The 60948-nt window shown below is 44.2% G+C and overlaps 2 protein-coding genes across 2 annotated transcripts in view; one reads left to right on the top strand and one right to left on the bottom strand.

The window, feature by feature from the left end:
* Positions 1-243: 243 nt before the first annotated feature.
* Positions 244-37051, bottom strand: LOC139366586 (RING finger protein 44-like). The gene is made up of 11 exons (XM_071104260.1): positions 36785-37051; positions 32330-32525; positions 31299-31530; positions 30554-30721; positions 21689-21865; positions 16956-17126; positions 13504-13619; positions 12225-12312; positions 9767-9888; positions 5128-5227; positions 244-4478 (listed from the first exon to the last, which is right to left on the bottom strand). Exons 2-11 carry the CDS (start codon positions 32434-32436, stop codon positions 4416-4418), a joined length of 1344 nt encoding a protein of 447 aa, XP_070960361.1. The 5' UTR covers positions 32437-32525; positions 36785-37051; the 3' UTR covers positions 244-4415.
* Positions 37052-47017: 9966 nt separating this feature from the next.
* Positions 47018-60948, top strand: part of LOC139366099 (cadherin related family member 2) — a 41481-nt gene continuing 27550 nt past the window's right edge. Inside the window, exons 1-14 of the mRNA XM_071103197.1 lie at positions 47018-47150; positions 52685-52747; positions 53114-53182; positions 53856-54007; positions 54176-54226; positions 54686-54775; positions 55750-55839; positions 56221-56343; positions 56549-56698; positions 58486-58561; positions 58747-58859; positions 58970-59188; positions 59476-59631; positions 60375-60539. Coding sequence (XP_070959298.1) covers positions 52699-52747; positions 53114-53182; positions 53856-54007; positions 54176-54226; positions 54686-54775; positions 55750-55839; positions 56221-56343; positions 56549-56698; positions 58486-58561; positions 58747-58859; positions 58970-59188; positions 59476-59631; positions 60375-60539 — 1503 coding nt within the window. The 5' untranslated portion in view covers positions 47018-47150; positions 52685-52698. The remainder of the gene's footprint in view (positions 47151-52684; positions 52748-53113; positions 53183-53855; positions 54008-54175; positions 54227-54685; positions 54776-55749; positions 55840-56220; positions 56344-56548; positions 56699-58485; positions 58562-58746; positions 58860-58969; positions 59189-59475; positions 59632-60374; positions 60540-60948) is intronic.

The raw sequence follows: 60948 nt of genomic DNA, 5'->3' as shown, positions 1-60948 counted from the left end.
GGGAGCCCCCCTAGAAGCAGTAGAAGCACAAGCAGTAAACAGAACACTATTCCCGCCACCAGCAACAGATCATTGGAAAACAGTGGAAACCTACGACGCAACCACAGAAATCATATCCTAAATAAAAATGAATTTTAGCTGGTACACCATTTTCTTCTTCACCATTTGTTTTCCTTTGCACCACACAAGCTGTGAGATCATTCATTAATTGGATCGCAGAAAGACTACAAGATTCTATTTTCATTTTTGTTATATTTTGATTTTAAAATTACCTCAGCCTTTACAATATGGGTCATTAAAGCTTGCCAAATAGACGTTTACCTCCAAACCATGGCGCTAATGTTTCAATAAGTGAATAAAAAAATTATAAAAAATATAGATGTCAAATCTACATTGAGAATAAAGTAGGTGGTTATTAGTTTGACTAACATGTTATTTAAAAAAAATAATGTAAATGTGTTGAATGTAACTGACCATTTTAAGGCTATTAGCATAGCAACATGCTCTAAGAATCCATCCAATCAGATCCTCATGTCAAAACAGCATCATACCTAAATCAGATCAGAATAGTTTTTCACTATGGCTTTCAGTTACCTAGGTTCTAGACATGTTTATTATCTAACGCAATAATGGCATAGCATACATATTATAACTAAACAACTTTAAAAATACAGGATTTTCTCCCCAGTTCCAAGTCCAGACAACTTTAATTTGAATAAAAGCGCAAATAAAATCTTGTAGTGATTCAGTTCTGTTACAAACGTGTGCAGTACAACGCATGGCAGTTATCAGCTGAGCAGTGACGGAACGCCATCTGAAGAACGAACCGGAAGCCAACTAGAGCTAGCTAAAAACCAGTTGGGACTTGGTAGGACATGCATATTGTGCACCGTTAAATAGTCCACCGTACCCCATGGCTAGATATCTTTCACTGAAAATACACACTTGGTTTTTATTTTATTTTTTAAAAATTTGTTTTAAATCATGCAAACACCTTTAGAGTTGTTTTGGAAGTGTTTTAAAAATATTTTTTTAGGTAGGATAGTGTGCATCAATGGCACGTTTTAAAATTGGATCACAACCGTTATGGAAGTATACATGTCTGTACATCGTGTGGTTGTTCAAGAACACAAACTAAACGTTTTGATTATATAATGCAATATACACTACGCTGGCAAAAAAAAAAGTAATATATAATTCAACAATTATTATTACTAGTATTTGAATAGATTACATTAAAAATATGCGTGGGCTGAGGAAAACAACCAAGAAAAATTCAAACCCACCACCAATCCTTTCATGGGTATCTGTCCCATCAAAACAGACCGTTTTCCATTATTCTTATATACTGAGAAGCCCTGAGGGATTGTTTCATATGCCAGTGGACAGATATGTACACAGATTAACTCTCAAAGCTGTGGGTTTTTTACTTTAAACTCATCAAGATGGCTTTTTTTTTCTTATTCTTTAAAAAGGTGGAAACACACGTCACAAAGAGACTCACATTCGCTATAGAAAAAGTTACATCTGCCTATCAGTGCTTATTGGTGTAGTTGGGAATAGAAAGGAGTCCCCCTACTCACACAACACTTACAAAAGACACCCAGAGTAACATTTTATATTTATATATATCATTTTTTTTTACCCCAACATTTCTTTTTGGAAATCTGAACAAAGATGAGGACAGTCCCACGTGGAACCCTATCACTATATATAGTGCATTAGTCCCTATGGGCCCTGGTCAAAAGTAGTGCACTACATAGGGTACCATTTGGGACACAAACCTATAGATGTCCAACAGTATCACTCTACCAAACACCACTCCTCCCTCCCTCCATCTTTGTCTCCAACCTCTTCCTGTCCTGATCGTCACTGTAAATAGTACAGTCAGCTCAGCCGGGACAAAGCCAGAGCGTCTTGTCTCGTCAGGTCACTGGAGATGTTTTACAACAGGGAGTTATAACATTATTTTTGTCTTCAAAACAAGACGATTATCGAGAAGCTTTCGCACTGAAGCTTTGCAGCACACAACACTTCATCTTTTACAACACCATTTAGTTAGCACGGCCTAACAACAAGACCTGACCCAAGTTAAGTCGCCTTTAGATTAGAACACATACCATTTAACCACACACTTCCACGTTAGTGCTCTGACCTTGTCCTTTAACACGTTGTCTCTAAGATAGTTTAAAAACCAATAAATAATACCATTTAAAAACTATACTCTTAAAAACAAGTGGAAATGACAACGGGATTTTTTTTATTTTGAAAGATTAGTAAGTAATAATAGGTTTGTGCTTGTCAAGGTCTTGAGAAGGCATATCTGAAATCTTGAAAGAGTATATATATATATATGTATATATATATATATATATATATATGTAATATTTGGCTCACAAACAAAGAGATAAAAGCCTGGTTCTTCCAAAAACAGGAAGAAAAATGTCCACGTTAAACCCATTACTCATTACACACACTGTTTTATGCATTAAGCTCAACAGCAGCAGTCAGCCAGCGTGGGTGATGCTGGGGTAGTGAAGGCCCTCTCCTGTATCCCTCACCGATGCAGAGGAGCAGCAGACCCCCCCCCACACCAGCATTCCTTGTTTTTGTTTGCTTGGTTTTTTTCTTCTTCATTTAAAATGTTGTGGCGATACTTGGTTAAAATATTGCTAGTTTAAAATCAACAGTCTATGCAAATCCTTCAGTGCTGCCCAGAATCTAGCAGACTCTCTCTCTCACACACACACACACACACACAGGTTTTCCCCAGAGGGCCAAGGTTGGCAAGGAGGATGGATGTGGTCATTGTGCAGAAAGGGCAGATGATTTCACAGAGAGGCAGTGCTTTGTCCTCTCTCTCTCTCTCTCTCTCTGGGGGCCAATATGAGGACCCTTCCCTTCACCAGAACAACAAAGTTAACTCCACAGCATAATCTCTCCTCTTCCTCCACCATCCCTCCGTCCAGTCAGTTGTGTATCACAGTGGGGGGGGGGGGGGGGACCAACAGGGCGTGGAGGAGCAGATATATCCCCAACAAGTCAGAAGTCAGTGGTGGATCATCATTCTCAGTGCCAGATGAGGCTAAATTTAACCACAGCGAGTCACACTTTCACAATAGCATGAGCAGATTGGAAAAGAACACGAACAAAAAAGGGGACAAACTATTGAAATCATCAATACATTATTGCAAAACATATATTATTAACAGGTCACTTTAACCCATCAGTCACCTACACAAACATGCATCTATGACGGTCAGTCAGCCAGGCTTCTCCTCCAAGCCAGTGGAACGGTCTAGTCTCCTACAGTACTATGACGGTCAGACAGCCAGGCTTCTCCTCCAAGCCAGTGGAATGGTCTCGTCTCCTACAGTACTATGACGGTCAGTCAGCCAGTGGAATGGTCTCGTCTCCTACAGTACTATGACGGTCAGTCAGCCAGTGGAATGGTCTCGTCTCCTACAGTACTATGACGGTCAGTCAGCCAGTGGAATGGTCTCGTCTCCTACAGTACTATGACGGTCAGACAGCCAGGCTTCTCCTCCAAGCCAGTGGAACGGTCTAGTCTCCTACAGTACTATGACGGTCAGACAGCCAGGCTTCTCCTCCAAGCCAGTGGAATGATCTCGTCTCCTACAGTACTATGACGGTCAGTCAGCCAGTGGAATGGTCTCGTCTCCTACAGTACTATGACGGTCAGTCAGCCAGTGGAATGGTCTCGTCTCCTACAGTACTATGACGGTCAGTCAGCCAGTGGAATGGTCTCGTCTCCTACAGTACTATGACGGTCAGTCAGCCAGTGGAATGGTCTAGTCTGACGCTTCTCTCCGCTCCACCAAGTCCTTAAAACACCCCCCCATCACCATCTCCAATGCAGGAAACTCCAACACCCCTCTATCACAAAGAACTAACCAAAACCACAAGATAACAAAACAACAACAACAACAAGTAAACGTAAAAGCCCTACGACGATAACAACATATGGTAGGTCACATCTTTGGAATCCGCAACACTGGCGCAGGCAGAGGAGCAGATCGAGGTGGTGGATCAATGGCTATCCCAGGCAGACAGACTGACAGGACAACTCTGTGGCTATGGGTTGGTAGCAGGCAGTAGCTTTTTCATCAGATGCAGCAGTAGAAGCACAACAGAGGTACGACTGAGGGAAGGGCCTCAAACATGCAATCTTAGATTGCTTATTGTTGTTGAGGTGGGGCAGGAGTAGTTGTGGGGGGTGGGGGGAGGGACGCAGGCAGGGTAGGTGGCAGGAGTGGTGGGGGGGAACGACGCAGGCAGGGTAGGTGGCAGACGTCCCCAGGCAGGCTGAGGCAGGCGCTAAGACAGACAGACAGACTCTGTGGGTTTAGTTTTGTGCTGCTTTCCAATCAAAGATCCAAAAGCCTGGGTATCACTCACTCCACCTCGCGGTGCACCTCTGACGCGTTCGCCCGGCAGATTGGACAAGTGCGATTGGTCTAGAAGGAAGACAACAACAACAAAAAAAAGTGTTAACCTGTCCATCGCACTTGGGCTCTGGTCAAAAGTAGTGCACTATATAGAGAATAGGGTGCCACCCTGGTCAAACGTAGTGCACTATATAGGGAACAGGGTACCACCCTGGTCAAACGTAATGCACTATATAGGGAATAGGGTGCCACCCTGGTCAAACGTAGTGCACTATACAGGGAATAGGGTGCCACCTTGGTTAAAAGTAGTGCACTATATAGGGAATAGGGTGCCACCCTGGTCAAACGTAGTGCACTATACAGGGAATAGGGTGCCACCTTGGTTAAAAGTAGTGCACTATATAGGGAATAGGGTGCCACCCTGGTCAAACGTAGTGCACTATACAGGGAATAGGGTGCCACCTTGGTTAAAAGTAGTGCACTATATAGGGAATAGGGTGCCACCCTGGTCAAACGTAGTGCACTATATAGGGAATAGGGTGCCACCCTGGTTAAAAGTAGTGCACTATATAGGGAATAGGGTGCCACCCTGGTCAAACGTAGTGCACTATATAGGGAATAGGGTGCCACCTTGGTTAAAAGTAGTGCACTATATAGGGAATAGGGTGCCATTTGAGATCGTCACCGTAGAGTTAACGATGGGATGGAATGGGCTTACCTTTAACCATTTGTCGACACACTTGGCGTGGAACTCGTGGTTGCAGGGCAATACCCTCAGCAGCTGCCGACACTCGAAGTCACTAAAGCACACCACACACCTGGAAGACAGAGTATCACACAGAGCATCATCAGGTTCTGAAATACTGCATGTTTAAAAAGGACAAGACAGTTACTGTTACGATGGATGGATGGAAGGGCTGAGCGATACAACCAAAATATCATATCACAATATTGTTCACATTATTTGATATTATTTTATGTTTTTGGAACAATAAAAGTTACAAATATACTTCATTTTATTTTATTTCACCATTATTTAACCAGGTAGGCAAGTTGAGAACAAGTTCTCATTTACAACTGAGACCTGGCCAAGATAAAGCATAGCAGTTCGACACGTACAACAACACAGAGTTACACATGGAGTAAAACAAACATACAGTCAATAATACAGTAGAATAAAACAAGAAGTATATTTACAGTGGGTATAAATGAGGTAAGATAAGGGGAGTTAAGGCAATAAATAGGCCATGGTGTAGTTCATGATCCTAGGGTGGCAACACATACATTATAAGTGACTGATTGGTTTATACGGTTCAATCCTTCAGCATTTTCATAAATGCCTGCATTTCCTCCATAAAAAGTGGTTGTCAACAGTCATATAAATTCCCAAAGAGGAAAAAAATAAGGCTGAAGGAAGGAGGAGAGATGAAGAAAAACTCATTTGGTGGATCGTTTCATCTGTGGGTTCATTGTCAGAGTAGAGGACCTTGTGCATTTCAGGTAAAAATAACAACCCAACGTTTATATCCCAGGATAAATTACCTAGCAACAGCAAGCTAGATAACTTGCCATAAAATGTTTAATGCTTTTCAACCTCTGGTCAACACGTAAGACCGCTGTGCCACTCGGGAGGCCCCCAGGATGGAAGTTCCACGTGTAGCTAGATGCTAGCATGCTAATGTTAACTAGCTGGCCTGGCACATTCTTTTCCATGAAAGGAAGCTAGGCAAACGAGCGAGTTTCCTGAACAAAAATATAAAATGCAACAATTTCAATGATTTTAATGAGTTAAATGTTCATATAAAGGAAATCAGTCAATTGAAATTAAATAAATTCATTGGGCCCTAAATCCACAGATTTCACATGACTGGGCAGGGGCACAGCCATGGGTGGGCCTGGGCGGGTATAGGCCCAGCCACTGGAGAGCTAGGCCCAGCCACCGGAGAGCTAGGCCCAGCCACCGGAGAGCTAGGCCCAGCCACCGGAGAGCTAGGCCCAGCCACCGGAGAGCTAGGCCCAGCCACCGGAGAGCTAGGCCCAGCCACCGGAGAGCTAGGCCCAGCCACCGGAGAGCTAGGCCCAGCCACCGGAGAGCTAGGCCCAGCCACCGGAGAGCTAGGCCCAGCCACCGGAGAGCTAGGCCCAGCCACCGGAGAGCTAGGCCCAGCCACCGGAGAGCTAGGCCCAGCCAATCAAAATAAGTTTTTCCCACAAAATGGCTTTATTAAAGACAGAAATACTCCTCAGTTTCATCAGGTGTCCAGTCTCAGCATGTATATAGTTATTTTTATTGCTGCTCTTTAATTACTTGTTACTTTTATCTCTAATTCTTTTACGTATTTGATTAAACTGCATTGTTGGTTAGGGGCTCGTATGTAAGCATTTCACGGTAAGGTCTACACCCGTTGTAATCGGCGCATGTGACTAATAAAATTTGATTTAATTTGCCCCCTCCCTCAAAACTTGAGATATCTTTGGCATCGTGTCATGTGACAAAACTGCATATTTTAGAGTGGCCTTTTATTGGATGGATTATCTTGGCAAAGGACAAATACTCAGGAACAGGGATGTAAACAAATTTGTTTACAATTTGAGAGAAAAACTTTTTTTTCTCGTTTTTTCTGTGTGTGTACAGAACATTTCTGGGATCTTTTAGTTCAGCTCATGAAACATGGGACCAACATTTTACATCTCGTGTTTATATTTTTGTTCAGTGTACAATTTCTCCACAGCGCCAACAAACTAGCAGACAGTAGTTAGCAGACAGTAGTTAGCAGACAGTAGTTAGCAGACAGTAAGATACAAACTAATAGTGTCATTATAGAACGTTTGTGGAAAGCAGCATCCATCTGACCGTGCAGACTGCAGCGTGAACAGCAACTAAGTGACTCCGTGGTCCAGCAACTGCTCACTCCTTGAGTGACAGGCGCCAGGGCGTGGTGTGAGAGGGGGGGCGGGGCGTGGTGTGAGAGGGGGGGCGGGGATTGGTGTGAGAGGGGGGGCGGGGCGTGGTGTGAGAGGGGGGGCGGGGCGTGGTGTGAGAGGGGGGCGGGGATTGGTGTGAGAGGGGGGGCGGGGCGTGGTGTGAGAGGGGGCGGGGATTGGTGTGAGAGGGGGGGCGGGGCGTGGTGTGAGAGGGGGGGGGGGGGCGTGGTGTGAGAGGGGGGGCGGGGATTGGTGTGAGAGGGGGGGCGGGGCGTGGTGTGAGAGGGGGGGCGGGGATTGGTGTGAGAGGGGGGGCGGGGCGTGGTGTGAGAGGGGGGGGCGGGGCGTGGTGTGAGAGGGGGGCGGGGATTGGTGTGAGAGGGGGGGCGGGGCGTGGTGTGAGAGGGGGGGCGGGGCGTGGTGTGAGAGGGGGGGCGGGGATTGGTGTGAGAGGGGGGGCGGGGCGTGGTGTGAGAGGGGGGGCGGGGCGTGGTGTGAGAAGGGGGCAGGGCTTGGTGTGAGAGGGGGGGCGGGGCTTGGTGTGAGAAGGGGGCAGGGCTTGGTGTGAGGAGTGGGCAGGGCTTGGTGTGAGAAGGGGGCAGGGCTTGGTGTGAGAAGGGGGCAGGGCTTGGTGTGAGAAGGGGGCAGGGCTTGGTGTGAGAAGTGGCAGGGCTTGGTGTGAGAAGTGGCAGGGCTTGGTGTGAGAAGGGGGCAGGGCTTGGTGTGAGAAGTGGGCAGGGCTTGGTGTGAGAAGGGGGCAGGGCTTGGTGTGAGAAGGGGGCAGGGCTTGGTGTGAGAAGGGGCAGGGCTTGGTGTGAGAAGGGGCAGGGCTTGGTGTGAGAAGGGGCAGGGCTTGGTGTGAAAAGTGGCAGGGCTTGGTGTGAGAAGGGGCTTGGTGTGAGAAGGGGGCAGGGCTTGGTGTGAGAAGGGGGCAGGGCTTGGTGTGAGAAGGGGGCAGGGCTTGGTGTGAGACGGGGGCAGGGCTTGGTGTGAGAAGGGGCAGGGCTTGGTGTGAGAAGGGGCAGGGCTTGGTGTGAGAAGGGGCAGGGCTTGGTGTGAGAAGGGGCAGGGCTTGGTGTGAGAAGGGGGCAGGGCTTGGTGCGAGAAGGGGGCAGGGCTTGGTGCGAGAAGGGGGCAGGGCTTGGTGCGAGAAGTGGCAGGGCTTGGTGTGAGAAGGGGGCGGGGCGTGGTGTGAGAGGGGGGCGGGGATTGGTGTGAGAGGGGGGGCGGGGCGTGGTGTGAGAGGGGGGGCGGGGCGTGGTGTGAGAGGGGGGGCGGGGATTGGTGTGAGAGGGGGGGCGGGGCGTGGTGTGAGAGGGGGGGCGGGGCGTGGTGTGAGAAGGGGGCAGGGCTTGGTGTGAGAGGGGGGGCGGGGCTTGGTGTGAGAAGGGGGCAGGGCTTGGTGTGAGGAGTGGGCAGGGCTTGGTGTGAGAAGGGGGCAGGGCTTGGTGTGAGAAGGGGGCAGGGCTTGGTGTGAGAAGGGGGCAGGGCTTGGTGTGAGAAGTGGCAGGGCTTGGTGTGAGAAGGGGGCAGGGCTTGGTGTGAGAAGTGGGCAGGGCTTGGTGTGAGAAGGGGGCAGGGCTTGGTGTGAGAAGGGGGCAGGGCTTGGTGTGAGAAGGGGCAGGGCTTGGTGTGAGAAGGGGCAGGGCTTGGTGTGAGAAGGGGCAGGGCTTGGTGTGAAAAGTGGCAGGGCTTGGTGTGAGAAGGGGCTTGGTGTGAGAAGGGGGCAGGGCTTGGTGTGAGAAGGGGGCAGGGCTTGGTGTGAGAAGGGGGCAGGGCTTGGTGTGAGACGGGGGCAGGGCTTGGTGTGAGAAGGGGCAGGGCTTGGTGTGAGAAGGGGCAGGGCTTGGTGTGAGAAGGGGCAGGGCTTGGTGTGAGAAGGGGCAGGGCTTGGTGTGAGAAGGGGGCAGGGCTTGGTGTGAGAAGGGGGCAGGGCTTGGTGTGAGACGGGGGCAGGGCTTGGTGTGAGAAGGGGCAGGGCTTGGTGCGAGAAGTGGCAGGGCTTGGTGTGAGAAGGGGGCAGGGCTTGGTGTGAGAAGGGGGCAGGGCGTGGTGTGAGAAGGGGGCAGGGCTTGGTGTGAGAAGGGGGCAGGGCTTGGTGTGAGAAGGGGGCAGGGCTTGGTGTGAGAAGGGGGCAGGGCTTGGTGTGAGAAGGGGGCAGGGCTTGGTGTGAGAAGGGGGCAGGGCTTGGTGTGAGAAGTGGCATGCATTTTACGGAGTAAAATAAAAATAATTTAATAATTTAACAAAACAAATAAATAAGTTAAAAACCCAAACCGGTCCGAGCATTAATACCGGTATATAGTAAAATACGGTATACCGCCCAGCCCTATTCAACCAGCCAGGTAGATGGCTGAGTGAAATAAGACAATAGAAGACTATCATCCAGGTAGATGGCTGAGTGAAATAAGACAATAGAAGGACTATCTTACAGCGTTTGTTCAGATTGATGGTTGTCGAGGTTGAACCTGTAGGATGGAAGCTGCTCGATGTCTGCCTTGGTGATTCCTCGTGGTTTAGCCTCTCCCAGCCTTTCAGCCAGGTTCAGTAATGCCTGAGGGGGCGAGAGACATATTCAGGGCCAGTTGTTTTGGTTGATTTTTTATTGACCAGTATGTTCCAGCATTATCCACTAGGTTTAGAAATGATCCTAGGAAATGGTCTTTCATTGACACAATTTGTCTGTAATCAGCCTGACCAACCGGTGTCTGTATGTAGCCTCTCTACTGTATATAGCCTCTCTACTGTCTATAGCCTCTCTACTGTATATAGCCTCTCTACTGTATGTAGCCCCTCTACTGTATATAGCCCCTCTACTGTATATAGCCCCTACTGTATATAGCCCCTACTGTATATAGCCTCTCTACTGTATATAGCCTCTACTGTATATAGCCCCTCTACTGTATATAGCCTCTCTACTGTATATAGCCCCTCTACTGTATATAGCCTCTCTACTGTATGTAGCCTCTCTACTGTATGTAGCCCCTCTACTGTATATAGCCCCTCTACTGTATATAGCCCCTACTGTATATAGCCTCTACTGTATATAGCCCCTCTACTGTATAGAGCCTCTCTACTGTATAGAGCCTCTCTACTGTATAGAGCCTCTACTGTATATAGCCTCTCTACTGTATATAGCCTCTACTGTATATAGCCTCTACTGTATATAGCCTCTACTGTATATAGCCTCTACTGTATATAGCCTCTACTGTATATAGCCTCTACTGTATATAGCCTCTCTACTGTATAGAGCCTCTCTACTGTATAGAGCCTCTCTACTGTATAGAGCCCCTCTACTGTATGTAGCCTCTCTACTGTATATAGCCTCTACTGTATATAGCCTCTCTACTGAATATAGCCTCGCTACTGTATATAGCCTCGCTACTGTATATAGCCTCTCTACTGTATATAGCCTCTCTACTGTATATAGCCTCTCTACTGTATATAGCCTCTCTACTGTATATAGCCTCTACTGTATATAGCCTCTCTACTGTATAGAGCCTCTCTACTGTATAGAGCCTCTCTACTGTATATAGCCTCTCTACTGTATATAGCCTCTCTACTATATGTAGCCTCTCTACTATATGTAGCCTCTCTACTATATGTAGCCTCTCTACTGTATATAGCCTCTCTACTGTATATAGCCTCTCTACTGTATAGAGCCTGTCTTTTTACTGTTGTTTTATTTCTTTACCTACCTATTGTTCACATAACACATTTTTTGCACTATTGGTTAGAGCCTGTAAGTAAACATTTCACTGTAAGGTCTACTACACCTGTTGTATTCAGCATTTCACTGTGAGGTCTACTACACCTGTTGTATTCAGCATTTCACTGTAAGGTCTACTACACCTGTTGTATTCAGCATTTCACTGTAAGGTCTACTACACCTGTTGTATTCAGCATTTCACTGTGAGGTCTACTACACCTGTTGTATTCAGCATTTCACTGTGAGGTCTACTACACCTGTTGTATTCAGCATTTCAATGTGAGGTCTACTACACCTGTTGTATTCAGCATTTCACTGTAAGGTCTACTACACCTGTTGTATTCAGCATTTCACTGTAAGGTCTACTACACCTGTTGTATTCAGCATTTCACTGTGAGGTCTACTACACCTGTTGTATTCAGCATTTCACTGTAAGGTCTACTACACCTGTTGTATTCAGCATTTCACTGTAAGGTCTACTACACCTGTTGTATTCAGCATTTCACTGTGAGGTCTACTACACCTGTTGTATTCAGCATTTCACTGTGAGGTCTACTACACCTGTTGTATTCAGCATTTCACTGTAAGGTCAACTACACCTGTTGTATTCAGCATTTCACTGTAAGGTCTACTACACCTGTTGTATTCAGCGCACGTAACAAATAAACTTTGATTTGATTTAACCAATTAAATCATGTTGTGAGTTAAAGCTAATAGGCTTTTTACCATTAAGATTCGTAGAGCTACGCCTCTCCTGGCTTAAATACTTATTTTCCACCATAATTTGCAAATAAATTCATTAAAAATCCTACAATGTGATTTTCTGGATTTATTTTTGTCATTTTGTCTGTCATAGTTGAAGTGTACCTATGATGAAAATTACAGGCCTCTCTCACCTTTTTAAGTGGGAGAACTTGCACAATTGGTGGCTGACTAAATACTTTTTTTGCCCCACTGTAAATATATATAGATAAAGACAATTTCCAAGGATTTTCTACCTGCAGCAAATGTAGTGGATAATGCTGGAAATACTGGTCAACGACCCCCCCCCGCCCCCCCAAACTAAAAAAACTAAAAACATCCAAAACAACTGGCCCTGATACACGTGCAGATACAAACACAAAAATACACAGAAAGAAAAACAGAGTGTGCTTTCTAAGTGTATTGATTGGTCCTCTCACCTCATAGTTCTCCATCTCCACATCATTTACATCCAGGTCCAGACTGATGGCTGGTCCCACTGCTGTAGGAGGCACAGGAAGCATCGACCTGCACAGAGACAGAACAGTCACATATCAAATCAAAGTTGATTTGTCACGTGGGCAGAATACAACAGGTGTAGTAGACCTTACAGTGAAATGCTTACTTACAGGCTCTAACCAATAGTGCAAAAAAGGTTTTAGGTGAACAACAGTAAAAAGACAGGCTATATACAGTAGAGAGGCTATATACAGTAGAGAGGCTACATACAGTAGAGAGGCTATATACAGTAGAGAGGCTATATACAGTAGAGAGGCTATATACAGTAGAGAGGCTATATACAGTAGAGAGGCTATATACAGTAGAGAGGCTATATACAGTAGAGACGCTATATACAGTAGAGACGCTATATACAGTAGAGACGCTATATACAGTAGAGAGGCTATATTCAGTAGCGAGGCTATATACAGTAGAGGCTATATACAGTAGAGAGGCTATATACAGTAGAGAGGCTATATACAGTAGAGAGGCTATAAACAGTAGAGAGGTTATATACAGTAGAGAGGTTATATACAGTAGAGAGGCTATATACAGTAGAGAGGCTATATACAGTAGAGAGGCTATATACAGTAGAGAGGCTATATACAGTAGAGAGGCTATATACAGTAGAGACGCTATATACAGTAGAGAGGCTATATACAGTAGAGAGGCTATATACAGTAGAGAGGCTATATACAGTAGAGAGGCTATATACAGTAGAGACGCTATATACAGTAGAGACGCTATATACAGTAGAGAGGCTATATTCAGTAGCGAGGCTATATACAGTAGAGAGGCTATATACAGTAGAGAGGCTATATACAGTAGAGAGGCTATATACAGTAGAGAGGCTATAAATGTAGCAAGGCTACATACAGACACCGGTTAGTCGGGCTGATTGAGGTAGTATGTACATGTAGATATAGTTAAAGTGACTCTGCTATGTGACAATAGATGATAATAAACAGAGAGTAGCAGTAGCGTAAAAGAGGGGTTGGTGCGGGGTGGACCCAGACCAAATGGGGACATGACACTTGGGATGTGGAAAAAGGCCATGTATTGTTGAAGTGGTAATAAATCTTCCACTGTTGTGCGACTGTTATCTGAGTGTACAGTATACACCTCACGTTAAGAGGTGGTACGATTGTAAGTCCTGAATGACTCTCGAGTCAATGAAAAGCATATGTGTATCATTATGTTCTTTATTGATTCCATACTCACAGGAAGTAGGGCAGGAAGCCTGGGTAGTAGGGTGGTGGTGGTGGCGGGGGGGGCAGGGGCTGCTGTAACCGGTACCTGTGACCACTGACACGTCGCGGCAGCATGTGGGGGTATGGCTGACCAGGAGACAGACAGACAGACATATAGCTGTTAACATGGTGGTGGTGAACTATGGAAGTGACTGGTTATTTAAAAATGGTAATTACGCCAGCTCTGTTGATTTAGCTAGTTCTACAATCTAGAGTCTGACCACTAGGAAGGGTCAGGCTGAGCTGGTTAGAGTCTGACCACTAGGAAGGATCAGGCTGAGCTGGTTAGAGTCTGACCACTAGGAAGGGTCAGGCTGAGCTGGTTAGAGTCTGACCACTAGGAAGGGTCAAGCTGAGCTGGTTAGAGTCTGACCACTAGGAAGGGTCAGGCTGAGCTGGTTAGAGTCTGACCACTAGGAAGGGTCAAGCTGAGCTGGTTAGAGTCTGACCACTAGGAAGGGTCAGGCTGAGCTGGTTAGAGTCTGACCACTAGGAAGGATCAGGCTGAGCTGGTTAGAGTCTGACCACTAGGAAGGGTCAGGCTGAGCTGGTTAGAGTCTGACCACTAGGAAGGGTCAAGCTGAGCTGGTTAGAGTCTGACCACTAGGAAGGGTCAGGCTGAGCTGGTTAGAGTCTGACCACTAGGAAGGGTCAGGCTGAGCTGGTTAGAGTCTGACCACTAGGAAGGATCAGGCTGAGCTGGTTAGAGTCTGACCACTAGGAAGGGTCAGGCTGAGCTGGTTAGAGTCTGACCACTAGTAAGGGTCAGGCTGAGCTGGTTAGAGTCTGACCACTAGGAAGGGTCAGGCTGAGCTGGTTAGAGTCTGACCACTAGGAAGGGTCAGGCTGAGCTGGTTAGAGTCTGACCACTAGGAAGGGTCAGGCTGAGCTGGTTAGAGTCTGACCACTAGGAAGGGTCAGGCTGAGCTGGTTAGAGTCTGACCACTAGGAAGGGTCAGGCTGAGCTGGCTAAATGAAGGGTCAGGCTGAGCTGGTTAGCGTCTGACCACTAGGAAGGGTCAGGCTGAGCTGGTTAGAGTCTGACCACTAGGAAGGGTCAGGCTGAGCTGGTTAGAGTCTGACCACTAGGAAGGGTCAGGCTGAGTTGGTTAGAGTCTGACCACTAGGAAGGGTCAGGCTGAGTTGGTTAGAGTCTGACCACTAGGAAGGGTCAGGCTGAGCTGGTTAGCGTCTGACCACTAGGAAGGATCAGGCTGAGCTGGTTAGCGTCTGACCACTAGGAAGGGTCAGGCTGAGCTGGTTAGAGAATGACCACTAGGAAGGGTCAGGCTGAGCTGCTTAGCGTCTGACCACTAGGAAGGGTCAGGCTGAGCTGCTTAGCATCTGACCACTAGGAAGGGTCAGGCTGAGCTGGTTAGAGTCTGACCACTAGGAAGGGTCAGGCTGAGCTGGCTAAATGAAGGGTCAGGCTGAGCTGGTTAGAGTCTGACCACTAGGAAGGGTCAGGCTGAGCTGGTTAGCGTCTGACCACTAGGAAGGGTCAGGCTGAGCTGGTTAGAGTCTGACCACTAGGAAGGGTCAGGCTGAGCTGGTTAGCGTCTGACCACTAGGAAGGATCAGGCTGAGCTGGCTAAATGAAGGGTCAGGCTGAGCTGGTTAGAGTCTGACCACTAGGAAGGATCAGGCTGAGCTGGTTAGAGTCTGACCACTAGGAAGGGTCAGGCTGAGCTGGCTAAATGAAGGGTCAGGCTGAGCTGCTTAGCGTCTGACCACTAGGAAGGGTCAGGCTGAGCTGGTTAGCGTCTGACCACTAGGAAGGGTCAGGCTGAGCTGGTTAGAGTCTGACCACTAGGAAGGGTCAGGCTGAGCTGGTTAGAGTCTGACCACTAGGAAGGGTCAGGCTGAGATGGTTCGAGTCTGACCACTAGGAAGGGTCAGGCTGAGCTGGTTAGAGTCTGACCACTAGGAAGGGTCAGGCTGAGCTGGTTAGAGTCTGACCACTAGGAAGGGTCAAGCTGAGCTGGTTAGAGTCTGACCACTAGGAAGGGTCAGGCTGAGCTGGTTAGAGTCTGACCACTAGGAAGGGTCAGGCTGAGCTGGTTAGAGTCTTACCACTGGGAAGGGTCAGGCTGAGCTGGTTAGAGTCTGACCACTAGGGTCAGGCTGAGCTGGTTAGAGTCTGACCACTAGGAAGGGTCAGGCTGAGCTGGTTAGAGTCTGACCACTAGGAAGGGTCAGGCTGAGCTGGCTAATTGAAGGGTCAGGCTGAGCTTGTTAGAGTCTGACCACTAGGAAGGGTCAGGCTGAGCTGGTTAGAGTCTGACCACTAGGAAGGGTCAGGCTGAGCTAGTTAGAGTCTGACCACTAGGAAGGATCAGGCTGAGCTGGTTAGAGTCTGACCACTAGGAAGGGTCAGGCTGAGCTGGCTAAATGAAGGGTCAGGCTGAGCTGCTTAGCGTCTGACCACTAGGAAGGGTCAGGCTGAGCTGGTTAGCGTCTGACCACTAGGAAGGGTCAGGCTGAGCTGGTTAGAGTCTGACCACTAGGAAGGGTCAGGCTGAGCTGGTTAGAGTCTGACCACTAGGAAGGGTCAGGCTGAGATGGTTCGAGTCTGACCACTAGGAAGGGTCAGGCTGAGCTGGTTAGAGTCTGACCACTAGGAAGGGTCAGGCTGAGCTGGTTAGAGTCTGACCACTAGGAAGGGTCAAGCTGAGCTGGTTAGAGTCTGACCACTAGGAAGGGTCAGGCTGAGCTGGTTAGAGTCTGACCACTAGGAAGGGTCAGGCTGAGCTGGTTAGAGTCTTACCACTGGGAAGGGTCAGGCTGAGCTGGTTAGAGTCTGACCACTAGGGTCAGGCTGAGCTGGTTAGAGTCTGACCACTAGGAAGGGTCAGGCTGAGCTGGTTAGAGTCTGACCACTAGGAAGGGTCAGGCTGAGCTGGCTAATTGAAGGGTCAGGCTGAGCTTGTTAGAGTCTGACCACTAGGAAGGGTCAGGCTGAGCTGGTTAGAGTCTGACCACTAGGAAGGGTCAAGCTGAGCTGGTTAGAGTCTGACCACTAGGAAGGGACAAGCTGAGCTGGTTAGAGTCTGACCACTCGGAAGGGTCAGGCTGAGCTGGTTAGAGTCTGACCACTAGGAAGGGTCAGGCTGAGCTGTTTAGAGTCTGACCACTAGGAAGGGTCAGGCTGAGCTGGTTAGAGTCTGACCACTAGGAAGGGTCAGGCTGAGCTGGTTAGAGTCTGACCACTAGGAAGGGTCAGGCTGAGCTGGTTAGAGTCTGACCACTAGGAAGGGTCAGGCTGAGCTGGTTAGAGTCTGACCACTAGGAAGGATCAGGCTGAGCTGGTTAGAGTCTGACCACTGGGGAGGGCAGGTGGGAGGTAAAGTCTTACCACTGGGGAGGGCAGGTGGGAGGTAAAGTCTTACCACTGGGGAGGGCAGGTGGGAGGTAAAGTCTTACCACTGAGAAGGAGGGCATCTCTTGGTGCAGAGGCTCCTGAGGGAGGTACTGGAGGGGGACAGAGGGAGGCATCGCTGTTGGGTGGTGGTGACTCGAGGCAGGGTAAGAGAACGTTCCTAATGGATGCTGGTCCCCCCTGAGGTCCACTTCATTCTCTACCCTCTGGAGAGGCTGATGGACGGGAAAGGGAGGGAGTGAGAGAGAGAACTAAAAACAGTCAGTGATGGGTTTTATATATACATTCTAACTCTAACTCGTTCCTTTTTAATTAAAATGTGGATCAACTACTATACACACAGTACAGACAGAAAGTACCACTGAAAGGAATAATAATAATATTGGGTTAACACATTCTAACTAAATCCTAGGCGACTAATCACTTTTTATATATGTGGATCAACTACTGTGTGTGTGTACTGGATGACGAGGGGTACGCATAACGTTATTCCAATGTTATTCGTAACGGACATGATTCAGTCCTAAATGCCAGTCCATTCCCTACATCAGGAAGACTACAACCTCCGGGAGGTTAAAAAAAGAAATATACCATTTTGGGTTGAAAAACTCTCCAGGCCACTCTTGAACATCTACAACCTGATATAAAGTATATAAAGTATATAAAGTATATAAAGTATATAAAGTATATATTGTAATGGACATACAGTGCCTTCAGAAAGTATTCAAACCCCCTTTGACTTTTCCCCCCCCAAATGTGTTACAGCCAGAATTAAACATTTATTAAAATTGAGATTTTGTGTCACTGGTCTACACACAATATTTCCCATAAAATGTGGAATTATGTTTTTAGAAGACAAAAAATAATAATAATTACAAATGAGAAGCTGAAATGTCTTGAGTCTTGTTATGGCTTAAATACGTCCAGGAGTAAATGTCTTAACGAGTCACACAACGTTGCATGGACTCACTGTGTTCATGATGACTACCTCTGTACCCCACATAGGGCCCTGGTCTAAAGTAGTGCACTATATAGGGAATAAGGCCCTGGTCTAATGTAGTGCACTATATAGGGAATAGGGCCCTGGTCTAAAGTAGTGCACTATATAGGGAATAGGGCCCTGGTCTAAAGTAGTGCACTATATAGGGAATAAGGCCCTGGTCTAAAGTAGTGCACTATATAGGGAATAGGGCCCTGGTCTAAAGTAGTGCACTATATAGGAAATAGGGCCCTGATCTAAAGTAGTGCACTATATAGGGAATAGGGCCCTGGTCTAATGTAGTGCACTATATAGGGAATAGGGCCCTGGTCTAAAGTAGTGCACTATATAGGGAATAGGGCCCTGGTCTGAAGTAGTGCACTATATAGGGAATAGGGCCCTGGTCTAAAGTAGTGCACTATATAGGGAATAGGGCTCTGGTCTGAAGTAGTGCACTATATAGGGAATAAGGCCCTGGTCTAAAGTAGTGCACTATATAGGGAATAGGGCCCTGATCTAAAGTAGTGCACTATATAGGGAATAGGGCTCTGGTCTAATGTAGTGCACTATATAGGGAATAGGGCTCTGGTCTAAAGTAGTGCACTATATAGGGAATAGGGCTCTGGTCTAAAGTAGTGCACTATATAGGGAATAAGGCCCTGGTCTAAAGTAGTGCACTATATAGGGAATAGGGCCCTGATCTAAAGTAGTGCACTATATAGGGAATAGGGCTCTGGTCTAATGTAGTGCACTATATAGGGAATAGGGCTCTGGTCTAAAGTAGTGCACTATATAGGGAATAGGGCTCTGGTCTAAAGTAGTGCACTATATAGGGAATAAGGCCCTGGTCTAAAGTAGTGCACTATATAGGGAATAGGGCCCTGATCTAAAGTAGTGCACTATATAGGGAATAGGGCTCTGGTCTAAAGTAGTGCACTATATAGGGAATAAGGCCCTGGTCTAAAGTAGTGCACTATATAGGGAATAGGGCTCTGGTCTAAAGTAGTGCACTATATAGGAAATAAGGCCCTGGTCTAAAGTAGTGCACTATATAGGGAATAAGGCCCTGGTCTAAAGTAGTGCACTATATAGGGAATAGGGCTCTGGTCTAAAGTAGTGCACTGTATAGGGAATAGGGCTCTGGTCTAAAGTAGTGCACTATATAGGGAATAAGGCCCTGGTCTAAAGTAGTGCACTATATAGGAAATAAGGCCCTGGTCTAAAGTAGTGCACTATATAGGGAATAGGGCCCTGGTCTAAAGTAGTGCACTATATAGGGAATAGGGCTCTGGTCTAATGTAGTGCACTATATAGGGAATAGGGCTCTGGTCTAAAGTAGTGCACTATATAGGGAATAGGGCCCTGATCTAAAGTAGTGCACTATATAGGGAATAAGGCCCTGGTCTAAAGTAGTGCACTATATAGGGAATAGGGCCCTGGTCTAAAGTAGTGCACTATATAGGGAATAGGGCCCTGATCTAAAGTAGTGCACTATATAGGGAATAGGGCCCTGGTTTAAAGTAGTGCACTATATAGGGAATAAGGCCCTGGTCTAAAGTAGTGCACTATATAGGGAATAAGGCCTCGGTCTAATGTAGTGCACTATATAGGGAATAGGGCCCTGATCTAAAGTAGTGCACTATATAGGGAATAAGGCCCTGGTCTAAAGTAGTGCACTATATAGGGAATAAGGCCCTGGTCTAAAGTAGTGCACTATATAGGGAATAGGGCTCTGGTCTAAAGTAGTGCACTATATAGGGAATAAGGCCCTGGTCTAAAGTAGTGCACTATATAGGGAATAAGGCCCTGGTCTAAAGTAGTGCACTATATAGGGAATAGGGCTCTGGTCTAAAGTAGTGCACTATATAGGAAATAAGGCCCTGGTCTAAAGTAGTGCACTATATAGGGAATAAGGCCCTGGTCTAAAGTAGTGCACTATATAGGGAATAAGGCCCTGGTCTAAAGTAGTGCACTATATAGGGAATAGGGCTCTGGTCTAAAGTAGTGCACTATATAGGAAATAAGGCCCTGGTCTAAAGTAGTGCACTATATAGGGAATAAGGCCCTGGTCTAAAGTAGTGCACTATATAGGGAATAGGGCTCTGGTCTAATGTAGTGCACTATATAGGGAATAGGGCTCTGGTCTAATGTAGTGCACTATATAGGGAATAGGGCTCTGGTCTAATGTAGTGCACTATATAGGGAATAGGGCTCTGGTCTAAAGTAGTGCACTATATAGGGAATAGGGCCCTGATCTAAAGTAGTGCACTATATAGGGAATAGGGCTCTGGTCTAATGTAGTGCACTATATAGGGAATAGGGCTCTGGTCTAAAGTAGTGCACTATATAGGGAATAGGGCTCTGGTCTAAAGTAGTGCACTATATAGGGAATAAAGCCCCGGTCTAATGTAGTGCACTATATAGGGAATAGGGTCCTGGTCTAAAGTAGTGCACTACATAGGGAATAGGGCTCTGGTCTAAAGTAGTGCACTGTATAGGGAATAGGGCTCTGGTCTAAAGTAGTGCACTATATAGGGAATAGGGCCCTGATCTAAAGTAGTGCACTATATAGGGAATAGGGCCCTGGTTTAAAGTAGTGCACTATATAGGGAATAGGGCCCTGGTCTAAAGTAGTGCACTATATAGGGAATAGGGCCCTGATCTAAAGTAGTGCACTATATAGGGAATAGGGCCCTGGTTTAAAGTAGTGCACTATATAGGGAATAAGGCCCTGGTCTAAAGTAGTGCACTATATAGGGAATAAGGCCTCGGTCTAATGTAGTGCACTATATAGGGAATAGGGCCCTGATCTAAAGTAGTGCACTATATAGGGAATAAGGCCCTGGTCTAAAGTAGTGCACTATATAGGGAATAAGGCCCTGGTCTAAAGTAGTGCACTATATAGGGAATAGGGCTCTGGTCTAAAGTAGTGCACTATATAGGGAATAGGGCTCTGGTCTAAAGTAGTGCACTATATAGGAAATAAGGCCCTGGTCTAAAGTAGTGCACTATATAGGGAATAAGGCCCTGGTCTAAAGTAGTGCACTATATAGGGAATAAGGCCCTGGTCTAAAGTAGTGCACTATATAGGGAATAGGGCTCTGGTCTAAAGTAGTGCACTATATAGGAAATAAGGCCCTGGTCTAAAGTAGTGCACTATATAGGGAATAAGGCCCTGGTCTAAAGTAGTGCACTATATAGGGAATAGGGCTCTGGTCTAATGTAGTGCACTATATAGGGAATAGGGCTCTGGTCTAATGTAGTGCACTATATAGGGAATAGGGCTCTGGTCTAATGTAGTGCACTATATAGGGAATAGGGCCCTGATCTAAAGTAGTGCACTATATAGGGAATAGGGCTCTGGTCTAATGTAGTGCACTATATAGGGAATAGGGCTCTGGTCTAAAGTAGTGCACTATATAGGGAATAGGGCTCTGGTCTAAAGTAGTGCACTATATAGGGAATAAAGCCCCGGTCTAATGTAGTGCACTATATAGGGAATAGGGTCCTGGTCTAAAGTAGTGCACTACATAGGGAATAGGGCTCTGGTCTAAAGTAGTGCACTGTATAGGGAATAGGGCTCTGGTCTAAAGTAGTGCACTATATAGGGAATAGGGCCCTGATCTAAAGTAGTGCACTATATAGGGAATAAGGCCCCGGTCTAATGTAGTGCACTATATAGGGAATAGGGCTCTGGTCTAAAGTAGTGCACTGTATAGGGAATAGGGCTCTGGTCTAAAGTAGTGCACTATTTAGGGTGTAAGGAGCCATTTGGGACTCCGACGGAGGGGTACTCACCATGCGTGGGTGCTGCCTCTGGAGAGGGAGGAACTGGCTGAGAGGAGTGAGGTGAGGAGGCTGGTGGGGTGGTGGCCCCGGGGGGTTGGGGTGTAATATAAAATGTTCGCTGGAGATCAGGGGTGGGAAAGCTTGGTAAGACACTGGCAAATGCTGCATTGTACAGGCTTGGATGAGCTAGAAAAATAGAGAGAGAGAGAAAAAAACAGACGGAACACACTGTTAATAACACAAATGTGAATAAGAAACGATGGTTAACTATACAGAATAAGACTGGCAGGACCGTACCGCAAGTAACCAATTCTACATAAATCAAAGCAGTATAGAAATAATAATCGATGGATTAAAAGCTATCTATAATCTACGGGTATTACCAGCCAACTACGGCCAATTCTTACGCTACACGAACAAGAGTGAAATATGTCCATAGCTCAGATGCAATGATGTCAAGAATATTAGCAAATATCGTGCTGCTAAACAGCTTAAGAAAGAAGCAGTGTCGGTAGTGGTATGGTGTGTGTCGGTATGGTGGTGTGTCGGTAGTGGTATGGTGGTGTGTCGGTAGTGGTATGGTGGTGTGTCGGTAGTGGTATGGTGGTGTGTCGGTAGTGGTATGGTGGTGTGTCGGTATGGTGGTGTGTCGGTATGGTGGTGTGTCGGTAGTGGTATGGTGGTGTGTCGGTAGTGGTATGGTGGTGTGGTATGGTGTGTGTCGGTAGTGGTATGGTGTGTGTCGGTATGGTCGGTATGGTGGTGTGTCGGTAGTGGTATGGTGGTGTGTCGGTAGTGGTATGCAGTGTGTGTCGGTATGGTGGTGTGTCGGTAGTGGTATGGTGGTGTGTCGGTAGTGGTATGGTGGTGTGTCGGTATGGTGGTGTGTCGGTAGTGGTATGGTGGTGTGTCGGTAGTGGTATGGTGGTGTGTCGGTAGTGGTATGGTGTGTGTCGGTATGGTGGTGTGTCGGTAGTGGTATGGTGGTGTGTCGGTAGTGGTATGGTGGTGTGTCGGTAGTGGTATGGTAGTGTGTCGGTAGTGGTATGGTGTGTGTCGGTATGGTGGTGTGTCGGTAGTGGTATGGTGGTGTGTCGGTAGTGGTATGGTGTGTGTCGGTATGGTGGTGTGTCGGTAGTGGTATGGTGGTGTGTCGGTAGTGGTATGGTGGTGTGTCGGTATGGTGGTGTGTCGGTAGTGGTATGGTGGTGTGTCGGTAGTGGTATGGTGTGTGTCGGTATGCTGGTGTGTCGGTAGTGGTATGGTAGTGTGTCGGTAGTGGTATGGTGTGTGTCGGTATGGTGGTGTGTGTCGGTAGTGGTATGGTGTGTCGGTAGTGGTATGGTGTGTCGGTAGTGGTATGGTGTGTCGGTAGTGGTGTGGTGGTGTGTCGGTAGTGGTGTGGTGGTGTGTCGGTAATGGCGTGGTGTGTGTCGGTAGTGGCGTGGTGGTGTGTGTCGGTAGTGGTGTGGTGGTGTGTCGGTAGTGGTATGGTGTGTGTCGGTAGTGGTATGGTTTGTGTCGGTATTGGTATGGTTTGTGTCGGTAGTGGTATGGTGTGTGTCGGTAGTGGTATGGTGTGTGTCGGTAGTGGTATGGTGTGTGTCGGTAGTGGTATGGTGTGTGTCGGTAGTGGTATGGTGTGTGTCGGTAGTGGTATGGTGTGTGTCGGTAGTGGTATGGTGTGTGTCGGTAGTGGTATGGTGTTGTGTCGGTAGTGGTATGGTGGTGTGTCGGTAGTTGAATGGTGGTGTGTCGGTAGTTGAATGGTGTGTGTCGGTAGTTGAATGGTGTGTGTCGGTAGTTGAATGGTGTGTGTCGGTAGTTGAATGGTGTGTGTCGGTAGTTGAATGGTGTGTGTCGGTAGTTGAATGGTGTGTGTCGGTAGTTGAATGGTGTGTGTCGGTAGTGGAATGGTGTGTGTCGGTAGTGGTATGGTGTGTCGGTAGTGGTATGGTGTGTCGGTAGTGGTATGGTGTGTGTCGGTAGTGGTATGGTGTGTGTCGGTAGTGGTATGGTGTGTCTTGGTAGTGGTATGGTGTGTGTCGGTAGTGGTATGGTGTGTGTCGGTAGTGGTATGGTGTGTGTCGGTAGTGGTATGGTGTGTGTCGGTAGTGGTATGGTGTGTGTCGGTAGTGGTATGGTGTGTGTCGGTAGTGGTATGGTGCGTGTCGGTAGTGGTGTGGTGTGTGTCGGTAGTGGCGTGGTGTGTCGGTAGTGGTATGGTGTGTCGGTAGTGGTATGGTGTGTGTTGGTAGTGGTATGGGGTGTGTCGGTAGTGGTATGGTGTGTCGGTAGTGGTATGGTGTGTCGGTAGTGGTATGGTGTGTGTCGGTAGTGGTATGGTGTGTGTCGGTAGTGGTATGGTGTGTGTCGGTAGTGGTATGGTGTGTGTGTCGGTAGTGGTATGGTGTGTGTCGGTAGTGGTATGGTGTGTGTCGGTAGTGGTATGGTGTGTGTCGGTAGTGGTATGGTGGTGTGTCGGTAGTGGTATGGTGGTGTGTCGGTAGTGGTATGGTGGTGTGTCGGCAGTGGTATGGTGTGTGTCGGCAGTGGAATGGTGGTGTGTCGGTAGTGGTATGGTGTGTGTCGGTAGGGGTGCTACATCGACAGTGAACACAACTGAAGTGGTATGGTGTGTCTCGGTAGTGGTATGGTGTGTGTCGGTAGTGGTATGGTGTGTGTCGGTAGTGGTATGGTGTGTGTCGGGAGTTGAATGGTGGTGTGTCGGTAGTTGAATGGTGTGTGTCGGTAGTGGTATGGTGTGTGTCGGGAGTTGAATGGTGTGTGTCGGTAGTGGTATGGTGTGTGTCGGTAGTTGAATGGCGGTGTGTTGGTAGTTGAATGGTGGTGTGTTGGTAGTTGAATGGTGGTGTGTCGGTAGTTGAATGGTGGTGTGTTGGTAGTTGAATGGTGGTGTGTCGGTAGTTGAATGGTGGTGTGTCGGTAGTTGAATGGTGTGTGTCGGTAGTTGAATGGTGGTGTGTCGGTAGTTGAATGGTGGTGTGTCGGTAGTTGAATGGCGGTGTGTCGGTAGTTGAATGGTGGTGTGTCGGTAGTTGAATGGTGGTGTGTCGGTAGTTGAATGGTGGTGTGTTGGTAGTGGTATGGTGGTGTGTCGGTATGGTGGTGTGTCGGTAGTGGTATGGTGGTGTGTCGGTAGTGGTATGGTGGTGTGTCGGTAGTGGTATGGTGGTGTGTCGGTAGTGGTATGGTGTGTGTCGGTATGGTGGTGTGTCGGTAGTGGTATGGTAGTGTGTCGGTAGTGGTATGGTGTGTGTCGGTATGGTGGTGTGTGTCGGTAGTGGTATGGTGTGTCGGTAGTGGTATGGTGTGTCGGTAGTGGTATGGTGTGTCGGTAGTGGTGTGGTGGTGTGTCGGTAGTGGTGTGGTGGTGTGTCGGTAATGGCGTGGTGTGTGTCGGTAGTGGCATGGTGGTGTGTGTCGGTAGTTGAATGGTGGTGTGTCGGTAGTGGTATGGTGTGTGTCGGTAGTGGTATGGTGTGTGTCGGTAGTGGTATGGTGTGTGTCGGTAGTGGTATGGTGTTTGTCGGTAGTGGTATGGTGTGTGTCGGTAGTGGTATGGTGTGTGTCGGTAGTGGTATGGTGTGTGTCGGTAGTGGTATGGTGTGTGTCGGTAGTGGTATGGTGTTGTGTCGGTAGTGGTATGGTGGTGTGTCGGTAGTGGTATGGTGTGTCGGTAGTTGAATGGTGTGTGTCGGTAGTTGAATGGTGTGTGTCGGTAGTTGAATGGTGTGTGTCGGTAGTTGAATGGTGTGTGTAGGTAGTGGTATGGTGTGTCGGTAGTGGTATGGTGTGTCGGTAGTGGTATGGTGTGTCGGTAGTGGTATGGTGTGTGTCGGTAGTGGTATGGTGTGTCTCGGTAGTGGTATGGTGTGTCTCGGTAGTGGTATGGTGTGTGTCGGTAGTGGTATGGTGTGTGTCGGTAGTGGTATGGTGTGTCGGTAGTGGTATGGTGTGTGTCGGTAGTGGTATGGTGTGTGTCGGTAGTGGTATGGTGTGTGTCGGTAGTGGTATGGTGTGTGTCGGTAGTGGTATGGTGTGTGTCGGTAGTGGTATGGTGTGTGTCGGTAGTGGTATGGTGCGTGTCGGTAGTGGTGTGGTGTGTGTCGGTAGTGGCGTGGTGTGTCGGTAGTGGTATGGTGTGTCGGTAGTGGTATGGTGTGTGTTGGTAGTGGTATGGGGTGTGTCGGTAGTGGTATGGTGTGTCGGTAGTGGTATGGTGTGTCGGTAGTGGTATGGTGTGTGTCGGTAGTGGTATGGTGTGTGTCGGTAGTGGTATGGTGTGTGTCGGTAGTGGTATGGTGTGTGTCGGTAGTGGTATGGTGTGTGTCGGTAGTGGTATGGTGTGTGTCGGTAGTGGTATGGTGGTGTGTCGGTAGTGGTATGGTGGTGTGTCGGCAGTGGTATGGTGTGTGTCGGCAGTGGAATGGTGGTGTGTCGGTAGTGGTATGGTGTGTGTCGGTAGGGGTGCTACATCGACAGTGAACACAACTGAAGTGGTATGGTGTGTCTCGGTAGTGGTATGGTGTGTGTCGGTAGTGGTATGGTGTGTGTCGGTAGTGGTATGGTGTGTGTCGGTAGTGGTATGGTGTGTGTCGGGAGTTGAATGGTGGTGTGTCGGTAGTTGAATGGTGGTGTGTCGGTAGTTGAATGGTGGTGTGTTGGTAGTTGAATGGTGGTGTGTCGGTAGTTGAATGGCGGTGTGTCGGTAGTTGAATGGTGGTGTGTCGGTAGTTGAATGGTGTGTGTCGGTAGTTGAACGGTGGTGTGTCGGTAGTTGAATGGCGGTGTGTCAGTAGTTGAACGGTGGTGTGTCAGTAGTTGAATGGTGGTGTGTCAGTAGTTGAACGGTGGTGTGTCAGTAGTTGAATGGTGGTGTGTCGGTAGTTGAATGGTGGTGTGTCGGTAGTTGAATGGTGGTGTGTCAGTAGTTGAACGGTGGTGTGTCAGTAGTTGAATGGTGGTGTGTTAGTAGTTGAATGGCGGTGTGTCGGTAGTTGACTGGTGGTGTGTTGGTAGTTGAATGGTGGTGTGTTAGTAGTTGAATGGTGGTGTGTTGGTAGTTGACGGGTGGTGTGTCGGTAGTTGACTGGTGGTGTGTTGGTAGTTGAATGGTGGTGTGTTGGTAGTAGGGGTTGGAACCAAAATAATTTTCCAATCGTATCAATCTGCACAGAAGAAATTATTTCTTTAGTTTCGTTCCAGCAAAATAAAGTTCTGAACCGGTTTGAACCCACAAAAAAGTACTGGTTTATATCGTTCTTTTCTCTTCATTTTTAAAACTGAAATATATATATATATTTACATTTAGCTCTACATTAAATGACTTCACCAATCAGTGTAGGTAGAACAGCTTGCTGTGGAGTGGGTAAGCAATTTAATGTGTTTGGGAAAGTCGTTAAGAGCACATTGTATTCTGCCGTAACAGCATGGTTTAATCATAATGAAAGATAAAACACACACTGTGCTGACAGTCACAGTGTAGTGCGCGAGATGCAACTGAAGGAGAGAGCGAGAGAGGATGGAGGAAGCTTGCCTTGAAGCGCTGGGCATCTTGTTATGACATCATTATCTGAATTAGGCCCACACAATTATACCTAGGGAGGAGTGGCTTCTATGGAGAAACTTTGAATATCTTTTGAATTTCCGAGTTGGTTTAACGTTGGACCAGAGAAGCTAGCTAGCTAACAAGCTTATGGGTGCAGAGCAGCACTAGAATTTAAAACACATCCTACCTTCTTGAAGTTAATAAATCCCATGGAAATGTGATAATGTTAGTTAATATACTATAGCTAAAAAAGCAAATCCATTCTTATCTAATTAAACATATCTCCCTAATTTCTGAATTACGCCTCTAACGTCGTCAGTAGACTACAGTAAGCTACGCTTCAGAGGGGGAGGGGCTACAGTAACCTACGCTTCAGAGGGGGAGGGGCTACAGTAACCTACACTTCCGAGGGGAGGAGCAGGTAGCCTAAACACACACACATTGGCAGATTTCCAGCTAGCAGGCAGACGCTGGATTAAGTTTCTGAGTGACAGAGTGAGGGATTTGCATAGACTCTTTGTTTGTGAGTTTTGTGGGACTAAAGAAATTGTTATTAACCAGTTCCCATGCTTTTAAAATAACAGTTCTGTTCCGGAACAGTTTAGATCACTTTTGTTTTCGATTTGGGTTCTGTTCCCCCTGAACCAGTTCCAACCCTTGGTTGGTAGTGGTATGGTGTGTTGGTAGTGGTATGATGGGTTGCTGAGGTATGCTAGCTAGTGTGGCTGGAGTGGGTATGGTGTGTAGGAAGAGGTGTATTAACAGTGGGTATGGTGTGTAGGAAGAGGTGTATTAACAGTGGGTATGGTGTGTAGGAAGAGGTGTGTTAACAGTGGGTATGGTGCGTAGGGAGAGGTGTGTTAACAGTGGGTATGGTGCGTAGGAAGAGGTGTGTTAACAGTGGGTATGGTGCGTAGGAAGAGGTGTGTTAACAGTGGGTATGGTGCGTAGGAAGAGGTGTTTTAACAGTGGGTATGGTGTGTTAACAGTGGGTATGGTGTGTAGGTAGCGGTGTGTTAACAGTGGGTATGGTGTGTAGGAAGAGGTGTGTTAACAGTGGGTATGGTGTGTTAACAGTGGGTATGGTGTGTAGGTAGCGGTGTGTTAACAGTGGGTATGGTGTGTAGGAAGAGGTGTGTTAACAGTGGGTATGGTGCGTAGGAAGAGGTGTTTTAACAGTGGGTATGGTGTGTAGGTAGCGGTGTGTTAACAGTGGGTATGGTGCGTAGGAAGAGGTGTTTTAACAGTGGGTATGGTGCGTAGGAAGAGGTGTTTTAACAGTGGGTATGGTGTGTAGGAAGAGGTGTGTTAACAGTGGGTATGGTGTGTAGGGAGAGGTGTGTTAACAGTGGGTATGGTGCGTAGGAAGAGGTGTGTTAACAGTGGGTATGGTGCATAGGAAGAGGTGTGTTAACAGTGGGTATGGTGTGTAGGAAGAGGTGTTTTAACAGTGGGTATGGTGCGTAGGAAGAGGTGTTTTAACAGTGGGTATGGTGCGTAGGAAGAGGTGTTTTAACAGTGGGTATGGTGCGTAGGAAGAGGTGTGTTAACAGTGGGTATGGTGTGTTAGCAGTAGGAAGAGGTGTGTTAACAGTGGGTATGGTGTGTAGGTAGCGGTGTGTTAACAGTGGGTATGGTGCGTAGGAAGAGGTGTTTTAACAGTGGGTATGGTGTGTAGGTAGCGGTGTGTTAACAGTGGGTTTGGTGTGTAGGTAGTGGTGTGTTAACAGTGGGTATGGTGCGTAGGAAGAGGTGTTTTAACAGTGGGTATGGTGTGTAGGTAGCGGTGTGTTAACAGTGGGTATGGTGTGTAGGTAGCGGTGTGTTAACAGTGGGTATGGTGTGTAGGTAGCGGTGTGTTAACAGTGGGTATGGTGTGTAGGAAGAGGTGTGTTAACAGTGGGTATGGTGTGTAGGGAAGGTGTGTTAACAGTGGGTATGGTGCGTAGGAAGAAGTGTGTTAACAGTGGGTATGGTGTGTAGGAAGAGGTGTTTTAACAGTGGGTATGGTGCGTAGGAAGAGGTGTTTTAACAGTGGGTATGGTGCGTAGGAAGAGGTGTGTTAACAGTGGGTATGGTGTGTAGGTAGTGGTGTGTTAACAGTGGGTATGGTGTGTAGGAAGAGGTGTGTTAACAGTGGGTATGGTGTGTAGGTAGCGGTGTGTTAACAGTGGGTATGGTGTGTAGGTAGCGGTGTGTTAACAGTGGGTATGGTGTGTAGGTAGCGGTGTGTTAACAGTGGGTATGGTGTGTAGGAAGAGGTGTGTTAACAGTGGGTATGGTGCGTAGGAAGAGGTGTTTTAACAGTGGGTATGGTGTGTAGGTAGCGGTGTGTTAACAGTGGGTATGGTGTGTTAGCAGTAGGAAGAGGTGTGTTAACAGTGGGTATGGTGTGTAGGTAGCGGTGTGTTAACAGTGGGTATGGTGTGTAGGTAGCGGTGTGTTAACAGTGGGTATGGTGTGTAGGTAGCGGTGTGTTAACAGTGGGTATGGTGTGTAGGTAGCGGTGTGTTAACAGTGGGTATGGTGTGTAGGTAGCGGTGTGTTAACAGTGGGTATGGTGTGTAGGAAGAGGTGTGTTAACAGTGGGTATGGTGCGTAGGAAGAGGTGTTTTAACAGTGGGTATGGTGTGTAGGTAGCGGTGTGTTAACAGTGGGTATGGTGTGTAGGTAGTGGTGTGTTAACAGTGGGTATGGTGCGTAGGAAGAGGTGTTTTAACAGTGGGTATGGTGTGTAGGTAGCGGTGTGTTAACAGTGGGTATGGTGTGTAGGTAGCGGTGTTTTAACAGTGGGTATGGTGTGTAGGTAGCGGTGTGTTAACAGTGGGTATGGTGTGTAGGTAGCGGTGTGTTAACAGTGGGTATGGTGTGTAGGTAGAGGTGTGTTAACAGTGGGTATGGTGTGTTAGCAGTAGGAAGAGGTGTGTTAACAGTGGGTATGGTGTGTAGGTAGCGGTGTGTTAACAGTGGGTATGGTGCGTAGGAAGAGGTGTTTTAACAGTGGGTATGGTGTGTAGGTAGCGGTGTGTTAACAGTGGGTATGGTGTGTAGGTAGTGGTGTGTTAACAGTGGGTATGGTGCGTAGGAAGAGGTGTTTTAACAGTGGGTATGGTGTGTAGGTAGCGGTGTGTTAACAGTGGGTATGGTGTGTAGGTAGCGGTGTGTTAACAGTGGGTATGGTGTGTAGGTAGCGGTGTGTTAACAGTGGGTATGGTGTGTAGGTAGCGGTGTGTTAACAGTGGGTATGGTGCGTTGCTGACATGGACGTCACTGACATTCCAGCTCTTCCTTTTCAAACTCACAGGAGGAGGAAGGCAGCAGAGCAGAGAGAGCTGTCCGCTGAACATTACCGAGCATGCTGGGAGCTGCTGACTGTTGCACCCTGGGAGAGGTTGCCCGGTGTGGATGGGGAAACCGTGCGTCGTCACCGTGGTAACAGTGTAAGAGATGGGAACGGATCCCTGGTGCATCTTGGTACAAGAGAGAAAACAAATGATTCAGTCCATTTTCCAAACAAGTTCAAAAGACAAAAGACAAAAACGTAACATGTGGTCAACGTCTCGTTTTGAAAACTGTTCTGTGTATTTTCTTTCTCCAAAGCTCACAGTGTCATAGAGCCTAAATAAATAACCCACATCTGGCCCAGATCTTAAACCAGTGTGCATTTCTAATTCACTAGAGCACGACATTTTAATTGAACCTTTATTTAACTAGGCAAGTCAGTTAAAGGAAAGTTGTACACTCTTCTCTAGACTTTTCATTTTGATTGTGTTCCAAATGGTACCGGCAGGGTAGCCTAGTGGTTAGAGCGTTGGACTAGTAACCGGAAGGTTGCAAGTTCAAACCCCCGAGCTGACAAGGTACAAATCTGTCGTTCTGCCCCTGAACAGGCAGTTAACCCATTGTTCCTAGGTCGTCATTGAAAATAAGAATGTTCTTAACTGACTTAAATAAAGGTTAAAATAATAATTAAGTGCAGTACTTTTGACCAGGGACCCAAAAGGGTCCCTACTACTACAGCGTGTACCTACGTGTGTACCTACGCACCTGGTCGTGTAGCTCCACCATGATGGGGCTCTGTTGATGCCGAGGTGGGTGTGCGGCAGGGTGGTGCATGCGTGGCGGGGCACTGGCGTGGCTGTACTGTCTGGCCTCATCTAAAAGAACCTGCTGATGTTGCTGGGAGAAGAGAGGGTGGTGGAAGTTCTCATCCTGGAGCGAGGAGTCGTGCAGTACGACCGGTCGGTCTCGACTCCCCCACTGTCGTCTCACTGGCGGGCTGCAGGAACATCAAGGTAGCACCCCATAAAACATCAGGGATACCATGCATTTAAAAATAAATAAAAAGTGTATAGAATTATCTGTTCAGGATATTCTTAAGATTGTCTTTAATGTAATGTTATTTATTTGACATTAAAACATGTTTATGAATAGCACAAGTTAGAGAAGTTTAGAGGGGGGGGGGGGGGTCCCTAAACAACAGCTAGAATCCAAAAGACATGGTGGTAGCCTTTTTGTAGTCTGGAACATCAAGTAAGCATACCATGAAACATCAAGGATACCATGCATAGACAATTAACACGATCTGTTTGGGATATACTTAGACAATTAACGCGATCTGTTTGGGATATACGTAGACAATTTACATAATTTTTTTCGATACAACACTTTATACAAATGTATATGCATTTTTTAAATATATATTTTTAACAAATGTTAATTCTGCTTTTCTTCAGTTCATGTAAACTGTGACAGTAGTTTATTAAATACAGTCAAAAAAGTGCTGTCTGGGCAGTTGGTCCTTGAATAGAGCACAATTGATTCCTAAACCCTATGTAGTAGACCAGAACACACTATACAGGAAACCTCAGGGTGGATGGCCCATTATCCCATGATGACAGTTGATTTTTTTTAAATTCAAACGTTTTTTAAAAAGAGGGTGTGTGCTTTCCAAATGTCTCCCTATTCCCTAAATTGTGCACTACTTTTGACCAGAGCTTTATGGGTAGTGTACTGTATAGGGAATAGGGTTGCCATTTGGAACACATAAAAGTACTAAAGGAGTAAGTACTATTCACCTTCTCCTGAGGTGCACTGGGGTGTTGCAGGGCTCTCCTAGGAACCTCCTCTGGTTCAAGGGGGCTGTCGGTGGCCGCCTAGTCACTGCTATTTCCCATGGTCGCATTGGTGACGTCGTGGGGACCGACGAGTCACACTCTGGAAGAGGAGAGCAGGGGTGCTGGAGGCACGTGCCCTCTAACCTCTGTCTTTACCCTGAAAATAAAACACCATTAGCTTCCCCAACCACACTCACTAGTCTGGATACGCAAAACGGAGGTTGATTTGAAATGTGTGTCTATATATCAAATCATTTCTGGGTAATAATTAAGTACCTTAGTGTAAGAGATATCCAATAAAAGCTGGCAAAAAATACCCATTTCTCAAGCAAGAATTTAGCTAGGACTGTCTGGGTGGGGAAAACTGAAAACTAGCTGTTATTGGCAGAGAGGTTTGGAACTCTTTGTTAATTGGCCTATTGACCAATTTAACACGTGGTGATGTCACCGTGGAAAGCTGAAACTCCCGCCCATGCAAACCTGCTGATTAGAAGGTCCTGTGTAGATTTCATTGTCAACTATCAGGAAACAACATCTGATCAAATGTTTTCACACTTTTACAGTGTTCGTTTCATCCGCTGTTGTACAATACGAGAAAAAAAAACACAGGTAAACAGAACTTTGACTGCACGTTTAAGATGTAAAACATTTTATTTTAGACCAAAAAAATGGAAATACTACACTAAGTCACTAAGAGCATCTGCTAAATGACAAATGTATAGCTAGCTACTGACTGTATGGAGCTGTAAGTGCAAGGTGCACAGGTAGCCCAAATCTGATGTTTTCCACTAATTGGTCCTTTGACCAATCACGTCAGATTTATTCACAACAAATGTTTTCAGAGATGATCTGATTGGTCCAAAAATCTATAAGTAAAACAAAAATTAAAACACATTATGCGGCCTGTATAAACGCAGCCAAAGAATCTCCGGACTATTTAAAAGTCCTACATTCGTAAATAGGGAGCGCTGTAGCTAACATAAACAAGGAAAGCCATGTGCTCGGGGACAAACAAAGCAACAACAAAGGACGAGGAGTTAGCTAAATAAATAGCAATAACATATTTGTTTCACGTTTTAATGAGACGTTACACTTGTATTTTCATTTCCAGTTGCATGGCTGAGATATCATGATGTTAATCGCATTTAGCCTCAAAAAGCACAAATGCATTGCTTGCAATGGACACAGGAGCCAAGAAATAAGCCAAGAAAGCCGTCCACTGTCAACCACATTTCTTTTGTTTTCGCAGTGTGCGTGTTGCACAAAAGAAGCAAGCTTTTCAAATCAATATTTCTCAAATCCGCTAGCTATCAATAGTTAAATGCACAATAGGAACATGATTAGCATGATAGCTAACCTGCCTAGCCTCTCTGTTTTCCTTTTAGCTAACTGAGAATGCTTAACTAGCTAAACACCTTAACAAACCTGCTTTAGTCTCAACTCAGAAGACGAGGGATGCGCGGACTGAGGTTATATAACTTCATTTGTTAACTTTATCAGGCTGTATTATGTTAGTGGATAGCCTATTAGCTATCTACCGTTATTGCATAGTCCATCCATCAGCCTAAAGAAATACAAGCTGGTATATGATTTATTTTGTTCTAATGAATGCATCGTTTGGAATGATTAATTACGATACATTGTAATTGGCACCTTCACGCGTGTTATTGTCACGGAGCGCCTTGGACAGCGTTGTTTTTGATGAAGCCCCCTCTCTTCTGCCCCAGTGTTAAAAACACCAATCACAAACTGTAGGCGAGGCCGAAACCAAGTACGCTTTATAGCTAGCTACATTATATCCCAAATAAACGATTCACATCCTGCTGGGGATAGGAATTATTGATCACAAATACATACAAATCCAAAAATACATATTAGGTCTGGCACAGACACAACTTTGACGCGGAACAACTCAACTTAGGTACAGCTTTGAAAACCTCTTTAGGATCCCCCCCCCAATTTTCGCCTAAAATGACATTCCCAAATCTAACTGCCTGTAGCTCAGGCCCTGAAGCAAGGATATGCATATTATTGGTACCATTTGAAAGGAGACACTGCGTTGTGTGGAGGCGTGAAAGGAATGTAGGGTAATATAACACAATAAATATGGTAAAATATAATACAAACAAGAAAAAAAAAAACTTTATTTTGAATTTTTTGTTAAAAACGCAAGAGAAAGACCATAATGTATTATTCCAGCCCAGGTGCAATTTAGATTTTGGCCACTAGATGGTAGCAGAATATGTGCATATATTTTTTTAGACTGATCCAATGAACTATTGCATGTCTGTTCCAAATTTTGTATCAAGACTGGCCAAATGTGCCTAATGTTTTTTATTAATAACTTTTAATGTTCAAAATTGTGCACTCTCTTCAAACAATAGCAAGGTATTCTTTCACTGTAATAGCTACTGTAAATTGGACAGTACAGTTAGATTAACAAGAATTTAAGCTTTCTGCCAATATCAGATATGTCTATGTCCTGGGAAATTTTAGGTAGAGTTATGTAGGTAAATGTACAGGAAAAAAGTACTTTTATTCATGGTTGTTTCTATTGTATTTAACAAATTGAAATGTAATATTCAAATACTGTGTTTATGATTTTATGGCGTATTTATGTATATAAAATGATGTGCAAAAACATATGAGCTGTTTTAAAGGAAATGCAACAATAAAACTTTTCCTAAAAGAAAAAAACATGAGCTACTATCTGCTAGTACTCATTGCTAGTTAGTCATGTTAGCACACCCTGCTAGCTAGTCATGGTAGCACACCCTGCTAGCTAGTCATGTTAGCACACCATGCTAGGTAGTCATGGTGGCACACCCCGCTAGGTAGTCATGGTAGCACACCCTGCTAGCTAGTCATGGTAGCACACCCTGCTAGCTAGTCATATTAGCACACCCTGCTAGGTAGTCATATTAGCACACCATGCTAGGTAGTCATGGTACCACACCCCACTAGGTAGTCATGGTAGCACACCCCACTAGGTAGTCATGGTAGCACACCCCGCTAGGTAGTCATGTTAGCACACCCCGCTAGGTAGTCATGTTAGCACACCCCGCTAGGTGGTCATGGTAGCACACCCCGCTGGGTAGTCATGGTAGCACACCCCGCTGGGTAGTCATGGTAGCACACCCCGCTAGATAGTCATGGTAGCACACCCCGCTAGGTAGTCATGGTAGCACACCCTGCTAGGTAGTCATGGTAGCACACCCTGCTAGGTAGTCAGTAACATCAATCACAGATAGACAAGGTAAAAACCTGTTGATCTGCCCCTGAACAAGGCAGTTAACCCACAGTTCCTAGGCTGTCATTGAAAATAATAATTAGTTATTAACTGACTTGCCTAGTAATACAAATGGAGCAAAACATTAGAATTTTAGAATCCGAGAGTAAATATTGATTTATAAAAGTCACCTTGTCCGAGAGAGATTTACATAGTTATCAAAACGGCACGCTAGGGTAACTCTACACAAAACACAGCCCTAATTTTAAGTGTGGGAAAAATTAATGGTGGAAAAACGATTGGAACCATTTCCTTGTTTGACCGCTAGGTTTTATGGTTATTATGACTCACACTGTGGTACTCTAGAGAGAGAGAGGCTTGCTTGGTGTTAGCACATGCGCAGATCAAATACACAGTTGGGAACGCTATTTAGCTGGGTTTACACGTCCTAATAATTCGAAAGATTGCTCAGAAAAATCAGGTTTTAATCGGCGTATGTTTACTTAGATTTTTGACCCTACACGGATTAAGATACACAGAGAAAGGTGTTTAAATGACTATTACATAATCACTTTAATATCGAATTATTACTGTGCATGTAAAAGGTACTCACTATAGTGGTCCTTGCACAGGATATTTATATGTGGAATAAAGTGAAGTGTGCCAGTAACGGGAGCGACAGACATTGAGAATTGCCTAAACCAAATAAATAAAGTATATATATTTTTTAAGTATATTGATCCAGCAATACATATATTTTGCCCAGAAACATTGCATCATGGATTATGTCTGAGCAACTGCACGTCAGGCCTGGCTGTCTGATTGCTTCACTGCGGATAAAAACACTGCAATGTTGCATACGGGAATATTCATATAAGGGGGAAGGAGACCAATGCATCCTTATTGGGATGTTCGAACCATCTTTTCCGGGACATAACACCGGTTCGTGAAGTGGGAGATAGCGTAAGGATAGACCCCTATGCCTATGCCCTTCCTATGCCGAATGTAAACATTACTCTCCTAGCGAAATAGAAAACAAGGAGGGGCTCAAGGCAGGCTGTGGGAAAAGACAGACAGCGAAGCCCAACGCAGTACCCTGGAAAAACTGCGACCCGGCTAAACTAGCACGCAAACAGGAACAGAAAATCTATGCAAACTTGTCTAGACAACGTGATAAATATCGTTACCTGATTGTTAATTAGCAAGCATTTGATTTAATGATACTTCTTGTAATCCTTCATATCTCGTTCATATTTTCGGTGCGGCATTGTCGTCAGCTGTTCCTATGTGGAACATTCCGTGGATTTCACCACTATTGTAAAGAAAGGTACATACATTATACCTTGTATTACAAAACACCCGAAACCAACATCCTACGCGGGATTTATGACTAGACGCCGCCAAATTGTAATCACAATATACTCCAGTTGATTGTACATGGCCAGTAGAAAACCCCGACACTTGTTTTGGGGGTTCGCAGTAAACGTTTTACCCCCATTTGGGCGCATTTGAGAGAGCGCACTCCATCCTGTCTGCTTTACCGTAATGACAGTATGAGTGTGACAGCGTAATATCCCCAATGTCATGTGTCGGCTGTCAAGATCACTTGTCTATAAGTAGGTCAATGGCCTCATATCTAAGGGATTTTGACTTTATATGCTCCTTGGTTTTAGTTTGTATCAATGCAACTTCACTATCAGGTACACGATGGTCATTTAGTATCCTTCCAAGAATGTTGAAGAACAACCCCTATAGTATTACGCTACACTACACCCAACGGAAGTGGTCGGGATTGGGAACCACACTTATCCTTGTCTGAGACGAGACCTGAAGAATTAGTCTGGCTTCCCAAGTGAATGTCTTAGCTTTTTGCTCATTTGGGGAAAACAAGTCAGGTGGTACACCGGAGATCCAGGGTTCGTCATTGGTTTGCGACACAAACAGTGTGCGCTTTTGACCTCTGCCTCCCTCTAGTGGAAAAGCAGGTATTCACTATATGTCTTTCATCTGCTCATCTCAATAAGGACTTGTGTCAGATGACGTGAAATATTATTCGTAAAAGTATTTTATAAATATATATTATACATATTATTTATAACTTTTTTTAATTGAACATGTATTTATCCAGGAAGGCCCATTGAGGTCAGAAGACAAGAGGTCACGTGATCATGAAAAGATAGGCCTGTTGATCTAAAGCCTTCTATTCCATAGTTGTAACTGTAGGTTATATATCAAATGAATAGGTTAGTCAACAATTGTTTTTTTTTACAAACCAAATGATTGGTTACATTTAGATGTATATGATCTTTTAAGTAAACACAAATACAGTATACGGATCATATTGTAGCCATGACAACATGGTTTATTCTCTGGAAATGTTTAAAGTCCGCTGAATAAGATGACTGGCAGCAGCAGTTGAGTAATGATAGTGACTGTCTATTTCAGTCCACGTGTAACACCACAAAGCTGACCTTTGGACTCTTATTGAACAAACTGATTCGACTATGAATCTGTCATGTACAGCAGTAATAAAACAACTAACTGTGGAGTTGATACACCCTCAGCTGTTCATCTCTTTCCTACGCCCATCTAAGATCCCACCCTGTGAGACATGTTCCTTATAGCTCATCACTGATGTCATACAATCTCTCTCGCTCTCTCTCTCTGTCCGTCTCTCTCTGTCTCTCCCTCTCTCTGTCTCTCTCCGTCTCGCTCTCTGTCTCTCCGTCTTGCTCTCTGTCTGTCTCTCTCTCTGTCTGTCTGTCTATCTCTCTGTCTGTCTCTCTCTCTCCATCTCTCTCTCTGTCTTTGTCTGTCTGTCTGTCTGTCTGTCTGTCTGTCTGTCTGTCTGTCTGTCTGTCTGTCTGTCTCTCTCTCTCCGTCTCTCTCTCTCTCTCTCTCCGTCTCTGTCTCTGTCTCTGTCTCTCTCTCTCTCTCTGTTTCTCTGTCTGTCTGTCTGTCTGTCTGTCTGTCTGTCTGTCTGTCTGTCTGTCTGTCTGTCTTTCTCTCTTTCTCTCTTTCTCTCTCTCTGTCTCTCTCCGTATCTCTCTCTGTCTCTCTCAATCTCTCTCTCTTTCTCTCTCTCTCTCTCTCAATTCAAAGGGCTTTATTGGCATGGGAAACATGTTTACATTGTCAGAGCAAGTGAAACAAACAATAAATAAAGGTGAAAAGACACAACAACAAAAAACATCAACAACAAAAAAATATTAGAATTGAACAGTAGATATTGCACTCAAAAAAAGGTTTATAAAAGATAGACCTTTCCAGTGTCAAATTGTCAGCTACGTATGGTGTTAGTTGCAGTACGAAGATACACAGAATTTCTACGTTTCTACGTGGAATTCTTTATGCAATTTCAACCTATATACAGAGTTCTGATGATTATGTTGAAATTAGATTGATTTAGCAATCTGTTAGTCAGGTTAAGTCAATGTATTTAAGTTACAGTTTTACCTTCATTTCAATGTTTACATCATTGGTGGAAATTAAATGAAAACAATTCTTGTTGATAACTTTTTTCAAATCCGATGTATTTTCCACATTGGTTTCATGTCACAATACATTGACAAATTACGTTGAAACAACATTGATTCAACCAGTGTGTACCCAGTGGGAATATACATTTTTACACTACGCTACTGGACAATCAGAAAAACTCCAATAGATTTAATTGCTTCTTGAAGTTTATGCTTAATTTGACAGGAATTTGGTCATTTTATTGCATAATTATTGCTGTGCTTTGCTAATCCAGCCCTTGATAGCATTACTGAAAACATTCCCCACCTGACTACAGTATCTAGGAAGGGGAGAGGCGATGTTAAACTAGTCATAAACCAAAGTCTACGAGGATAAGATTAGAGCAGAATGACTTGATTCCTGTTATATAATATAATTAATCCAGGACATTCTATTTTACTGAAATGGTTTGACTCTGTGCCACAAAATGACTAAGCATATTCAAAGTTAAATTGGTTAAACTTCTCAATGTAGTGTGTGTATCCTTCAGAAGTTGGTCATTTATATATGGGGTTTTAGTTTAGGATATTTTGTGGCTTGTCTTCCACACTGTATACCCACTTCCCCTTCTGCAGTCCCAAATAGCACCCGTTTCCATATTAAAACACTACTTTTAACCAGGGCCCAGAATCAGGGGACTCCAGAGTGTTTCAGACTATGTTCCATACACACAGTAAACTGGGAAGAGACAGAGAGATTACCTTCCCATGTCAACAAAAGGGTCAACAAATCCCCCCCCCCCTTCCCTGTAAGTTGTTGATTGATTAGTATTGTTAAGAGGATAACAAATCCCCCTCTTCCCTGTAAGTTGTTGATTGATTAGTCTTGTTAAGAGGATAACAAATCCCCTCTTCCCTGTAAGTTGTTGATTGATTAGTCTTGTTAAGAGGATAACAAATCCCCCTCTTCCCTGTAAGTTGTTGATTGATTAGTATTGTTAAGAGGATAACAAATCCCCTCTTCCCTGTAAGTTCTTGATCGATTAGTCTTGTTAAGAGGATAACAAATCCCCTCTTCCCTGTAAATTGTTGATTGATTAGCCTTGTTAAGAGGATAACAAATCCCCCCCCTTCCCTGTAAGTTGTTGATTGATTAGTATTGTTAAGAGGATAACAAATCCCCTCTTCCCTGTAAGTTGTTGATCGATTAGTCTTGTTAAGAGGATAACAAATCCCCCTCTTCCCTGTAAGTTGTTGATTGATTAGTCTTGTTAAGAGGATAACAAATCCCCTCTTCCCTGTAAGTTGTTGATTGATTAGCCTTGTTAAGAGGATAACAAATCCCCTCTTCCCTGTAAGTTCTTGATCGATTAGTCTTGTTAAGAGGATAACAAATCCCCTCTTCCCTGTAAGTTCTTGATCGATTAGTCTTGTTAAGAGGATAACAAATCCCCTCTTCCCTGTAAACTGGCACCCTATTCCCTATATAGTGCACTACTTTAGACCAGGGCCATATGGCACCCTATTCCCTATATAGTGCACTACTTTAGACCAGAGCCCTATGGCACCCTCATCCCTATATAGTGCACTACTTTAAACCAGAGCCCTATGGCACCCTCTTCCCTATATAGTGCACTATAGCAACAGACCAACCTTTTCTGTTCCTGGGACCCAAAAATTTGAGGGGGCAGAAAGTACGTGAGGATGGCTGGGGTTGGTCTGGAAGGGGGGCTAGGCCCTTCGTCTGGAAGACGGAGAATTTAGCATTTTTCAAACACCTGGAACAGCTTTTTCCTGCAATCTACAGGCATACTCATTATGAATAATTCTAGGTCAAAAGTACAGTGCATTCAGAAACTATTCAGAACCCTTGACTTTGTCCACATTTTGTTACGTTACAGACTTATTCTAAAAAAAGTATTCAATTGTTTATTTTCCTCATCATTCTACACACAATACCTCATAATGACAAAGCAAAAAATAGTTTTTTTTAGAAATGTTTGCAAATGTATTAAAAACAAAAAAACGAAATATCACATTAACATAAGTATTTTCAGGTATTTTCAGGTCTCTCCAGAGATGTTCTATTGGGTTCAAGTCCGGGCTCTGGCAGGGCCACTCATGGACATTCAGAGACTTGTCCCGAAGCCACTCCTGCGTTCTGTTGGCTGTGTACTTAGGGTCGTTGTCCTGTTGGAAGGTGAACCTTCACCCTAGTCTGAGATCCTGAGCGCTCTGGAGCAGGTTTTCATCAAGGATTTCTCTGTGCTTTGCTCCGTTCATCTTTCCCTCGATCCTGACTAAGATAGGATGATGCTGCCACCACCGTGCTTCACCGTAGGGATGGTGCCAGGATTCCTCCAGACGTGACGCTTGGCATTCAGGCCAAAGAGTTCAATCTTGCTTTCATCAGACCAGAGAATGTTGTTTCTCATTGTCTGAGAGTCTTTAGGTGCCTTTTGGCAAATTCCAAGTGGGCTGTCATGTGACTTTTACTGAGGAGTGACTTCCGTCTAGCCACTCAAATCAAATCAAATCAAAGGCCTTATTGGTGGAGTGCTGCAGAGATGGTTGTCTTTCTGGAAGGTTCTCCCATCTCCACAGAGGAACACTAGAGGTCTGTCAGAGTGACCATCAGGTTCTTGGTCACCTCCCTGACCATGGCCCTTCTTCCCCGATTGTTCAGTTTGGCCGTTGCGGCCAGCTCTAGGAAGAGTCTTGGTGGTTCCAAACTTCTTCCATTTAAGAATGATGGAGGCCACTGTGTTCTTGGGGACCTTCAATGCTGCAGAAACGTTTTGGTACCCTTCCTCAGATCTGTTCCTTGACACAATCCTGTCTCGGTGGACTCCAATCAAGCTGTAGAAATGGATGATCATTGGAAACAGGATGCACCAGAGCTCAATGTCGAGTCTCATAGAAAGGGGTCTGAATACTTGCGTAAATAAGTCATTTCTGTTTTTTATTTTTAATAAATTTGCTAAGATAAAAAAAAAAAAAAATGTTTTTGCTTTTTCATTATGGGGTATTGTCCTGTAGTCCATCCCAGCCTTGTGCAGGTCTACAATTTTATCCCTGATGTCCTTACACAGCTCCCTGGTCTTGGTCATTGTGGAGAGGTTGGAGTCTGTTTGATTGAGTGTGTGGACAGGTGTCTTTTATACAGGTAACGAGTTCAAACAGGTGCAGTTAATACAGGTAATGAGTGGAGAACAGGAGGGCTTCTTAAAGAAAAACTAACAGGTCTGTGAGAGCCGGAATTCTTACTGGTTGGTAGGTGATCAAATACTTATGTCATGCAATAAAATGCTAATGAATTACTTAAAAATCATACAATGTGATTTTCTGGATTTTTGTTTTAGATTCCGTCTCTCACAGTTGAAGTGTACCTATGATACAAATTACAGACCTCTACATGCTTTGTAAGTAGGAAAACCTGCAAAATCGGCAGTGTATCAAATACTTCTTCTCCCCACTGTATATCTCCTAACGTTTGCCCCATGGAAGCTGTATTACTGTAGCCTATTGCCGCGTTGATGACTTCTGATTGGCCAACGACAAGCTACATGTTCCATGCTTGCAAAGCAAAATCAGCAGCATAAATTGTCACGTTTCTCTCTCTATATGGCAGCAGTCATGTTAGGATCTGTACACATACCCGAGACCCGTAAAAATCAGATCCAACCCACACCTCTGACATTTTTTTGAATTCTGGTTTCGGGTCTCGGGTCTCGGGTATTGGGGTACAGGTGGATCCGTGAAGACCTCTACTCCTGATAACCACCTGATGGTTTTTTAGGAAAACAAAGTACAGCTGTACGCTACTGAGATTACGTCCCAAATGTCACCCTAAGTAGTGCGATAAATAAGGAATAGGGTGTAATTTAGGACATAACCTGAGTGGGGAAAAAAATACAGACAAATTCTACAGTTGATGGAGTGAGTGTCGTCTAGATTTTTTAAATCAACTCTAAATCTGTCCATCTTTTCAGACACCACTTAATCTATTCCCTTTATTCTGAACTTTTGGGACTGGAAGACATATTTGTTGCTTTGTTGTTTACTGTTGCAGTGAGCACCAGAATACAGACTTGCTTTTGTTTGGAGGCAGATCTGGGGTAATGAAGCCAGTGGAACGCGGAGGACGGTCATTCTTTGTGTGTCCGCTCCATCTCATGGTGATTGAGCAGAGCGGCCCGGTGGAGGGAGGGAGGGAGGGAGGGGGGTGGTCTTATTGGAACGAGCTCATCAAGTACCCTATGGGTACCCTATGGGTCTCTCACTGGCCCAGAGACACAGAGGCTATCTGCATCCCAAATTGTACCCTATTCCCTATATAATGCACTACTTTTGACAAGGGCCCTATTCCCTATATAGTGCACTACTTTTGACCAGGGCCCTATTCCCTATATAGTGCACTACTTTAGACCAGGGCCCTATTCCCTATATAGTGCACTACTTTAGACCAGGGCCCTATTCCCTATATAGTGCACTACTTTAGACCAGAGCCCTATTCCCTATATAGTGCACTACTTTTGACCAGGGCCCTATTCCCTATATAGTGCACTACTTTAGACCAGGGCCCTATTCCCTATATAGTGCACTACTTTAGACCAGGGCCCTATTCCCTATATAGTGCACTACTTCTGACCAGGGCCCTATTCCCTATATAGTGCACTACTTTAGACCAGGGCCCTATTCCCTATATAGTGCACTACTTCTGACCAGGGCCCTATTCCCTATATAGTGCACTACTTCTGACCAGGGCCCTATTCCCTATATAGTGCACTACTTTAGACCAGAGCCCTATTCCCTATATAGTGCACTACTTTAGACCAGGACCCTATTCCCTATATAGTGCACTACTTTAGACCAGAGCCCTATTCCCTATATAGTGCACTACTTTAGACCAGAGCCCTATTCCCTATATAGTGCACTACTTTATACCAGGGCCCTATTCCCTATATAGTGCACTACTTCTGACCAGGGCCCTATTCCCTATATAGTGCACTACTTTAGACCAGGGCCCTATTCCCTATATAGTGCACTACTTTTGACCAGGGCCCTATTCCCTATATAGTGCACTACTTTAGACCAGGGCCCTATTCCCTATATAGTGCACTACTTTAGACCAGGGCCCTATTCCCTATATAGTGCACTACTTTAGACCAGGGCCCTATTCCCTATATAGTGCACTACTTTAGACCAGGGCCCTATTCCCTATATAGTGCACTACTTTAGACCAGGGCCCTATTCCCTATATAGTGCACTACTTTTTGACCATAGGGAATAGGGTGCCATTTGGGATGAAGAGCCACTGGTCACTGCCAATTACAGTGTCACACCGGAATTACGGTACAGTGGAATGTTTCTCCTGAGCCAGTCCTGTTCACATCACGGTCATGTGATGTTCAGCCGGTTGAGGTGATCGTGCCATGGAAGGACCCACTAGGCACAGACGTCAGTTCAACGTCTAGTTTTGATCTACATGTAGTTGACAACTAATGTGAATTCAATGTGAATTCAATGTGAAATCAATGTGAATTCAATGTGAAATCAATGTGAATTCAATGTGAAATCAACAAAGAAATTCACCATGTCTTTGAATTTAGGTTCAAAGTTGGGTAAAAAAAAAAGATCAAATTTCATTTTTTAAAATTTCAAATCAGTTTTCCACATTGATTGAACGTCATCATATTTTGAGGGGGTCGTTCATTCAACCAATTTTTGCCCAAGGAAGAGACTCCTTGCTGGACAACAGAGGGAGGGAGGGAGGGAGGGAGGGAGGAGGCTCCTCGCGGATAACAGAGGGTTTCAGTAGGTTCTGCTCGGAGGGAGGGAGGGAGGGAGGGAGGGAGGAGGCTCCTCGCTGGATAACAGAGGGGTTCAGTAGGTCCTGCTCGGAGGGAGGGAGGAGGCTCCTCGCTGGATAACAGAGGGTTTCAGTAGGTTCTGCTCTGAGGGAGGGAGGGGGCTCCTCGCTGGATAACAGAGGGGTTCAGTAGGTCCTGCTCTGAGGGAGGGAGGGAGGGAGGGAGGGAGGGAGCTCCTCGCTGGACAACAGAGGGTTTCAGTAGGTTCTGCTCTGAGGGAGGGGGCTCCTCGCTGGATAACAGAGGGGTTCAGTAGGTCCTGCTCTGAGGGAGGGAGGGAGGGAGGGAGGGAGGGAGGGAGGGAGGGAGGGAGGGAGGGAGGGAGGGAGGAGGCTCCTTGCTGGATAACAGAGGGTTTCAGTAGGTCCTGCTCGGAGGGAGGGAGGGAGGGAGGGAGAGAGGAGGCTCCTCGCTGGATAACAGAGGGGTTCAGTAGGTCCTGCTCTGAGGGAGGGAGGGAGGGAGGGAGGGAGGGAGGGAGGGAGGAGGCTCCTCGCTGGATAACAGAGGGTTTCAGTAGGTCCTGCTCGGAGGGAGGGAGGGAGGGAGGGAGAGAGGAGGCTCCTCGCTGGATAACAGAGGGGTTCAGTAGGTCCTGCTCTGAGGAAGGGAGGGAGCTCCTCGCTGGATAACAGAGGGTTTCAGTAGGTTCTGCTCTGAGGGAGGGAGGAGGCTCCTCGCTGGACAACAGAGGGTTTCAGTAGGTTCTGCTCTGAGGGAGGGAGGGAGGGAGGGAGGGAGGGAGGGAGGGAGGGAGGGAGGAGGCTCCTCGCTGGATAACAGAGGGGTTCAGTAGGTCCTGCTCTGAGGGAGGGAGGGAGGGAGCTCTTCGCTGGATAACAGAGGGTTTCAGTAGGTTCTGCTCTGAGGGAGGGAGGGAGAGAGGGAGGGAGGAGGCTCCTTGCTGGATAACAGAGGGGTTCAGTAGGTCCTGCTCTGAGGGAGGGAGGGAGCTCTCGCTGGATAACAGAGGGTTTCAGTAGGTTCTGCTCTGAGGGAGGGAGGGAGGGAGGGAGGGAGGGAGGGAGGAGGCTCCTCGCTGGATAACAGAGGGGTTCAGTAGGTCCTGCTCTAAGGGAGGGAGGGAGGGAGCTCTTCGCTGGATAACAGAGGGTTTCAGTAGGTTCTGCTCTGAGGGAGGGAGGGAGGGAGGGAGGGAGGGAGGGAGGGAGGAGGCTCCTCGCTGGATAACAGAGGGGTTCAGTAGGTCCTGCTCTGAGGGAGGGAGGGAGCTCCTCGCTGGACAACAGAGAGTTTCAGTAGGTTCTGCTTGGAGGGAGGGGGCTCCTCGCTGGACAACAGAGAGTTTCAGAAGGTTCTGCTTAGAGGGAGGGGGCTCCTCGCTGGATAACAGAAGGTTCCAGTAGGTTCTGCTACGCTGGTATGCAATGTATCATCGCTCGGACACGGGTGAGTGACCCAACAACATGTCACACTATCGTCTAGTACATGTAGCGGGGATGTAGAGATCAAGGGAGGGAGGAGAGGGGATGGACGCTTTCCCTGTTTAGAAAGAGAGATGGGGAGAAAGACTGTCATTCTTCTCTATGCCTGTAGTAGTGTCTGAACTTGTCCCTGTTGGGGTTTTTTCCACTAGGATAATATGTAAAGAGGGAAACAAGGTTTGTTTGTAGTTCCTCTGATGCTGAGACTATGGTATCCTGGTTACTGTAGCCTGGTTACTGTAGCCTGGTTACTGTAGCCTGGTTACTGTAGCCTGGTTACTGTAGCCTGGTTACTGTAGTTATCAGCATTTTACTTTACTGCACGAGACTCCTCACCTATGCTCCTGGCTGTCCGTATGCTATAGGCTACACCTAGCTGTCTTTAGCATGGGTGTACACATACACACACACACCACACACACACACACACACACACACACACACACACACACACACACACACACACACACACACACACACACACACACACACACACACACACACACACACACACACTGTAAGGAGGCTGCTGCATCTGTCCATCCAGGCCATGTTGTTCACTGTGTTTCTCAATGTGTGCTAATCATTAACATTTACAGCCTAAAGGAGAGGAGATAATCACAAGAGAGAGAGAGAGAGAGAGCAGTAGTCACAGCAGCAGGCTAAGGTCTCACCTAGACTCCAGTTCAGTTCTCTCCACATCCCTCTAGAACAACCACCTGTTATCTGGCTCTCTCTCTCTCTGTCTGTCTATACCCAACTAAGGAACGTGGGCCGGTAAGTCTGAGCTTTGAACACTTTGTTTGTGTTCATTAGAATAATATTTCTTTTCTTTTTCACTTGAATGTGTTGATGTGATTTGTGAGTAATGTGAATAAGGTCATTGGGGTTTTAGTGGGAGAGTAATATTCAGAGTAATGTGAATAAGGTCATTGTGGTTTTAGTGGGAGAGTAATATTCAGAGTAATGTGAATAAGGTCATTGTGGTTTTAGTGGGAGAGTAATATTCAGAGTAATGTGAATAAGGTCATTGGGGTTTTAGTGGGAGAGTAATATTCAGAGTAATGTGAATAAGGTCATTAGGGTTTTAGTGGGAGAGTAATATTCAGAGTAATGTGAATAAGGTCATTGGGGTTTTAGTGGGAGAGTACTATTCAGAGTAATGTGAATAAGGTCATTGGGGTTTTAGTGGGAGAGTAATATTCAGAGTAATGTGAATAAGGTCATTGGGGTTTTAGTGGGAGAGTAATATTCAGAGTAATGTGAATAAGGTCATTGGGGTTTTAGTGGGAGAGTAATATTCAGAGTAATGTGAATAAGGTCATTGGGGTTTTAGTAGAGTACTATTCAGTAATGTGAATAAGGTCATTGGGGTTTTAGTGGGAGAGTAATATTCAGAGTAATGTGAATAGGGTCATTGGGGTTTTAGTGGGAGAGTAATATTCAGAGTAATGTGAATAAGGTCATTGGGGTTTTAGTGGGAGAGTAATATTCAGAGTAATGTGAATAGGGTCATTAGAGTTTTAGTGGGAGAGTAATATTCAGAGTAATGTGAATAAGGTCATTGTGGTTTTAGTGGGAGAGTAATATTCAGAGTAATGTGAATAGGGTCATTAGAGTTTTAGTGGGAGAGTAATACTCTGGCCATCGTCATGTGGTGGATTGTGGGATTGTTCTGTGATACAGTAGATAAACATAGTAGTTCTAATTGAGCGTCATCGTTGATACACTCCTCTTGGCTCTAACCACTAGACTACCTGCTAGTTACTGGCCCAACGCTCTAACCACTAGACTACCTGCTAGTTACTGGCCCAACACTCTAACCACTAGGCTACCTGCTGGTTACTGGCCCAACGCTCTAACCACTAGGCTACCTGCCGCCCCATCAGCTGATATGTTTAACACACAGGCATATACAGAAATACTGTATACAAATAGACAAACAATTTGGACAGTTTTTAACATGTAAATTACACATTTTGTATTTATACTGTCCGCGTGTACGTTATTAATTTAGAACGAGCAATGGCGCATGTACGCAAAGCGTTGTTTTCACATCTGAATTTATGACAGGATACAGAACATGGGTATTACACATCTCTCTGGTTAAACATTGACTCCTGTTCGTTCCTGTAATGACAGCCTTATTTTAATGCCTGGCAATTCAGAGTCTCAGATATGATCTATTTCCAGTCTTATCTGTTTTCTCTCGGTTTTATATGTGTTGGAGGGAATAGCAGTCATATCGGACTACTTCCTTATAGTAAATAAGACAAACAAATTTGAGTGAGACCCGTTTTGGTTGTTATTTTGCCTTATTTCTCTTTTTTATGTTATTAAACTTGTTTCCTACAAAAATAATTCAATACTGTCTTATTAATAGAATGTAACTTTAAAATAACTTTTAGTTTAATGTTGAGTATAGGTCGTTATCAATACATCTTTTAGTTTAGTGTTGAGTATAGGTCATTATCAATACATCTTTTAGTTTAGTCTTGAGTATAGGTCATTATCAATACAACTTTTAGTTTAGTGTTGAGTATAGGTCACTATCAATACATCTTTTAGTTTAGTGTTGAGTATAGGTCGTTATCAATACATCTTTTAGTTTAGTGTTGAGTATAGGTCATTATCAATACATCTTTTAGTTTAGTGTTGAGTATAGGTCATTATCAATACATCTTTTAGTTTAGTGTTGAGTATAGGTCATTATCAATACATCTTTTAGTTTAGTGTTGAGTATAGGTCATTATCAATACATCTTTTAGTTTAGTGTTGAGTATAGGTCATTATCAATACATCTTTTAGTTTAGTGTTGAGTATAGGTCATTATCAATACATCTTTTAGTTTAGTGTTGAGTATAGGTCATTATCAATAAATCTTTTAGTTTAGTGTTGAGTATAGGTCATTATCAATACATCTTTTAGTTTAGTGTTGAGTATAGGTCATTATCAATACAACTTTTAGTTTAGTGTTGAGTATAGGTCATTATCAATACATCTTTTAGTTTAGTGTTGAGTATAGGTCATTATCAATACATCTTTTAGTTTAGTGTTGAGTATAGGTCATTATCAATACAACTTTTAGTTTAATATTGAGTATAGGTCATTATCAATAAAACGTCACAATAAGGTGCAGAGCGTTCGATTTGCCCGTTGGGGGCAAGAAGACCCCCAGCTCAGCTAAAACCATTGACAACTGTGCATCGTTTTCAAGGGATTGTGTAATACATGTTATCTATTCGGTTGTAATATCACCCACTCTGGAAGAGCATGAACATAGTGGTATGTTTTTCTATGTTTTTCTCCAACCAACGTATAGTGGCCTTCAGAAAGTATTCCTTCCCCTTGATTTATTTATTGATTTATTTATTGAATTATTAAGCAAATTTATATAAGTATTCATACCCTTGAGTCAATACTTTGTAGAAGCACTTTGGCTTGAGATTAAAGCTTTGAGTCAAAAAAAAATCAGTTTTGACATTATGGGGTATTGTGTGTAGATCAGTGACACCAAATATAAATTATAATCAATTTTAAATTCAGACTGTAACACAACAAAATGTGGAAAATGTAAAAGGGTGCCAATAGGTCTGTTATGGTAACAGTATTACCGCTACACCGGCGGTCACGAGTCCAGACCGTTTGGTCACGGTAACTATGCTTCTCCAAGCTCTAATGCTGCTGATGGTCATTAGTAGCCTACCAAATTTGCTAACTGCCTGGTACTCGGCACTCTATTGTCCCTCTAATGATCCTGACATCAATGCAAATGTAATCGAAACTCTAATCAAAACGCTTTATGAGAGCCCATGAGCTAATGTTGCGCAACATTTCTAACGGCTATGAAGTTGCGGTAGAAAACAGAGTTTCGATGGCCTCTATTAAAAAGAGGAGGTTCCCATCAGCTTTCTATAGGCTAGGCCTACTATGTTTATTTCTCAACTTTCCTAGTATTAAGCACATTGCTTTACAACAGGATTATAGCCTACCTGGCATAAAAAATGAACCACGGAAAAAAAACGGGTTCCCTTCGCTATTTAAATGCATAGATGACTTATTTCTTTCCTCTTCACCTGACCCCCGTTTCAAGACGGGTGGATGATAAATGATCCATTCAAAATCAAAACAAATGAATCATTTAGTATATGAAAAAGACAAGATTAAATCAAGAACAGTCCGATGGGTGACAATATTAGCCTATCACTTGTGAATTATGGCCAGCTTGTGTGAAGTAAGGCAAGAAACAGGGCGTGCCTTTTTTTGGTGACTTAAAAAAATAATAGTCGCACACCTCATGTAGACTAGTCCATAGGCCTATATGTTTTTGATAAGGTTAGTATCACACCTCATGTAGACTAGTCCATAGGCCTATATGTTTTTGATAAGGTTAGTATCACACCTCATGTAGACTAGTCCATAGGCCTATATGTTTTTGATAAGGTTAGTATCACACCTCATGTAGACTAGTCCATAGGCCTATATGTTTTTGATAAGGTTGGTATCACACCTCATGTAGACTAGTCCATAGGCCTATATGTTTTTGATAAGGTTAGTATCACACCTCATGTAGACTAGTCCATAGGCCTATATGTTTTTGATAAGGTTAGTATCACACCTCATGTAGACTAGTCCATAGGCCTATATGTTTTTGATAAGGTTAGTATCACACCTCATGTAGACTAGTCCATAGGCCTATATGTTTTTGATATGGTTAGTATCACACCTCATGTAGACTAGTCCATAGGCCTATATGTTTTTGATGAGGTTAGTATCACACCTCATGTAGACTAGTCCATAGGCCTATATGTTTTTGATAAGGTTTGTATCACAACTAAAGTAGCCAAATAACTTGTTAAAATGAAGCACATGAATCCGCTTTACGAGGGGTGCAGAGCCTAACTGGTATACATAAACAGCATGTGAGTTTCCAGTTTGGGGGAAGATCCTTTTCACCATAAAAATGCGCCTTCATAATAAAAGCATTACGTGCGTAAGAATGGTGTTTTTTGTCCAAATATTGTTTTTCATTTGCTTGTCATCTATAGTGGTGATGACAGTAGTCCGACGGACATGTCAAGCTCTTTCCATAAAACCTTCATCTCTGATGAAGCAAGCTAAATGACACATGCTGTTTGCTTAGCTGGCTAGCTAGCTACGTGCCAAATGGATAGGCTACTGGCACACATCTGAAAAACACATGATCAATTGATGTTCACTGATCATGAAAAGCATTCAGCGAGGCCTACTTGTTGTATAACTCTGATAATAGAGGTAAATGTAGAATAATGGGAAATGTGTAGTTCTGGTCTCTCTGCCCCCCCCCCCCCCCCCCCCCCCAGCAGGCAAATTGAACGCTCTGCATTAAAACCAACTATATAAGGTTCTGTAACACTATATTTTAAATAGTTACATTGCTGGAGGCCGCACAGGCTGCCCAATTCAGATTTTTTTGGCATCTGATACATCTGATATTTTACCTAATGTGTAAACAGCAAAATCACACATGGAATCTGAGCTTTTTACTTCCGATTTATACCACCTCATAGGTAGATCTGAATCCTGACACAAACCCCATCCTCCATATGTGACCTCTGTCTGGATTCTGAGATCAGATGTATTTGCTCTGATGTGTGTGTGTGTGTGTGGGGGGGGGGGGGGTACAATACCTGCTGTTACCATGACAACCACCCCCCAAAAAATATAAGGGAACAGTGACAGGAAAATGAGTGATGCATCTGTGTGCTACTTCAGAGTCTACATCAGTGTGAATGCACAAATCCGATATAGGTCACATATATGTAAAACTGACTGTGGACAGTCAGAAAAAAAAGATTGGATATAGAATTTCAGTTCTATTTCAGATCAGTTCAGTTCAGATTTCAGTTCTTAGAGGCGGCAGGTCGCTTAGCAGTTAAGAGCGTTGGGCCAGTAACCCCATGTTGGGTTCAAACCACCGAGATGACTAGGTGAAAAATCTGTTGATGTACCCTTGAGCAAAACACTTAACCCTAATTTCTCCTGTATGTCTGCTAAATGACTAAAACGTCAAACGTTAGTGTCGCTGTGTAAACAGCCACCGATACCTATCTGATTGGCTGAGAAGTTGTTTTGAGTTGTAAAATGTACTTCTACGGTGTTTTGAGTTGTAAAATGTACTTCTATGGTATTTTAAGTTCTAATAAGTCATTCTATTTTGTTTTGTGTTCTAATAAGTCATTCTATGGTGTTTTGTGTTCTAATAAGTCATTCTATGGTGTTTTGTGTTCTAATAAGTCATGCTATGGTGTTTTGTGTGTTGTCTGAGTTAGCAGGCCTGTGAAAGATGGAGGGCAGTGTGCTGCTGCTGTGTCTTGTGAGCCTCTTCACTGGAGGTGAGTACCTACCTGGGTCTCTAACCTCTCTCTGTCCCCAATGGCACCTTATTCCCTAAGTAGAGCCCACAGGGAATACGAGCACTGGTCTAAAGTAGTACACCCTACAGGGGGATAGGGTGTTGTTTGGGATGCATTCCAAGGCTCATGTTGCACTGGCTATTTAACCGCATTCATTTTCTACTTCTAATAATGTCCTGTCTATTCACACAGTGATACTGGTTGTTTAATGGCAATTTCACAGATAAAGTGAGGATGTTTAAACTCAATGTCAAATCTTATCAATATTATTGTAAAGTGTGACTCATTTTGCTTGATCTTACAGACTATATGATTCAACTATCACTGCTTTTTATTTCTCTACAGCTCAAAGCCAAAACCAAATCCCGAGCATTACAACAAGTTATGCTCAAATAAAAGAAGACACTCCGATAAGTATGTATTTATTGTACTCAGTAATACGGGAGGTTTTTTATAACAAAATAGTATGTCAATGCATGCTCTTTGCTATATACTGTTTTTGACTCACCTTTTGTCAACCCAACGCTCTCTCTCTCTCTCTCTCTCTCTCTCTCTCTCTCTCTCTGTCTCTGTCTCTCTGTCTCTCTGTCTCTCTGTCTCTGTCTCTCTCTCTCTCTTTCTCTCTCTCTCTGTCTCTCTCTCTCTCTCTCTCTGTCTCTCTGTCTCTGTCTCTCTCTCTCTCTTTCTCTCTCTCTCTCTCTCTCTCTCTCTCTCTCTCTCTCTCTCTCTCTCTGTATCTCTCTCTCTCTTTCTCTCTCTCTCTCTCTCTCTCTCTCTCTCTCTCTCTCTGTCTCTCTCTGTCTGTCTGTCTCTCTCTCTCTCTCTCTCTCTCTCTCTCTCTCTCTCTGTCTCTCTGTCTCTCTCTCTCTCTCTCTCTCTCTCTCTCTCTCTCTCTCTCTCTCTCTCTCTCTCTCTCTCTCTCTCTCTCTCTGTCTCTCTCTCTCTCTCTCTCTCTCTCTCTCTCTCTCTCTCTCTCTCTCTCTCTCTCTCTCTCTCTCTCTCTCTCTCTCTCTCTCTCTCTCTCTCTCTCTCTCTCTCTCTCTCTCTCTCTCTCTCTCTCTCTCTCTCTCTCTCTCTCTCTCTTCAGATGAATTTGCCTTTCAAATAGAAACATACGATCCCGATCCTGTTCCTGACCCACTGACATACATGATTACTGGGCCAAAAGCAAGCTACTTTAATTGCGACGCAAACACAGGGACAGTAACCATCCGGACCCCCTTGGAGAGAGATGATGATGTAAGTCCTCGTCTCCCATTTTAGTATTTCAGTATTGTTTCAGCCATTTTAGTATTTCAGTATTATTTCCGCCATTTCGGTATTATTTCAGCCATTTCAATATTTCTGTATTTTATCCTTTATTTTTCCTGAACTGAATCTCTAATTGATTGGCTTGTATTTGTTTAGGACAAGGGTGTATTCTCTATCGGCATTGTGGTTTCTGACGCAGATTACACAGTAAGTTCAAAATAAAGCCTCTAACTCTTTTCACAGTCCCCAAATCCAGAACAAATTCAAGAAAACGTACGGAATTATATAGAGTCATTATTGCATGGACCTCTGTTCCATCTCATGTTGCTCAAATGAACAGCAAACTTTGTTTAACAAAACAGATAAAGCAACACCTCACGGCACAACGCCTCTCCCCTATTTGACCTAGATAGTTTGTGTGTGTGTATTGGCCTTCTTTTAAAAAAAATACATTTATGTAGTTTTGTCTTGTCCATTAATGTTCTGTGTTATGTCATGTTTCATGTTTTGTGTTAGAGTAGCTGCTGCTTTTGCAGCAGCTAACGGGGATCCTAATAAAATAGAAAACATTAAAAAAAATTAACTATATTTTTAAAATGTATTTTATTGTTTTTAACAAATGTATATTTTATAACATGCACAATATATCATGTCATCTTTTTTCAGGTTAGCAAAGACATTCAGATAATCATAATAGATGCGAACGATAACCAACCCATATTTGAAAATACACCGTACAACGTAAATGTGGAAGAAGTAAGTCATTTTACATTCCTTTAATAAGAAATTCATTTATATGGTTCAATTAATTTTCCAGACATAATTAAGACATTGTGGGAAACTTTATGAGCCTGTGAAATCATCTAAACAGACAATGGTTTCAAAACTTTTCAGAAAATCTGGTAATTTGTGAAATCTATAGAAACTTTAGTAATTTTAGAAAAGTATTTATATTGTTTTCATAATTTTTACAGAAAGTATTCCTATCCTTTGACTTAGAACGTATTTTGTTGTTCCAGCCTAAAAAGAAAATGGATTCAATAAAAAATTCACACAATAAAAGTGAAATAAAGTGAAAAATGTTTTTAGATATTTTTTTTGCTAATTTATTGAAAATGAAATACAGAAATATTTAATTTACATAAGTATAAACACCACCGAGTCAATACATGTTAGAATCACCTTTGTCAGTGATTACAGCTGTGAGTGTTTCTGGATAAGAGTGTTCAAAGCTTTCATCAAGGCAAAGGGTGGTTATTTGAAGAATCTCAAATATAAAATATATTTTGATTTGTTTAACACTTTTTTGACTACGTAACTCAATATGTATAATTTCATAGTTTTGATGTCTTCACTATTATTGTACAATGTAGATATAACAATATATATATATATATATATATATATATATATATATATATATACTGTGCCTTTGGAAAGTATTCAGACCCCTTGACTTTTCTCACATTTCGTTATTCTAAAATGGAATACATAAAACAATTCATACACAATACACATTCAGTATGCAGTTTGCTGGTAATCCTCAGTGATTTAATTCTCACTTCATCCTATAAGACTTAGTATGGAGAATCGACATCTAACCGGGTCCCTTGCTAGTAGCGTATAGTCAGGGATTCATTTTTTTGTGCTATACATTTTAAACTTACTTTTCTAAAGTACTATTGTGCCTCCAACTTCCTCGCCCCCCTCTGTCTGTTTATTGTCATTAGAATACTGCCTTGGACACTGTTCTGTTTCAAGTATATGCCAAAGATGTAGACGCTGGACTTGCTGCTGTTGTAAAGTACCACATTGATGAGGTAAGTTTTGCTTTTGGACAGAAAGCGGATTTTCTGTATTGATTCATAAGTGAACCTGATGCAAAACATCAACAGTGAATTTAGAACCAAATTACACCCCCATTAGAACCAAGTTACACCCCCATTAGAACCAAGTTACACCTCCATTAGAACCAAGTTACACCCCCATTAGAACCAAGTTACACCCCCATTAGAACCAAGTTACACCCCCATTAGAACCAAGTTACACCCCCATTAGAACCAATTTACACTCCCATTAGAACCAAGTTACACCCCCATTAGAACCAAGTTACACCCCCATTAGAACCAAAATTAGAACGGACTATGTGCCTCGTTATGTCAACTCCATGTATTTAAACCCAACTCTCTCCTCGGTTCTAGGCTAGTCCAAGTGATGGACTAAATCATTTTACTATCAATGAGAATAATGGTGAAGTCAAACTGGTTAAACAACTGAATTTCACAAGTTTGAGCACTTTCTACAGGCTCAAGATCAACGCCACTGTAAGTAGCCCATCTCAACACTCTGTTCACTGTTGGATCTTCACTAGTCACTTATTTTTTTTTCTTTATTCCTGACTAACAAGCATGTTCTTTCTGGAATTGATCATGTTTTTCCGATCCAGTTGTGGGCTTAATCTGAGAAACTGTCTTATTAAATGTGTTTTTTTGTTTGTTGTGTGTTTCTGATTGTGCTTCCTCCTCACAGGATGGTGGAGGTCCTGTGTATAATGAACCTAACCCTGTTCATCAGTCCAACATTGCTTTTGCTTTCATCACCGTGGTGGACGTCCCAGACATGGATCCACGGTTTCTAAGTACTCCTTACGCGACTACTGTCACTGAGCATTCTCCCGTGGTGAGTCAGGTGTTGCCAAAACGGGGCACTTTCTTTTTAGTTCATAGTTCGACCGACCTCAGAATATCGAACAAACGTTCACATCGTGTTTTCTACCAACTGCTAAGTCCTTTTACAATTTGTTTATCGTTGTTGCTAGTTGCTGTATTGTCCTACATATTCATCTTCCTAAATAGAAAAACAATTGTAGAAGCAAAGGTATGGACCAAGACAGTTCCAAACGGTACCATTTCCCTACTTGGTGTTAGACTTTTGATCAGGGCCATTTACTACATTGGATCAGGACCATTTACTACTTTTGACCAGGGCCATTTACTACTTTTGATCAGGACCATTTACTACTTTGGGTCAGGGCCATTTAACTACTTTGGATCAGGGCCATTTACTACTTTTGATCAGGGCCATTTACTACATTTGATCTAGGCCATTTACTACTTTTGATCAGGGCCATTTACTATATTTGATCAGGGCCATTTACAACTTTTGATGAGGCCCAATTACTACTTTTGATCAGGGCCATTTTCTACATTGGATCAGGACCATTTACTACTTTGGGTCAGGGCCATTTAACTACTTTGGATCAGGGCCATTTACTACTTTTGATCTAGGCCATTTACTACGTTTGATCTAGGCCATTTACTACTTTTGATCAGGGCCATTTACTACTTTGGATCAGGGCCATTTACTACTTTTGATCTAGGCCATTTACTACGTTTGATCTAGGCCATTTACTACTTTTGATCAGGGCCATTTACTACTTTGGATCAGGGCCATTTAACTACTTTTGATCAGGGCCATTTACTACTTTTGATCAGGGCCATTTACTACTTTTGATCAGGGCCATTTACTACTTTGGATCAGGGCCATTTAACTACTTTTGATCTAGGCCATTTACTACTTTTGATCAGGGCCATTTACTACATTTGATCAGGGCCATTTACTATATTTGATCAGGGCCATTTATAACTTTTGATGAGGCCCAATTACTACTTTTGATCAGGGCCATTTACTACTTTTGATCTAGGCCATTTACTAGTTTGATCTAGGCCATTTACTACTTTTGATCAGGGCCATTTACTACTTTTGATCAGGGCCATTTAACTACTTTTGATCAGGGCCATTTACTACTTTTGATCAGGGCCATTTAACTACTTTTGATCAGGGCCATTTACTACTTTTGATCAGGACCATTTACTATTTTTGATCAGGGCCATTTACTACTTTGGATCAGGGCCATTTAACTACTTTTGATCAGGGCCATTTACTACTTTGGATCAGGGCCATTTAACTACTTTTGATCAGGGCCATTTACTACTTTGGATCAGGGCCATTTAACTACTTTTGATCTAGGCCATTTACTACTTTTGATCAGGGCCATTTACTACATTTGATCAGGGCCATTTACTATGTTTGATCAGGGCCATTTATAACTTTTGATGAGGCCCAATTACTACTTTTGATCAGGGCCATTTACTACTTTTGATCAGGGCCATTTACTACTTATGATCAGGGCCATTTAACTACTTTTGATCAGGGCCATTTACTACTTTTGATCAGGGCCATTTAACTACTTTTGATCAGGGCCATTTACTACTTTTGATCAGGACCATTTACTATTTTTGATCAGGACCATTTACTATTTTTGATCAGGGCCATTTACTACATTTGATCAGGGCCATTTACTACTTTTGATCAGGGCCATTTACTACTTTTGGGATGCCAAAGGGGACAAAGCCTTTGTTGACGTCAGCCTTTAACTGAACTCTACAGTCTCCCTTTCATTTCAGGGCCAGTCTGTGTTTAAAGTGGTTGCAATTGATCAGGACTCAGGAATCAACGATGACATCACCTACAGCATTGAAGGTGAGTATAGCTACTTCTCTGAACGTCTGCTCATTACAGGTTGTTAGCGGAACATCAGCGTAAACGCTGTCATTGTGCTGACAACTCTTGAAAAAAATAAAGATTTTTGTTGTTGTTTTTCATTCAAAAATTGTTGGAATAATGATGAAGATTGGACTGTGATATATGTTTTGTTATTTTTGCAGGTACCGATGACCTGTTTGACATCACGGCCAACGATGGAATCATATCTGTCAAAAGTGATATTGATAGAGAGGCTTTATTGGACATCAATTATGTTGTGGCCCTTAAAGTGACGGTATACTCTTACTGCTTAAATCTTTTACGTAATTTCCAAAAGTCATTTATCCAAAAGACAATATTTTAATTTCAGTCTGACCCCACTGTTAATAAAAACTACAATTCCAGGCAACGGAGGTTCATCCAAGCGTTCTGGGGACCCAAGCACACACCTCGACTGAGGTGCGGATTACCATCGGTGACATCAACGACAACAAGCCTAGATTTTACGACTGTGGTGTGGAGCCCTGCGCGGAGGCCAGCAGCTTCACGGCCAACATCTTTGAACACTCCTCCATGGGTGTTCCAGTCGACGACCTCAACATCAGAGCCAAAGATTTGGATCAGGTCAGTCCTTTCTAAGAAATAGGGTTGGACATTTTTTTATTTTTATATTTTTTTGTAACTCTTGGTTGGAAGATTCCCAGAGTTAGGAGAGGGGAAAGGAATAATGAAAAACTAAATATAAAATACTCCAAACAAGGATTACTTGAAAATGTACTGGAATTTTGCAACACTAATCACAAAATATATATTTTTTTATTATTATTATTTTTTTTTAAATACGTCAAAGTCATGTGGGACCTGAGTTTACTCAGGCCAGAAAATTGATCAACATCTGTATTCTGATGTAGGGAGATAATGGAAAATTCGAATTAAGTCTTGCTGGACCAGACAAGGATGCGTTCAGTGTGTCGCCACAGATTGCCTACTCAGAAAGCCCGGTTCAGATCATGGTCAAGAACTCCCAGGCTGTGGACTACGAGACCAAAACATCAATGGTTATCCAGGTATGAGTCTCAAATGGCAACCTATTCCCTATTTAGTGCACTACTTTTCACCAGGGCCCAATAAGGATCAAGGTCAAAAGTAAGGTACTATGTCCACGTAAATGTGGGAAATGTCTTCACTATAATTTGACTGACTGAAACCAAAGACAAACACCATTGTCAAAAAATCATCAAGGACCACCTTGTTATCATAATCATTCAAATACATTTGACAATATTTTCAAAGAAGATGTGTGACAAGTCGATTGAAGATTTCAACCAGACAAACTAAGTGGTTTGGAGTGTGTCAGAATGATCCTAGCTTAGGCTGAAACAGGTTTTTGAGTCGTTTTTTAAGACGCCAAGCAAACACACTTAGGATCCATTACAAACAGGTTGATTACTTACGCTAAAGGAGATGACATTGCACCCTTCACACGTCTATAGCCAGGTGAACTGCAGACACGCAAGAGACATTGAACGGTCTCTACCAGGACGGTGGTCAAGCTGCAGAACGTGAATAATGACATCGCACGATCAACAACACATTGTACCCCAAAAGTATTATTTTGACGGATCATATCACCATTTTCAAAACCAACGTTTTTTTTGTCTCAAACGGCACTCTCTTCACCAAACAGTGCACAGCTGGGAATAACCTGAGGTTTACGTACTGATGTTCACCACAGAGTACAACATTCTTACTCCGTCCGAAAGTCTGTGATTAAAACTTGAGGTTAAATCGTGGTTGTTTTTCTGTACAGATTATCGCCAAGGATCACTCCAACACAGCAGACTGCTGTTCCACAGCTACAGTCACCATTCAGATCAAAGACATTAATGACAACAGCCCCACGTTCCCCAAAGAAGTCTACATCCTCAAGGTTGATGAGCACAGTCCTAATGGAACCACTGTGGACACGATAACAGTAGGTCTATGTTATTGTTACCATTCTAACAGTAGGTCTATGTTATTGTTACCATTCTAACAGCAGGTCTATGTTATTGTTACCATTCTAACAGTAGGTCTATGTTATTGTTACCATTCTAACAGCAGGTCTATGTTATTGTTACCATTCTAACAGTAGGTCTATGTTATTGTTACCATTCTAACAGTAGGTCTATGTTATTGTTACCATTCTAACAGTAGGTCTATGTTATTTGTTACCATTCTAACAGTAGGTCTATGTTATTGTTACCATTCTAACAGCAGGTCTATGTTATTGTTACCATTCTAACAGTAGGTCTATGTTATTGTTACCATTCTAACAGTAGGTCTATGTTATTGTTACCATTCTAACAGTAGGTCTATGTTATTGTTACCATTCTAACAGTAGG

The sequence above is a fragment of the Oncorhynchus clarkii genome, chromosome 14 (genome assembly GCF_045791955.1).
Source record: "Oncorhynchus clarkii lewisi isolate Uvic-CL-2024 chromosome 14, UVic_Ocla_1.0, whole genome shotgun sequence".
Lineage (NCBI taxonomy): Eukaryota > Metazoa > Chordata > Actinopteri > Salmoniformes > Salmonidae > Oncorhynchus > Oncorhynchus clarkii.
Note: the sequence above shows the minus strand (reverse complement) of the source record. Positions and strands in the feature narration are given on the sequence as shown.

Coding starts and splice junctions, on each gene's coding strand:
- LOC139366586 (XM_071104260.1), bottom strand. CDS start 32,436: ATGCGACCATGGGAAATAGCAGTGACTAGGCGGCCACCGACAGCCCCC. Junction 31,531..32,329: donor CCAGTGCACCTCAGGAGAAG/GTGAATAGTACT, acceptor ATGTTCCTGCAG/CCCGCCAGTGAGACGACAGT. Junction 4,479..5,127: donor GTGTCGACAAATGGTTAAAG/GTAAGCCCATTC, acceptor TCTTCCTTCTAG/ACCAATCGCACTTGTCCAAT.